The following is a 72,089-nucleotide window of genomic DNA, read 5'->3' on the forward strand; positions in this document are numbered from 1 at the left end:
AACCATAACCCATATACAGCCCTCTGACAAGCACTTTACTCTGAGGGGAAACCGGGCCTCAATATAGACTGAAAACCCCTCTCGCTGAACAATCAAATGCACATCTTCATTCTTCAACCTCCTCCAGTGGAGGCAAAGTAAAGACCACCTGTAAGAAATAAATAAAAAATATATATAATAAATAAAATAAAATAAAGGAATGTTTTTAGATTTAGGTCCAATATTGTAGGCATATTCTAGTAAATCTGGTGCTGTCTTTTTTTTGGGGAGGTTTGCACTTGATATATTTAGGACTAATTCTGGCTAAAATCTGTATACTAAACAATTACTGTTTTTAAGCTGCCATGTGTCCTGAATACATAAGAAATAGGGCATGAAATAAAAAGTGAGCCACAATATCAACATGGGGTAACCTTCTAGCAGCTCATGTTTGATGAAAGGGCCATCAAACAGTTGCCTAAGAGAGTAATAAAATAAATTAAAACCATCCCACAAGCTATAAGAACCAACAACTATACAGATTAAATACAAGTAGAATATTTTCTATCCCAGCATTTGCTACATACAATGTATAAGAACCGGTGTCTATGTTCTAGAAGGGAGATCTATTGGTTCTACCAAACACTACATAGTGCTAGTAGTTAAAGGGACATGAACACAAATTTTTTCTTTCATTATTCAGATAGAGAATACAATTTTTAAAAAAGTTTCCAATTTACTTCTATTATCAAATTTGCTTCATTTCTAATGTTATTCTTTGTTTAAGAGATATTTAGGTAGGTCGCGTGCACATGTCTGGAGCACTACATGACAGGAAAAGTGCTGCCATCTAGTGCTCTTGCTAATTTATAACATTTTTGCAAAACTGCTGCCATATAGTGCTGCAGACACGTGAGCTTACATCCCTGCTTTTCAACAAAGGATAGCATGAAAATGAAGAAAATTTGATAATATACGTACATTAGGAAGTTGATTAAAATTGTATGTTCTACCTAAATCATGTTAGAAAAAATTTGAGTTTTGCCCCTTTGAATAATGAAAATGTCAGTGTTATCTGGACATTACAATTATCCCCTAGAGGGCCAACCCAATGCACAGTCAAAAACTACCCCATGTTAGGAAATACAAGGTTTCCCCCCCCCATACTATTCATACTTTCAGCAGACTTCTGTAGGAGTTCTATTGCAAGCCATGTAGAGACAGGCCTGATTTTACAATGACTTGCAGTAGATACCGGAGGCTGCACAGAAGTGGGAAGCAGCAATGGATTGCAAGGGTTCAGGGTGATGATAAGTGATAAGCAAAGTAGACCATGGGGGGTAGTTATCAACATGTCAACTTTCCTGCATTCGCCGGCCCAATACGCCCGCCTAAGCTCGCCTCACATCGCCGCCGCGGACCTGAAAAATTTCGCCTAAGTTATCAAATAAAGCTGTCAAAAAGCTGCGGGGCGATCTCGCTGCTCTTCGGCTTTTTCCCAGCTTTATTGCTAGCCTGTCACTAAGCACTCACACTAAACTGCACTGTTCTACCCCCTATACCGGCGCCCCCCGCAACTAAATAAAGTTACTAACCCCTAAACCGCCGCTCCTAGACCCTGCCGCAACTCTGATAAATGTATTAACCCCTAAACCGCCGCTCCTAGACCCTGCCGCAACTCTGATAAATGTATTAACCCCTAAACCGCCGCTCCCGGACACCGCTGCCACCTACATTATACCTATTAACCCCTATCCTGCCCCCCTTACACCGTCGCCAGCTATAATAAATTTATTAACCCCTATCCTGCCCCCCATTACAACGCCGCCACTGTAATAAATTGATTAACCCCTAAAACTAAGTCTAACACTAACCCTAACACCCCCCTAACTTAAATATTAATTAAATAAATCTAAATAATATTTCTATTATGAACTAAATTAATCCTATTTAAAACTAAATACTTACCTTTAAAATAAACCCTAATATAGCTACAATATAAATAATAATTATATTGTAGCTATCTTAGGATTTATTTTTATTTTGCAGGCAAATTTCAATTTATTTTAACTAGGTACAATAGCTATTAAATAGTTATTAACTATTTAATAGCTACCTAGCTAAAATAAAGAGAAATTTACCTGTAAAATAAATCCTAACCTAAGTTACAATTACACCTAACACTACACTATACTTTAATAAATTATTCCTATTTAAAACTAAATACTTACCTGTAAAATAAACCCTAATATAGCTACAATATAAATAATAATTATATTGTAGCTATCTTAGGATTTAGAATAGGGTTAGGCTCGCATTCTATTGGCTGATCGAAACAGCCAATAGAATGCAAGCTCAATCTGATTGGCTGATTGGATCAGCCAATCGGATTGAACTTGAATCTGATTGGCTGATTCAATCAGCCAATCAGATTTTTCTTACCTTAATTCCGATTGGCTGATAGAATCCTATCAGCCAATCGGAATTGAAGGGACGCCATCTTGGATGACGTCCCTTAAAGGAGCCTTCATTCGTCGGTAGTCCGTCGGTAAAGAAGGATGTTCCGCGTCGGCGGGATGAAGATTCAAGACCCGGCTTGGAAGATGACATCGCCCGGATAGAAGACTTCTTCAGCGCCTCTTGGAAGATGACATCGCCCGGATGGAAGACTTTTTCAGCGCTGCTTGGAGGATCACTTCATCGGATGGAAGATTTCTTCAGCGCCGCTTGGAGGATCACTTCTGCCGGTCCGGGTCTCCTCTTCAGTTCCATTGGTGGCTCGGCTGAGTGAAGACGACTAAAGGTAGGATGATCTTCAGGGGATTAGTGTTAGGTTATTTTAGGGGTATGTGGGTGGTGGGTTTTAATGTTGGGGGGGTTGTATTTTTCTTTTACAGGCAAAAGAGCTGAATTCTTTGGGGCATGCCCCACAAATGGCCCTTTTAAGGGCTGGTAAGGTAAAAGAGCTTTGAACTTTTTTAATTTAGAATAGGGTAGGGCATTTTTTTATTTTGGGGGGGATTGTTATTTTATTAGGGCGCTTAGATTAGGTGTAAGTAGCTTAAAATTGTTGTAATATTTTTAAAATGTTTGTAACCTATTTTTTTATTTTTTGTAACTTAGCTTTTTTATTTTTTGTACTTTAGTTAGTTTATGTAATTGTATTTAATTGTAGTTATTTGTAGGTAATTTATTTAATTTATTTAATGATAGTGTAGTGTTAGGTTTAATTGTAACTTAGGTTAGGATTTATTTTACAGGTAATTTTGTATTTATTTTAGCTAGGTAGTTATTAAATAGTTAATAACTATTTAATAACTTTTCTAACTAGCTAAAATAAATACAAAGTTACCTGTAAAATAAATATAATTCCTAAAATAGCTACAATGTATTTATTAATTACATTGTAGCTATCTTAGGGTTTATTTTACAGGTAAGTATTTAGTTTTAAATAGGAATAATTTATTAAAGTATAGTGTAGTGTTAGGTGTAATTGTAACTTAGGTTAGTTTTTATTTTACAGGTAAATTTCTCTTTATTTTAGCTAGGTTAGTTAATAACTAAAATAGTTAATAACTATTTAATAGCTATTGTACCTAGTTAAAATAAATTGATAGATGCCTGTAAAATAAAAATAAATCCTAAGATAGCTACAATATAATTATTATTTATATTGTATCTATCTTAGGGTTTATTTTACAGGTAAGTATTTAGTTTTAAATAGGATTAATTTAGTTCATAATAGAAATATTATTTAGATTTATTTAATTAATATTTAAGTTAGGGGGGTGTTAGGGTTAGTGTTAGACAGGTTTAGGGGTTAATAATTTTATTACAGTGGCGGCGGTGTAGTGGGGGGCAGCATAGGGGTTAATAAATGTATTATAGGTGGCGACGGTGTAGGGGGGGCAGATTAGGGGTTAATAAATTTAATATAGGTTGCGGTGGGCTCCGGGAGTGGCGGTTTAGGGGTTAATATGTATAGAGTAGCTTGCGGTGGGCTCCGGGAGCGGCGGTTTAGGGGGTAATAACTTTATTTAGTTGCGGCGGTGTAGGGGGGACAGATTAGTGGTGTTTAGACTCGGGGTACATGTTAGGGTGTTAGGTGTAGACAGTTCCCATAGGAATCAATGAGATGTCTGGCAGCAGCGAACTTGTACTTTCGCTATGGTCAGACTCCCATTGGTTCCTATGGGATCCGCCGCTTCCAGGGTGGCGGTTTGAAAACCAGGTACGCTGGGCCGGAAAAGTGCCGGGCGTACCTGCTAGTTTTTTGATAACTAGCAAAAGTAGTCAGATTGTGCCGAACTTGTGTGCGGAACATCTGGAGTGACGTAAAAATCGATCTGTGTTGGACTGAGTCCGGCGGATCGAAGTTTACGTCACAAAATTCTACTTTTGCCGGTCTCTAGCCTTTGATAACTAAGGCGAATCAGCCTCGCCACAAATACGCTGCGGAATTCCAGCGTATTTGAGGTTGACGGCTTGATAACTATGCCCCCATGTGAGACAGAATAAGAAAACTCTCAGGAACTATTGATATTTAGTAACAAGTGTGAGCAAAGGGTGAAAGGCAACAGAACAGCGACTGCTTCAGTATAAAGATAAAGGGCTCCATTTATGAAGCAGTGAATGTTGCTTCGGAGTCTCATCATTTCAGACGCGCCTGAAGCGGAAGTTAAGAAGCAGCAGTCATAAGACCTTTTAGGTGGTGGATTGAAATCATCCCGAACCGATATGATCGGAATGATTGACAGCTACTGCTAGCAGCCAGTGAGCATGGGGTGGCATTGCACAAGTATTTCACTAGAAATGCTTGTGCAATGATAAAAACAACATACACTTTCGGCTATAGCGAATTATGTCCGCTTGACATATGGTAAATCTACCCCAAAGTTTCTGTGAATTGACATATATACTGTATATATCAATAATAGGACGGCCACATAAAGCAAAGAAAAGTCCAAATGAGAAAACACTGCAGAGAATCATTAATAGAAGGCTGGGTACATTGGACAGACTCAGAGGAGGTTCACATGAGCTGAAGGCCAACTATTTCTATCAATGGGAAACAGTTAAAGTGAATGTAAATTGTGATGATAAACTGCCCGTTTTTTAAAAATTTCATTAAAATCAGGGGCACTTTAATTCATCAAAATTTACATTTCACTCGTGTTGTGAAAAAACGTACCTTTTAATCCTGACAGCCGCTCCAGCTTCCCCCGGTCGTCGCAAGCCTCTTCCTACGTCATCGGTCATCTACCAATCATGGCTTCCCCCGCCCCCCGGGGGAATCAATATCTGATTCAACGCCATGATTGGAGGAAGCCAGATTCCTCATTTTAGACCCAGGAAGAGGATTTGCGACGGGTGGAGGATGCGATGCAGCGGCTGACAAGATTAAAAGGTAAGTATTTTCACAACACACATGTAAAAAACAGGCACTTTAACATCAAAATTTACATTCACTTTAATGTTCTTGATAAAATGCAAAAGTAACCTTTTCAACATATTTTCAAGTATTCAAGACAATATAGAATCAATGAAACAATTATATTGAGTTTATACAATACATGCTTAAATACCGAACAATGCCCTTTTGTTCATGAATATGAATATATGGTTTAGATTCATCAAACCTTTATTTATATTGAATAGCCTATACTTGTCATCTAATACAGCAAATCTGGTTTGCAGGAAACACGAGAAAACATAAATGTCAATAGCAAAATCTAGAATACCCATTTGTCAATCACACATAAAGGGCTAGATTACGAGTGGAGCACAATTTATCGCTCCTGGTCGTGTCATAAATTCGCTAGACAGAGGCTTTTTGTGCACATCGGGTAGCGCTCATATTACAAGTTGAAAGTAAAAAGTTTTCACATAAGCGCTAACCAGATAAGTGCAAAAAGCTGAACTAGGACTATCGCGACCGCATAAACGCATTTCCCCATAGACTTCAATGGAGCACGAAAAGTGGAAAATATTATTTCACATTGTTCTTCTATTTATTCTTAAATATATATATATATATATATATATATATATATATATATATATATATTTATTTATTTATTTTTTCAAATAAAGGCAGAGTGCAGAAAACGATAAGTTAATTTTTTTTTATTGATTCCGGTATAAAATACCCACAACATCCATGGGTGACAGAAAAACACACAATCACTTGCTGTGAACTGCTGACATGTTTCGACCTTCATAACATATTAGGGTTGCACCAATACGATACTAGTTTCGGTATCAGTGCCGATACCAAGTATTTGCATGAGTACTTGTACTTATGCAAATACACCGATACTTAAACCAATACCTCCGCTTCCTACCCATACGCCATCTTGTGGAGTTTTTTCAAACTGCATGTTCCCATTTCATTTTAAGTTGTAGTCAACTAAAAATGGTTCACTTCTGTTCTGCTAATACAAATTGCTGTTGTGTTGTATTATTGTAAGAGAGATCACTGTACCTCGTTCAGACAAACCCCTGAAGTACTGGGCAGTTAATAAACTGAGATTTCCAGCTCTGGCTAAAATGGCCCAAAATTATCTTTCTGCCCCATGCAGTAGCGCTGAAAGTGAAAGACTGTTCAGCTTAGCATCAAATGACATTACTGATAGCAGAAACAGATGTATAGCTAAACATACAGAGATGCTTCTGTTCCTTGAAAAGAACTTGCTACTAACTTTTGAAAAAATATTATAATTGCTAGATTGCCTGTTATACTGCTAGTTCTTATCTTGGACAATTATGCTCAAAACATACTGTACTCTGAGGAACATCCTTAGCTTTTATAATTGTAGGAAGAGTGTTCATAGAAAAAAAATCTTTCGTGATTCAGATAGAGCATGCAATTTTAAGCAACTTTCTAATTTACTTCTATTATCACATTTTCTTCATTCTCTTGGTATCTTTATTTGAAATGCAAGAATGTAAGTTTAGATGCTGGCCCATTTTTGGTGAACAACCTGGGTTGTTCTTGCTGATTGGTGGATAAATTAATCCACCAATAAAAAAAGTGCTGTCCAGAGCGCTGAACTAATAAAAATGCTTAGATGCTTTCTTTTTTCAAATAAAGATAGCAAGAGAACGACGAAAAATTGATAATAGGAGTAAATTAGAAAGTTGCTTAAAATTGCATGCTCTATCTGAATCACAAAAGAAAAAAATATTGGGTTCAGTGTCCCTTTAAGTTAATTCCTATGAACACACATCTTACAATAATAGGACTAAATTTAAATAACATTTGATATGTATGCTTTACCAATGCTCTGTTCACATTTCCAACTCAATAGACTTTAATGGAGTTGGACAAGCAATGAGAGCATTAGTAAAGCTTTCCAGATAAATATAAGTAGCCCATAGTGTTGTTCCCCATGTTTAAGCAGTGCACTGGTATATTTTTTACTGTATTGCACTTTTGGTTGGTTGTGATATTACATTTGTTATTTATTGTTGTTATTATGAATATATTTTAATGTAATATTTTATTTATAAACGCGTTCTGTAAAATTTCTTTGAGTTTTTACAACTTTGTGACAACAAGCAAATAAAACTGTTTTATTATTTCATAATGTCTTTTGATTTACAGTTCTTCATAATTATAAAGAAGCTATCTTAAATCATTAGTCTGTATTGTGCTTGGAACACTGTCACATGACATAAAAAAATCGGTAATTGGTATCGGCGAGTATTTTTTAAAAAGTATCAGTACTTGTACTCAGTCTTAAAAAATTGGTATCGGTGCAACCCTAATATATATATATATATATATATATATATATATATATATATATATATATATATAGATATATACAGATATATATATATATATATATATATGAATATCTATTTAAAAATACAAAAAACATATTCCCCTATGTGAAGAATACTGGAATGTGAAATATTTACAGTAAACACTGTTTAAATATTAATATTTAATAAAAAAACATAATTTATGTAAGAATTTACCTGATAAATTAATTTATTTAATGGTAGTGAGAGTCCACGAGCTTGTTACTGATGGGATATATATTCCTACCAGGAGGAGGCAAACTTTCCCAAGCCTCAAAAGCCTATTAATACCCCGCCCACCTCACTCATACCTCATAACCAAGGGGTGAGGTGTTTAAGGAGTAAAAGCATGTGCTTATTAAAAATAACAAAAAAATTGGGTGGGCCTCGTGGACTCTCTCCACCATGAAATAAATTCATTTATCAGGTAAGTTCTTACATAAATTATGTTTTCTTTCATATAGGCGGCACGAGTCCATGAGCTTGTTACTGATTGGATATAATACCCAAGATGTGGAAGTCCACTAGTAACAAAAAAAGGGAGGGATAAAATAACAACAGCTATTTTCACTGAGAAATTTAATTCAAAAGTAATAAAGTCTTTTTTTTTTTTAATTTTCAAAAAAACTTAAATCATAGGCACTAGAATCAAACTAATACAGCTGCCTGAAGATCCTTTTTACCAAATGCTGATTCTGAAGAAGCAAAAACATAGAAATTATAGAATTTAGTAAAGGTATGCAAGAAAGACCAAGGGGCATATTTATCAAGGGGAAATACACAAAGTTGCAGGCACTACTCGGTGAGGTTAAAAATACAATTTCCATTTATTATAAACGTTAAAAGAGGTGTATACCCAGACAATACACAAGAGGACTGTCTTACGCGTTTTGCACCCCCTGGCTGCACTTTATCATAGACTGCAGGTGTAAGGAATAGGAGACCAATTTATGCCAGTAGCAGTAATCAATTAACTCCTTACTACCCACACAAAAATGCTAAAAACGTACACAGTGCAAATTAAAATGCAACATAGCTCAAAAATTATGAACACAAAGAGGTGATGATATACAAAATAATAAATATATATAATCATATACATATTTAAACCCGCATAAGTATGCATGGCAAAAAGACATGAATGGATGCTTGTAATAATGATAATAATTACAATAATGAAATAATAACGATAGCAGTAATATTGAAACAACTATACAGTAAGAGCATGAGCCTATGATGATGGAATGACAGTATAATACAAACAAATGGATAATAAGTATTCATAAAGTATCAGCTATATGAGATGTATATTTTACAAAAATCAGTATGCAATTAATGCATCATTTGGAACAAAAAGTGTTATTAAACACATAAGCCAAAGAACATAAGACTGTCTAATAAGATAACTGATGTTGCATTATACAAGAGAAAATAATAATTAGTTATCAATTAAATAACTAATGTCAAATTCTCTATTCATGCCTAATGGGTTTTAGTTTTAAGTTTGAGAATCCAAAATAGTTCTCATTTATCTAAAATCTTCTTCTTATTCCCTCCTCTCATAGGTACACGCTGGGCTAGATCAATGGCTTGAACAGACATATTAGCTTTGTTAGTGAAATGGATGCCATTAAAATGACTAGCAACCGCAGACTCCTTAATGTCATTTTTCACGTCCCTAGCATGTTCTCCTACTCTTTTTCTCAACTCCCTAGAGGTTTGTCCTATGTATTGGCTGTTACACAGATTGCATGTTAGCAGATATACTACCCATTGTGTGCTTCAATTGGCATATAATTCAATATCGAATTTTTGACTAGTAACACTAGATGTGAACGAGTCTCCCTTAAGAATGAAAGCACACGTTTGACAATTTCTACTGCCACACTTAAAATTTCCCTTATGTGTAATCCATCTGGATTCTGGCTCTGGGATATTTTTCTTAACCATGCTAGGGGAAAGCGATTGACCTAAGGTTCTTGTTTTTTTTGGGACAAATCTGCAATTTCCAACACAGAGTTTTAGTAAATCATCCCCCAAAAGGAGGTGCATATGTTTTTTCAATATTTTGACAATAGAGTCATATTGTGTAGTATATTCTGTGGTGAAAACTACAGAGTCAGTAAAATTACTGGTATTTGACTTTTTCTTAGATTTTTGATAGGAACCACTATTGAAGGTTTTTACTTGTTGGCGACATTTGGTAAGTGTATCTCTTTTATAGCCTCTTTGGACCAATCTATTTTCAAGTTCTATGGTTTGTTGTTCATAGACTGTGTCTGATTTAGTATTCCTTTTAAGTCTAATAAATTGGCCCTTTGGGATGGCTTTAACAAGATGTCTGGGATGTTTAGGATGTGGCATGTAAAATTATGTTTCCAGCAGTGGGTTTCCTAAAAGATTTTGTGCATATGTGGCCATTTTCAATATGTAAAGTCAAGTCTAGAAAATTTACCTCAGTTCTACTGTAATTACCTGCAAATTTTAACCCCATATTATTTGAATTTAAATAAAGCATGAATTTTTGGAACGAGGAGTCATCAAGAGGTCTTTTTATTATAAACAGTAATTCATCGATGTATCAAACTAATAAGTTGATGTCCTCATGCCAAGTATTCTGCAAATTATAAATGTGAGTAATTTCCCACCAAGCTACATACAAATTGGCAAACAATGTTGCAAATTTCGCCCCCATCGCCTTGCCACAAATTTGTTGGTAGAACTCTTGGTCAAATAGGAAGAAATTATGGGAAAGAAGATACCTCAATATATCACCTATAAAATGTTTGGTAATATCATCCAAGTTTAAATTCTTTGGCTAAAAAGAATTTAATAACTTGGACTCCCAAAAGTTGGGGAATGCACGTATATAGGGAAGGTATATCAACTGCCATCCAAGAGAAATCTGTTTGCCATGGAATATGTTCTAGACTCTTGAGGAGATGAGAACTGTCCTCCAGGTAGCTCAACTGTCCCTTGGCTATCAGTTGTAAAATGGCATCTAGACATGCTCCCATGGGTTCAAACAGGGAGCCAATGCCGGAGACAATTGGGCGTTCACATTCTTTGTGCACCTTTGGCACATGGTAAAAATTGGAATTACCGGGTTCACTGGAACCAGGATATTTAAATCCTTAGTGCCAAAGATGCCTAGAGAAATGCCATCTTCAACCAACTGTGTTAATTCCTTTTTAAATGTTTGAGTCGGATTGGATGACAATTTGCAATAAACATTACTGTCTGAGAATTGTCTATTGGCTTCTAAAAAATAGTAATCTTTGTCCATAATGACAATGCTCCCGCCCTTGTCCGAATTCTTGATAACAATGTTATGGTTGTCTTGAAGAGATTTTATAGCCATTCGTTCTCTATAAGTCAGATTAAAGGCGGGAGCATTGTCACCAATATTGACTTCCAAAGCCAGAATGTCATCTTGGACTGCCTTTGGTAAGCATTAAGCATGGCACCTCTGTGCTGAACTGGGTAAAAATCAGACCTAGTTCTTATTGGTTTTTGTAAAGATTTAGAACCAAGAGAGGAAACATTATCACTATGGCCTCTATTTATCAAGGTCTGTCAGCCCTGATCCGACAGTGCGGATCAGGTCCGATAGACCTCGCTGAATACGGCGAGCAATACGCTTGCCGTATTCAGCATTGCACCAGCGGCTCACAAGAGCTGCTGGTGCAACGCCGCCCCCTGCAGACTCGCGGCCAATAGGCCACCAGCAGGAGGGTGTCAATTAACCCAATGGTACTCGATCGGGTTGATTTCCGGCGATGTCTGTCCGCCTGCTCAGAGCAGGCGGACAGGTTATGGAGCAGCGGTCTTTGTGACCGCTGCTTCATAACTGCTGTTTCTGGCGAGCCTCCAAGCTTAATAAATATGCCCCTATATAGTTAATTTAAAATTGCAAGGGAACATGCATCTGGTAATAGCAAGTGAGGATGGGTATGATAAATATAGTAAGTTTCAACACTCTCTACATGTTCAGAAATATCATCAGATTCTTGTGTGAGGGAAAAAAAAACTTTTTAAAGCTAGTTTTCTGATGAATTTATTGACATCTAGCAGAGTGGTGAAACCAGAGAACTTATTTGTAGGGGCAAACCCCAATCCTTTAGATAATACAGATTTTTCATGAATTGTGAGATTGTGTTTTGACAGATTAATTAATACTGAAATTTTCAGAAGATAGACAGTTCTCCTTGACATTTAGTGGCCCCTTTTCTTCTTCTTTGATTTTTATTTGCCTCTTCTTTCTCCATCTACGTCTTCCTCTTTTTCTTGTTGGGTGGTCCTGCGAGTTTTTGTGCGGACCACCCATGGACATTCCCCCGGCTCCTCTCCCAAACTTTCCTGTAAAAAAGAAGAAGAAGAGCAGAAGGAAGAAGCAGAGGAGGGAGAAGATGAAGAAGATGGAAAAGAGGAGGTAGAATTGGAGTAGCTAGAATTCTTTTTTCGTGTTGGTTCTTTTTGAGAATAGATTTAGGTTTTTTTTTCAGTATTTTGATGACCTTGATTGGACTGGAATTTGTGGAAATTCTTATGATATTTATTTTTATTTTCACGTTGTTGGCGGCGTACCGCTGCCCAGTTGTAGACTCTATTTTGTTTATAATCGTCTTTATCCCTAGTGAATTTTTTGCCTTTAACCGATACCTGTTCTCCATCAACTTTGGCAATGAGTTCATCCATTTTTTTCTTATGTGTAGGGAACTGGGGATGATTTTCAAAGGCCTAGATTTGGAGTTTGGCGGTAGCCGTGAAAACCAGCGTTAGAGGCTCCTAACGCTGGTTTTAGGCTACCGCCGGTATTTGGAGTCATTCAAAAAAGGGTCTAACGCTCACTTTTCAGCCGCGACTTTTCCATACCGCAGATCCCCTTACGTCAATTGTGTATCCTATCTTTTCAATGGGATCTTTCTAACTCCGGTATTTAGAGTCGTGTCTGAAGTGAGCGTTAGAAATCTAACGACAAAACTCCAGCCGCAGAAAAAAGTCAGTAGTTAAGAGCTTTCTGGGCTAACGCCGGTTCATAAAGCTCTTAACTACTGTGCTCTAAAGTACACTAACACCCATAAACTACCTATGTACCCCTAAACCGAGGCCCCCCCCACATCGCCGACACTCGATTAAATTTTTTTAACCCCTAATCTGCCGACCGCCACCTACGTTATACTTATGTACCCCTAATCTGCTGCCCCTAACACCGCCGACCCCTATATTATATTTATTAACCCCTAACCTGCCCCCCACAACATCGCAGCCAGCTACCTGCAATAATTAACCCCTAATCTGCCGACCGCAAAGAGCCGCCACCTACATTATAGCTATGTAACCCTAATCTGCTGCCCCTAACACCGCCGACCCCTATATTATATTTATTAACCCCTAATCTGCCCCCCTCAACGTCGCCTCCACCTGCCTACACTTATTAACCCCTAATCTGCCGAGCGGACCGCACCGCTACTATAATAAAGTTATTAACCCCTAATCCGCCTCACTAACCCTATAATAAATAGTATTAACCCCTAATTGTAACATATCTCAGCCTAATGTCACTATCCCTTTAAGAAATCCTTCTCTGACTGCTGCATTTGGCCAGTATTCACATTCAGCTTGCCTGCCTGCCTGATTAATCATTCATGCACCTGATTACCTCAGCCTCTTTTTAAGCCTTCTCAGGTCTAATGTGCCTTGCATTAACATTGAAGTTGTGATCCTGAACAACAGAGGTCTGTGACTGTTTCCTGTATGAATTTACCAACTATTTCAACCTACAGCATTTTCTATTCCAATGCCTAAAATCATCAAATCGCAAGTATCCAAATAATTCCATTTTCTGTTTCCTGGACACTGCTACTTAACAAACTCAGAACTTTATTATAAATCAAGCATACTTTTGGTTATCATCACTCTCTATTTACAACAGCATCTTACTCAGAACTTTATAACTATTTCTCTGCTACAAGTTGTCATTGCTGAAATATCCTGCTGCAAATATGTTAACATATTCTGAACTCTGCATCTATGTGTTCAATTAAAAGCTTTCATGTGATTCTCCAAAATATGTTCAAACAGTAATTGATGCCTTAAACTTAACTTTCACCTGTGCTGCTCTGCTAATTACTGACATACAGCTCTTTATAATAATATGTACTGTGAACCTGCAACACACCAAGGCCTAGATTTGGAGTTTGGCGGTAGATGGGCTGTTAACGCTACGCAGGCTTTTTTCTGGCCGCACCATAAAATTAACTCTGGTATCGAGAGTCCCAAAAAATGCTGCGTTAGGCTCCAAAAAAGGAGCGTAGAGCATTTTTACCTCAAATGCAACTCTCGATACCAGAGTTGCTTACGGACGCGGCCAGCCTCAAAAACGTGCTCGTGCACGATTCTCCCATAGGAAACAATGGGGCTGTTTGAGCTGAAAAAAAAACTAACACCTGCAAAAAAGCAGTGTTCAGCTCCTAACGCAGCCCCATTGTTTCCTATGGGGAAACACTTCCTACGTCTGCACCTAACACTCTAACATGTACCCCGAGTCTAAACACCCCTACCCTTACACTTATTAACCCCTAATCTGCCGCCCCCGCTATCGCTGACACCTGCATTATATTATTAACCCCTAATCTTCCGCTCCGTAAACCGCCGCAACTTACATTATCCCTATGTACCCCTAATCTGCTGCCCCTAACACCGCCGACCCCTATATTATATTTATTAACCCCTAACCTGCCCCCCACAACGCCGCCGCCAGCTACTTACAATAATTAACCCCTAATCTGCCGAGCGGACCTGAGCGCTACTATAATAAAGTTATTAACCCCTAATCCGCCTCACTAACCCTATCATAAATAGTATTAACCCCTAATCTGCCCTCCCTAACATCGCCGACACCTAACTTCAATTATTAACCCCTAACCTGCCCCCCACAACGTCGCCGCCAGCTACTTACAATAATTAACCCCTAATTTGCCGACCGCAAAGCGTCGCCACCTACGTTATCCTTATGTACCCCTAATCTGCTGCCCCTAACATCGCCGACCCCTATATTATATTTATTAACCCCTAATCTGCCCCCCTCAACGTCGCCGACACCTGCCTACACTTATTAACCCCTAATCTGCCGAGCGGACCTGAGCGCTACTATAATAAAGTTATTAACCCCTAATCCGCCTCACTAACCCTATCATAAATAGTATTAACCCCTAATCTGCCCTCCCTAACATCGCCGACACCTAACTTCAATTATTAACCCCTAATCTGACGACCGGAGCTCATCGCTACTATAATAAATGGATTAACCCCTAAAGCTAAGTCTAACCCTAATACTAACACCCCCCTAAATTAAATATAATTTAAATCTAACGAAATTAATTAACTCTTATTAAATAAATTATTCCTATTTAAAGCTAAATTCTTACCTGTAAAATACATCCTAATATAGTGTAAAATACATCCTAATATAGCTACAATATAAATTATAATTACATTGTAGCTATTTTAGGATTAATATTTATTTTACAGGCAACTTTGTAATTATTTTAACCAGGTACAATAGCTATTAAATAGTTAAGAACTATTTAATAGTTACCTAGTTAAAATAATAACAAAATTACCTGTAAAATAAATCCTAACCTAAGTTATAATTAAACCTAACACTACCCTATCAATAAATTAATTAAATAAACTACCTACAATTACCTACAATTAACCTAACACTACACTATCAATAAATAAATTAAATACAATTGCTACAAATAACTAAAATTACATAAACTAACTAAAGTACAAAAAATAAAAAAGAACTAAGTTACAAAAAATAAAAAAATATTTACAAACATAAGAAAAATATTACAACAATTTTAAACTAATTACACCTACTCTAAGCCCCCTAATAAAATAACAAAGACCCCCAAAATAAAAAAAATGCCCTACCCTATTCTAAATTAATAGAGTTAAAAGCTCTTTTACCTTACCAGCCCTGAACAGGGCCCTTTGCGGGGCATGCCCTGTAAAAAAAAACATACAATACCCCCCCCCAACATTACAACCCACCACCCACATACCCCTAATCTAACCCAAACCCCCCTTAAATAAACCTAACACTAAGCCCCTGAAGATCTTCCTACCTTGTCTTCACCATCCAGGTATCACCGATCCGTCCTGGCATCCAGTGCTGAAGAGGTCCAGAAGAGGCTCCAAAGTCTTCCTCCTATCCGGCAAGAAGAGGACATCCGGACCGGCAAACATCTTCTCCAAGCGGCATCTTCGATCTTCTTCCATCCGGTGCGGAGCGGGTCCATCTTGAAGCAGCCGACGCGGATCCATCCTCTTCTTCCGGCGTCTCCCGACGAATGACGGTTCCTTTAAGGGACGTCATCCAAGATGGCGTCCCTCGAATTCCGATTGGCTGATAGGATTCTATCAGCCAATCGGAATTAAGGTAGGAAAATTCTGATTGGCTGATGGAATCAGCCAATCAGAATCAAGTTCAATCCTATTGGCTGATCCAATCAGCCAATCAGATTGAGCTCGCGTTCTATTGGCTGATCGGAACAGCCAATAGAATGCAAGCTCAATCTGATTGGCTGATTGGATCAGCCAATAGGATTGAACTTGATTCTGATTGGCTGATTCCATCAGCCAATCAGAATATTCCTACCTTAATTCCGATTGGCTGATAGAATCCTATCAGCCAATCGGAATTCGAGGGACGCCATCTTGGATGACGTCCCTTAAAGGAACCGTCATTCGTCGGGAGACGCCGGAAGAAGAGGATGGATCCGCGTCGGCTGCTTCAAGATGGACCCGCTCCGCACCGGATGGAAGAAGATCGAAGATGCCGCTTGGAGAAGATGTTGCCGGTCCGGATGTCCTCTTCTTGCCGGATAGGAGGAAGACTTTGGAGCCTCTTCTGGACCTCTTCAGCACCGGATGCCAGGACGGATCGGTGATACCTGGATGGTGAAGACAAGGTAGGAAGATCTTCAGGGGCTTAGTGTTAGGTTTATTTAAGGGGGGTTTGGGTTAGATTAGGGGTATGTGGGTGGTGGGTTGTAATGTTGGGGGGGGGTATTGTATTTTTTTTTTTTACAGGCAAAAGAGCTGATTTTCTTGGGGCATGCCCCGCAAAGGGCCCTGTTCAGGGCTGGTAAGGTAAAAGAGCTTTTAACTCTATTAATTTAGAATAGGGTAGGGCATTTTTTATTTTGGGGTTCTTTGTTATTTTATTAGGGGGCTTAGAGTAGGTGTAATTAGTTTAAAATTGTTGTAATATTTTTCTTATGTTTGTAAATATTTTTTTATTTTTTGTAACTTAGTTCTTTTTTATTTTTTGTACTTTAGTTAGTTTATGTAATTTTAGTTATTTGTAGCAATTGTATTTAATTTATTTATTGATAGTGTAGTGTTAGGTTAATTGTAGGTAATTGTAGGTAGTTTATTTAATTAATTTATTGATAGGGTAGTGTTAGGTTTAATTATAACTTAGGTTAGGATTTATTTTACAGGTAATTTTGTTATTATTTTAACTATGTAACTATTAAATAGTTCTTAACTATTTAATAGCTATTGTACCTGGTTAAAATAATTACAAAGTTGCCTGTAAAATAAATATTAATCCTAAAATAGCTACAATGTAATTATAATTTATATTGTAGCTATATTAGGATGTATTTTACAGGTAAGTATTTAGCTTTAAATAGGAATAATTTATTTAATAAGAGTTAATTAATTTCGTTAGATTTAAATTATATTTAACTTAGGGGGGTGTTAGTATTAGGGTTAGACTTAGCTTTAGGGGTTAATCCATTTATTATAGTAGCGATGAGCTCCGGTCGTCAGATTAGGGGTTAATAATTGAAGTTAGGTGTCGGCGATGTTAGGGAGGGCAGATTAGGGGTTAATACTATTTATGATAGGGTTAGTGAGGCGGATTAGGGGTTAATAACTTTATTATAGTAGCGCTCAGGTCCGCTCGGCAGATTAGGGGTTAATAAGTGTAAGCAGGTGTCGGCGACGTTGAGGGGGGCAGATTAGGGGTTAATAAATATAATATAGGGGTCGGCGGTGTTAGGGGCAGCAGATTAGGGGTACATAAGGATAACGTAGGTGGCGGCGCTTTGCGGTCGGCAGATTAGGGGTTAATTATTGTAAGTAGCTGGCGGCGACGTTGTGGGGGGCAGGTTAGGGGTTAATAAATATAATACAGGGGTCGGCGAGGTTAGGGGCAGCAGATTAGGGTTACATAAGTATAACGTAGGTGGCGGTCGGCAGATTAGGGGTTAAAAAAATTTAATCGAGTGGCGGCGATGTGGGGGGACCTCGGTTTAGGGGTACATAGGTCGTTTATAGGTGTTAGTGTACTTTAGGGTACAGTAGTTAAGAGCTTTATGAACCGGCGTTAGCCCAGAAAGCTCTTAACTCCTGCTTTTTTCCTGCGGCTGGAGTTTTGTCGTTAGAGTTCTAACACTCACTTCAGAAACGACTCTAAATACCGGAGTTAGACAGATCCCATTGAAAAGATAGGATACGCAATTGACGTAAGGGGATCTGCTGTATGGAAAAGTCGCGGCTGAAAAGTGAGCGTTAGACCCTTTAATCACTGACTCCAAATACCGGCGGTAGCCTAAAACCAGCGTTAGGAGCCTCTAACGCTGGTTTTCACGGCTAACGCCAAACTCCAAATCTAGGCCCAAGTTTGCATCTAAATGCACAAACAGTAATTAATGCCTAAACTTGCAGCTTGTCTAAGTACCTTTGCAGCTGTGCATAAACTCTGACATACAGCTTTATATAATATTATGTACTGTGAACCTGCAACAAACCTTAGTTTGCATCTAAGTGTCAATCTTTTACCAGATTACTCTGAAGCCTGAACATTCCACATTGCTATATTTTTCTCTCATTGAATCCTGCAGTTACTTCTATTAACTAACTATGAGTCACAGTGAACTCAGAATATATTGTATACAAATGTTGCACTCTCCATTTATTCTACAATAACTTCTAGCAACTATGAATCACAGAATATCATCTATCCACGTCCAGGATACTCTTCCCCGGGTCAGGGGTCGGTGTCTTCAAATCCCTACCACTGCCCCGAGGTTCTGTGTCCTGAGCGCATGTACACCGGATCATGACACTAATCTGCCCTCCCTAACATCGCCGACACCTAACTTCAATTATTAACCCCTAATCTGCCGACTGGAGCTCACCGCTATTCTAATAAATGTATTAACCCCTAAAGCTAAGTCTAACCCTAACACTAACACCCCCCTAAGTTAAATATAATTTTAATCTAACGAAATTAATTAACTCTTCTTAAATAAATTATTCCTATTTAAAGCTAAATACTTACCTGTAAAATAAATCCTAATATAGCTACAATATAAATTATAATTATATTATAGCTATTTTAGGATTAATATTTATTTTACAGGTAATTTTGTATTTATTTTAACCAGGTACAATAGCTATTAAATAGTTAATAACTATTTAATAGCTAAAATAATTAAAATAATTACAAATTTACCTGTAAAATAAATCCTAACCTAAGTTACAATTAAACCTAACACCACACTATCAATAAATTAATTAAATAAAATACCTATAATTATCTACAATTAAACCTAACACTACACTATCAATAAATAAATTAAATACAATACCTACAAATAAATACAATTAAATAAACTAACTAAAGTACAAAAAAATAAAAAAGAACTAAGTTACAAAAAATAAAAAAATATTTACAAACATTAGAAATATATTACAACAATTTTAAACTAATTACACCTACTCTAAGCCCCCTAATAAAATAACAAAGCCCCCCAAAATAAAAAAAATGCCCTACCCTATTCTAAATTACTAAAGTTCAAAGCTCTTTTACCTTACCAGCCCTGAACAGGGCCCTTTGCGGGGCATGCCCCAAGAAGTTCAGCTCTTTTGCCTGTTTAAAAAAAAACATACAATACCCCCCCAACATTACAACCCACCACCCATATACCCCTAATCTAACCCAAACCCCCCTTAAATAAACCTAACACTAAGCCCCTGAAGATCTCCCTACCTTGAGTCGTCTTCACCCAGCTGAGCCAAATTCTTCATCCAAGCGGAGCAAGAAGAGGTCCTCCATCCGGTAGAAGTCTTCATCCAAGCGGGGCAGAAGAGGTCTTCCATCTGATTGAAGTCTTCATCCAAGCGGAATCTTCTATCGTCATCCATCCGGAGCGGAGCGGCAGCATCCTGAAGACCTCCGACGCGGAACATCCATCCTGGCCGACGACTGAACGACAAATGACGTCATCCAAGATGGCGTTCCTCGAATTCCGATTGGCTGATAGGATTCTATCAGCCAATCGGAATTAAGGTAGGAATATTCTGATTGGCTGATGGAATCAGCCAATCAGAATCAAGTTCAATCCGATTGGCTGATCCAATCAGCCAATCGGATTGAACTTGATTCTGATTGGCTGATTCCATCAGCCAATCAGAATATTCCTACCTTAATTCCGATTGGCTGATAGAATCCTATCAGCCAATCGGAATTCGAGGGACGCCATCTTGGATGACGTCATTTAAAGGAACCGTCATTCGTCGTTCAGTCGTCGGCCAGGATGGATGTTCCGCGTCAGAGGTCTTCAGGATGCTGCCGCTCCGCTCCGGATGGATGACGATAGAAGATTCTGCTTGGATGAAGACTTCAATCGGATGGAAGACCTCTTCTGCCCGGCTTGGATGAAGACTTCTACCGGATGGAGGACCTCTTCTTGCTCCGCTTGGATGAAGAATTTGGCTCGGCTGGGTGAAGACGACTCAAGGTAGGGAGATCTTCAGGGGCTTAGTGTTAGGTTTATTTAAGGGGGGTTTGGGTTAGATTAGGGGTATGTGGGTGGTGGGTTGTAATGTTGGGGGGGGTATTGTATGTTTTTTTTTTACAGGCAAAAGAGCTGAACTTCTTGGGGCATGCCCCGCAAAGGGCCCTGTTCAGGGCTGGTAAGGTAAAAGAGCTTTGAAATTTAGAATAGGGTAGGGCATTTTTTTATTTTGGGGGGCTTTGTTATTTTATTAGGGGGCTTAGAGTAGGTGTAATTAGTTTAAAATTGTTGTAATATATTTCTAATGTTTGTAAATATTTTTTTATTTTTTGTAACTTAGTTCTTTTTTATTTTTTGTACTTTAGTTAGTTTATTAAATTGTATTTATTTGTAGGTATTGTATTTAATTTATTTATTGATAGTGTAGTGTTAGGTTTAATTGTAGATAATTATAGGTATTTTATTTAATTTATTTATTGATAGTGTAGTGTTAGGTTTAATTGTAACTTAGGTTAGGATTTATTTTACAGGTAAATTTGTAATTATTTTAACTATTTTAGCTATTAAATAGTTCTTAACTATTTAATAGCTATTGTACCTGGTTAAAATAAATACAAAGTTACCTGTAAAATAAATATTAATCCTAAAATAGCTATAATATAATTATAATTTATATTGTAGCTATATTAGGATTTATTTTACAGGTTAGTATTTAGCTTTAAATAGGAATAATTTATTTAAGAAGAGTTAATTAATTTCGTTAGATTAAAATTATATTTAATTTAGGGGGGTGTTAGTGTTAGGGTTAGACTTAGCTTTAGGGGTTAATACATTTATTAGAATAGCAGTGAGCTCCAGTCGGCAGATTAGGGGTTAATAATTGAAGTTAGGTGTCGGCGATGTTAGGGAGGGCAGATTAGGGGTTAATACTATTTATTATAGGGTTAGTGAGGCGGATTAGGGGTTAATAACTTTATAATAATAGCGGTGCGGTCCGCTCGGCAGATTAGGGGTTAATAAGTGTAGGCAGGTGGAGGCGACGTTGTGGGGGGCAGATTAGGGGTTAATAAATATAATATAGGGGTCGGCGTTGTTAGGGGCAGCAGATTAGGGGTACATAGGGATAATGTAAGTAGCGGTGGTTTACGGAGCGGCAGATTAGGGGTTAAAAATAATATACAGGGGTCAGCGATAGCGGGGGCGGCAGAATAGGGGTTAATAAGTGTAAGGTTAGGGGTGTTTAGACTCGGGGTACATGTTAGAGTGTTAGGTGCAGACGTAGGAAGTGTTTCCCCATAGGAAACAATGGGGCTGCGTTAGGAGCTGAACGCGGCTTTTTTGCAGGTGTTAGTTTTTTTTTCAGCTCAAACAGCCCCATTGTTTCCTAAGGGGGAATCGTGCACAAGCACGTTTTTGAGGCTGGCCGCGTCCGTAAGCAACTCTGGTATTGAGAGTTGAAGTTGCGTTAAATATGCTGTACGCTCCTTTTTTGGAGCCTAACGCAGCCATTCTGTGGACTCTCAATACCAGAGTTATTTTAAAGGTGCGGCCAGAAAAAAGCCAGCGTTAGATACGCGGGTCGTTACCAACAAAACTCTAAATCTAGCCGAAAGGGTTTTAATTCCTCTTGTTTAGTTTGAATTTCAGGCTTAATTTTGTCCCTTTTCTTTTACTTTGATTAAAATATTGAGTAATTTAATAGAGCACTGAGTAAGGGCGGTATTCCAATCCTCCATATCTAGGATGTCATCAAATTCAAACGATGGATATTTTTTAATTCGTAACCCCCTAGGTATTCTCTGGGATTCAATGTATTTTTTTTAAAAGCAATTATGTCCCACATCAATCTTAGGTTTGTTATCAAAAGCTGTTGTAAGTGTTTGAGAAGATTTTTAATTTCATTTTCTACACCTACACAAGTCTCTTATGAGAATACTTTATCAAAGTAATCCTGCCTGCTGTTGAAATAAAAAATATCATGTATTGCCATTTGGATAATAGGAGATGTATTATTTGTAGACATCACTGCTTTTGTGTTTGTGCCTGCCATGTCTGGGAACACTTAACTAACCTAATTACGGGTGATGGGAAGCAGTATTTGTCTGCATATTAATTGTTGCTTACAGTTACATGAAATTCAGTGTTGAGAAAACATTCCATTTATACATGCATGCTTGTAACTTTTTTTCTGCACAAACATAAGAAGCCACTTTTCCTGCTTAATAGGTATACAGTGTAATACAGTTAATACAACGTTTGAAGTAAAGAGGAGTTGTACTCACAAGTTAGTTCCTTCAAGTTGTTAGAATGTTCAAAGTCCGTTGTGCTTGCAGTAGGGCTCTGTTAGTGAGAGAACAGCAACAGAAGCCGCTGAGTGGCGAAACCAGAAATGGAGCAATCCAAGCTGCAACAAGCGAGAGGGGTAATCCGGAACACGGTAAAAACTGCTGGTCGTAGCAGAGAAGAACAAATACAAAGCAACTGCTTCCCAAAATACAACCGGAGTGCCGTAGCAGGCGGCGGATCAGACCAGAAACATCCAAGGGGAAATACACAAAGAAGTTGCAGGCACTACTCGGTGAGGGTAAAAATAAAATTTCCATTTATTATAAATGTTAAAAGAGGTGTATATCCAGACAATACACAAACACAAGTAGTACCGAGTAGTGCCTGCAATTTTGTGTATTTCCCCTTGGATGTTTCTGGTCTGATCCGCCGCCTGCTACGGCACTCAGGGTGTATTTTGTGAAGCAGTTGCTTTGTATTTGTTCTTCTCTGCTACAACCAGCAGTTTTGACCGTGTTCCGGATTACCCCTCTCGCTTGTTGCATATTTATCAAGCTCTGTATGGAGCTTGATGCCCCGTGTTTCCGGCCAGAAACAGAAGTTATGAAGCAGAGGTCTAAAGATCGCTGCTCCATAACTTGTCCGCCTGCTCTGAGGCGACGGACAGAAATCAACCCGATCGAATACGATCGGGTTGATTAACACCCCCTGCTAGCAGCCGATTGGCGGCATTGCACCAGCAGTTCACCAGATCTGCTGGTGCAATGATAAATGCAGAGAGCATATGCTGTCGGCATTTATCGATGTGCAGCGGACATGATCCGCAATATAGGATCATGTCTGCTCGCACCATCATAAATTGGCCCCCAAGTAGTCACTTTGCAAATTTGATTAACTGAAGCTTCATTCTTGAAAGCCCAATATTTTGTAGAATGAGCTGTAATTTTCTGAGGCGGAGACTGGCCCGCCTCCAAATTAGCTTTGTGAATTAAAAGTTTTAACCAAGATGCTAATGAAGTTACTTTTTCTAGAACCGGAGAAAAAAACAGACTAGAAGTCTGTCTGAAATCCTTAGTAGCACCCAGGGGCAAAACTACAGGGGGTGCAGAGGTCGCAATTGCGACTGGGCCCCCAAGGGTGGGGGCCCAGCTTAAAAAAAAAACATTTTTTTTTTACAATAAAAAACGTTGACCTGCCAATGCCTGCACTGATATCATGTGAGTGTGACATGATGCTTCACTAGTGTCTCTGACTACAGGGGTTAGTGTTTCTGTTTTACCCATTGGTGTTTATGTGTGTGTGTGTGTGTATGTATGTATGTGACTGTGTGTGTATGTTTGTGGAACCAGCAAATTACAGACCTTGTTATTACAGCATGGGGGGGCAGGGGGTAAACAGTGTCAGTCTATACAGTACCACTATATACAGTACGGGGGGCTGGACCATGTCACAGACTACTTTGGTCACTTTATAAAGTACTGGGGCAGGTAGGGTCAGGCCAGCCATCTCACCGACAGATTACAGACTGTGTCACTGACTCACTATATACAGTACTGGTGGGTTAAACAGTGTCACTATATACAGTAAAAGGGGGTCAGACCATCTCACAGACTGTGGGCACAGGGTACCTCCTTTTGCAGACATGTAATCTGATTCTTAGATTCTTCTACCTGGGCCCTGTGGTTTCTAGTTACGCCTCTGGTAGCATCTACATAATATTTCAAAGCTCTTACTACATTTGGGGAGGATTCAGATGAGGAGACTCCAGGATGTAGCTGGGTCACAGTTAGAGGGCGATGTAAAGGTAAGCGGAAGAGACAGGCCAGTTCTGAGCTGGTAAACCCCAACAGATTTGCCAGATTAAGTGAAGATGTTGGGGATATCAGTTCAGGGGTGGCAGTGTCAGAGAGGGCTGTGTTGCCTAGTATAGTGAACAGTCCTTTAGTTGTGGAAGAGCAGCATACTATGGTGGGCAGTCCTTCAGACATGGTAGAGGGGCATACTATAGTTAACAGTCCTTCAGTCATGGAAGAGGGGCATACAAATCAGGGCCTGAGACAGATGTTGGTGGTAGGAGACTCTATTATTAGAAAGGTTGATAGGGTAATTTGTCATCCAGACCCTTTAAATAGAACAGTTTGCTGTCTACCAGGGGCTCGTGTTAGGCATGTTGTGGAGCGTATTGATAGATTGTTAGAGGGATGTGGGTCTGATCCTGAAGTCATGGTACATATTGGTAATAATGAAGGAATCAGCGGGAGATGGAGAGTCCTAAAAATTAGTTAAGGGAGTTAGGTAGCAAACTAAAGCAAGGACCTCCAAAGTAATATTTTCTGAGATATTACCAGTGCAGTGTGCTAATTCAGTAAGACAGAAGGCGCTAAGGTCTGTTAATTCATGGTTAAAAACATGGTGTAAAAATGAGGGGTTTGACTTTTTAGAGCACGACTTTTCACTTGGGTACAATTTGTACAGTAAGGATGGATTGCATCTGAATGACATGGGTGCAGGTGTGTTGGGGGAAAGGATGGTAGCAAGTTTAGAGAATCTTTTAAACTAGGCAAAGGGGGGAAGGTCAGTTAGAACACAATAGAATAGAGAGATCAGTCTGTGAATCTGTCAGTCCTTTGATATCTCAAGGAAGAGATGACTTAAGAAATGTCACATTAGAAAGTATGGAGGAAAGCACACCAAGTATCAGCAGAAAGCACATGAAAATTAAATGTATGACAACAAGTGCAAAAAGCATGACAGGTAAAATGGGGATGCTGACGCTCTTAGTTGCAGAAGAGCACTATGATGTTATCAGTATAACTGAAACTTGGTGGGATGATTCACATGACTGGGCAGTTAACTTAGAGGGGTATACTTTATTTAGGAGGGACAGAAATAATAAAAGGGGTGGAGGAATCTGCATGTATATTAAACCTAACCTTAAACCTACAATAAGGGAAGATATTTCTGATACAGGCGACAACGTAGAGACCCTGTGGGTGGAAATAAAGAGTGGAGGGAAAAATCCTAAAGAAATATTACTAGGAACATGCTACAAGCCCCCCCCCCCCCAACATTAGTGACCTGGATGAAACTCAACTACTAATACAAATAGCTAAGGCTGCTAATAACAATGCTGTAATTATGGGAGATTTTAACTACCCTGATATAAACTGGGCCAATGAAACTAGTAATTCAGCTAAGGGGGGATAGATTTATAAATGTTCTCAGGGATAACTTCTTGTCACAATTAGTAGAGGAGCCAACTAGGAGTAACGCCATATTGGATTTAGTGCTATCAAATAATACAGATATAATATCAAACATAGAAGTCAAAGAATATTTGGGTAACAGTGATCATAACATGGTCACATTTGAAATTTCTTTTCATAAGCAGTGTCTTAAAGGTTTATCCAAGACTTTTAATTTTAAGAAAGCAAAATTCAACGATTTAAGGAAATCATTAAATAACATAAATTGGGACAAAGTATTCTCTAATAAAAATACAGAGGATAAATGGATAACATTTAAAACTTTGTTAAATACATATACATATCAACAAATACCATATGGTTATAAAAATAAAAATCCAAGCCAATGTGGCTGAATATAAATGTGTTAAGAGAAATTATGAAAAAACGTAGGGCATTTAAATTATTCAAAGAAAATAGTACAGACTCAAAATTCCATATTTATAAGGAATGTAACAAAGCATACAAAAAAGCAATAAAATTAGCCAAAATTGAAAATGAAAAATTAATTGCAAAGGATTTTTTTTTTTAATCTTTATTTATAGCAAAAGAGAAGACATTTAACAACAAAACAAATTAAAAGACATAATACAGTGCAACACAATTAAAGGGACAGTCAACACCAGAATTTGTGTTGTTTAAAAAGATAGATAACCCCTTTATTACCCATTCCCCAGTTTTGCATAACCAACACTGTTATATTAATACACTTTTTACTGTTGTGACTATCTTGTATCTAAGCATCTTCTGACCGCCCCTAATCACATGACTTTTAGTTATTATCTATTGACTTGCAGTTTAGCCAATTAGTGCAGTGTCTGCCACAACTCACGGGGGTGATCACAATGCTATCTATATGGTTTACCTGAACTACTCTTCCCTGTTGTGAAAAGCAAATACAAAATCATGTGATTAGAGGCGGCCTTCAAGGGCTTAGAAATTATCATATGAGCTTTCCTAGGTTTGCTCTCAACTAGAATACCAAGAGAACAAAGCAAAATTGTTGATAAAAGTAAATTGGAAAGTTGTTTAAAATTACATGCCCTATTTGAAAAATAAAAGTTTTTTTTGGCCTTGACTGTCCCTTTAATACAATATTACAGAGATACCAATAGATATCACAGAGTAGTCAAGGACTAATAAAAAATTAATACATGGCCTGTAATGACTACCGACCAACCAAGTGTGTGACCAGCTACCGGAACGTATATCTCATTACTTTCCGTTCTTCCCTTTTGTTTTTTCTCGTGATTTTATTTTTAAAAAACGAAAACAAACAAACAAACAAAACAAAACAAAGAAAAAAAAATGATTAAAACTTAATAAAAAAAAAAATTAAATTAAAAATGGATCCCCTCACTCCCTCCACCAATCTCCCACGAGCTCCTCATTCTGCGCCCGTTGCCCATTCTCCAGAGAAGTGGCCAGCCAGAATATTTATCAGAACAAACTCAGACTCCCTGAATGGTTTAATCATTTTCTTTTGATATACTAGGGGCAGGGATCTTACAAACATTTTTGAAAGATCCAAACTTTCCTACCTCTACTCTTTAGCGATCTTTTTGAACTATCCAGGGTAGAATCTGCTGTCCCCGAGATAATTTGATTCTGCCCTATAAATCTGTGCAATTTTACCGATAGGGCCGCCCAAAAATTATGATCAATTTGATTAGGTCCGAAAATATTACATAGTATATATTTGATATTCTTAATCTCGATTTCCAAGATTAAAAATCTACCTTCGGAGTCAGCTTCGGTATTAACTATCTGATACTCCAAATTCCGATTCAGTAAAATGGCAACCCCCCTCTTCCTGGATGTAAACGGGGCGGCAACAACCTCCCCAACCCATTTAGATTTAAGTTTGGGGATTTCTGAAGATTTAAGATGTAATTCCTGTAGGAGAACTATGTCAGGGTTGAATTTCCCCAAATATTTTATTATAGATTTCCTTTAAATTGGGGAGTTTATGCCACCCACATTCCAAGACAATAAGTTGAAATTGGGGACCATTATACCTTATTAACTAACAGCAGATAACTGAGGGAGGGCAGGGAAGATAGAAAAACCCAAGGCAGGGAAAAAAGCCGGGGAGAGCGTGGGTGGAGGGAGGGGGAAAAAAAAAATCCTAATCCATTTCTACAGACATCACGAATCATAAGGTGTAATGACCAATATTGAATCAAAGAAAAAAACACAGATCGTATATACCACATAAATAACTTCTGAATTGGGAATACCCAGTATCTACTAACACAGGAAACCTAAAATATAGGTGCCATTTATATTTAAGGTACACCAGCTTCTCTACAAAAAGTCTCAGCTTCCATAACGTTGTTTAATGTATGAGAAATACCCTCTTTCAACACCACTAACTTTGCAGGATAGATCAGCTTGATATTATAATTTTCCTTCTGTAGCCTGCCATAGAAAAAAGAGATATCTCTTCTCTTAGATAAGGTTTCAGATGAAAAATCTTGGAAAATTAATAACTTATTTGAACCTAGAACAAAAGGATTACATTTCCTGTAATGCTTAAGATATAGCAGTTTATCTTGAAAGTTAACAAATTTGAATATCACTGGCCTTGGTTAATAACCCTCACTGTACTCCCTACACTGCCCTAACCTATGCACCCTTTCAATCTGGAAGGGAGAAGCAGGAGCTGGAATCTGCAGTGCCTGAGGTAGTGTGTTGGATACGAAGGTCATTAAATCTTGAAATTCGGGCGATTCAGGAAGACCAATCACTTTTAAGTTGTTACGTCTTGAACGGTCCTCAAGATCTTCGATCTTGGCTTGAACTGATGCAATAGTTTTACTATGTGTATCTATAATTGGGTCTTGTACATTAAATCTGTCTTCCAGATCTGAAACTCTGTTTTCAACTTCATCTAATCTTGTTGAAAACTGCCTGACCTCTGTCGTGAGGTTTGATATCTCATTCCTGATTCAAAAAGTATATACAGCAGCACTGATGCAAAGGAGTAGCAGGGCAATCCAATAGTTAAAAAATATAACTTTTATTTAAACATGTGTTACAAGAATACACAGCTCCAAACTCCCTGACTAGTTTTGTGCCCTATAGGCACTTAATCATAGGGTAAGTTTGTCAGGGTAAGTACCTCTATTTAAAGGGACCAATACACCTGTATACAATTAAATGAAACAACACATACATAAAATACAAATATATGCATATCTCATTAAAAAAAAACAACAAATAATTCCATTTGCATGCACCAATTCTAAGTAAGAAAAAGCAGCTCACACAAGCTAGTTTGAATATGTTTACATTGTTCATCATATATTATATATGTTATTTATGTTACTATATGTCTGATACTGCAAAAAATTCACATAAAAAAGACACCAATACTACATGGTCTAAAAGACACATTCCAAATGGTGCTTAACTATTCTATGCATAAATCCAGAATTGCTATAAAACTGGATCATTAATTATGCAGTTTGATGGATCATCAAAAAAAGACCAAAAAAGAACAAAAAAGAAATTTATTTATAATGATTTGCAAAAAAGAATTTCTTTTCAACAATTTGAAATTGCAAACCATGATTGGTATTTATGAAAGCCCATCAAAGAACACATATGTAAAAAAACAATTATTATGGAAAAGTTTTATATAAAGTTAAGGGATAAAAATTCGCTTGAAAAAACAAACAAACAAATCCCCAGAGGACCAATTTGTAAAAAATACACATGATTTCATAATTAACATGTAATCGGATTCACCAATTATTGTTAACTTCTATTCAAAAATATTTTTTTCAAAAACAACACACATACTGTGTATTTTATGTTAAATATGAAATTATTGTTATAGGAAAATATCCCGTGAACCATTAAATTTATTATATATAAATATGTACAGATATACACTCATTCACAGAAATGTATGGATCTTAAAGTGACTACTCCAAAAAAATAGCTCATGTCCCATTCACGATTCAAACCCAGGGGGGTGATGGTTCTCAATTTTTAAATCCAATATAATTCTTGTTTTGACAACAATTTACACCTATCACCCCCTCTGGGTGGGAACATGATACGATCAATGACTTGAACTTTCATACTGAATATGTTGGTCATATGTATAAGATTAAAGTGCCTGGCTACCGCAGACTCTTTTACATATTCCCTTGTATCCCTTATGTGCTCCCTAATTCTGCACCTCAGTTCCCTAGTCGTTTGACCTGTATACTATAGGTGACAGTATTTGAATTCCAGAAGGTAAACCGCAAAAGTAGTTCTGCAGTTGGCATAGAATTTATGTGAAAATTCTTCTCCCGTTTGCGTGCTCTTAAAGCCATTACCTATGCTAATGTGACTACAAGTGACACAGGGGCCATGTCCACACCTATAGGTGCCTTTCTTTTTAATCCAATCACTTTTGTCAGTTTTATCAGAACAAACCAAACTAGGGGATAACTTGGAAGACAAAGTTGGTGGTCTTTTCGACACAAATTTGCATTTGCCAATCTGTGACCTTAAGGTCTCATCCTCCTCAAGTAGGCGAAGATTTTTCTTCAAAATTTAACAGACCTGATTAAATTGGCTCGAGTATTCGGTCGAAAAGACCACAGTTTCTTGTGTCACAAGACTTGGTCTGGTAGATCCCTGTACTAACTCATGTTGCGATTTTGATCTCACCTCATTGTAACTTTGATTCAACAGTGATTCGTCATAACCTCTCCACTTGATTCTAACCTCTCCACTTGATTCGCTCAATCAAAGCATTAGCTTGTTCATCAAATAAGACATCAGAATTGGTGTTCCTGCGTAATCGCAGGAACTGTCCTCTTGGGGATTGAACGCACCAAGTGGGGAGATGACAAGATTTCGCGTGGGAGAATGGTATTCCCTGCCTGTTGCCTTGCGGAATGTGTCACTTATAACCATTCCTAGGTCAGGATCACCCTTTAAAGTAAGGGTCAAGAAAATTAGCACTAATTCCAAAAGTGTCTCCCACAAAACCAAGATTAAATTCATTGTCGCTTAGATATGCAAGAAAACCCTTGTAATCAAAAGGCTCTTTGACGACAAAGATCAAGTCGTCAATGAAACGCATATAAAAGACGACACGATCTTTAAATGGGTTACTGCTTGAATAAAGGTACTTATCCTCCCAACATCCCACATACAGATTTGCGAACGAGGGAGCAAATTTTGCCCCCATGGCTGTCCCGCAAATCTGTAAGTGGAATTCTTTGTCAAACATAAAAAAATTATGTTTAAGCAAGAATTCTATGATTTCACATAATGCCAACTTTGGTCTCCTCCGAGAATCTAGTCCTGACCATCAAGAAAATATCTGATAGCCTGTACCCCCATGTGATGTGGGATACTAGAATATAGGGCAGTGGCGTCCACCACTACCCATTTGTATTCATTTTCCCATTTTAAAAGTCTTAACAACTACTGTAAGAGATGTGTGGAGTCTCTCAAATAACTTTTAGACCCCTCACCTTTCAAGTTTAACCGAATCAAATTGAGGGGGTCAAGATTTTGGCAACTTCAGCTGCAAATTCTGTCATATTATTACATGGATTAAAGGGACAGTCTAGGCCAAAATAAACTTTCATGATTCAGATAGAGCATGTAATTTTAAACAATTTTCCAATTTACTTTTATCACCAATTTTGCTTTGTTCTCTTGGTATTCTTAGTTGAAAGCTTAACCTAGGAGGTTCATATGCTAATTTCTTAGACCTTGAAGCCCACCTCTTTCAGATTGCATTTTAACAGTTTTTCACCACTAAGGGGTGTTAGTTCACGTATTTCATATAGATAACACTGTGCTCGTGCACGAGAAGTTATCTGGGGAGCAGGTACTGATTGGCTAGACTGCAAGTCTGTCAAAAGAACTGAAAAAAGGGGCAGTTTGCAGAGGCTTAGATACAAGATAATCACAGAGGTTAAAAAGTATATTATTATAACTGTGTTAGTTATGCAAAACTGGGAAATGGGTAATAAAGGGATTATCTATCTTTTAAAACAATAAAAATTCTGGTGTAGACTGTCCCTTTAATGGGACCTTTTTTCTTGAGATGTATCAATGCTAGAGTGCAGATTCCTGCTGGCTCCCTTTTTATCTTTTGATTTACGGGGCATGTTGGACGGTGAACTCCTTTGGAGCATGTATCTATCCATGAACCAACGTTCCTCTTGATTTTTATACAGTGGTGCAAGTATTTACTGGGAACAGGGAGAGATGTAACACAAAACAAATTAGGCCAGAGTACTAAGGCAGGATCAGTGTGTTTTTGTACTAAAAGCTTACTCTAAGAAATATAACACAGCTCCTATCCAAAGTTTCACAAATTACTGGGCGATCTCCTTAAAAATAAACTTTTAAACCATAACAACATGCATCTTATAGTGATTGTGTTTCTATTATTTATAAAAATATTATAATATTCTGAACTTAATAAACCCAAGAAACCTAATACCAATTACTACCTATAATGCTTATATTTCTCTTATTTATATTATTCTCATTCTTAACAGCAGGGGAGGGTATTTCCTGTGATACCTGTATTTCAAAAATTTTGTATTGTTTTAATTCTGACAAGCGTAAGGAAGAAAAGAGACTATATCAAAGTGCTTTCTACAGTGCTTATAGTTCTATTATTAGTGTTACTTTTACTATTAACTAATCTAAAGGGGAGAAAAATTGTGTACAAAGTGTTGCCTTTAATACTTATACTACCATTATATACATTATATATGGTAGTTCCATCTTAAAGCTAAAACCGAAAAGAAGCAAACTGGGGCAAGTGTCTCTTGAAGTGCTTGTGTCTTCTATATTATTATTGCCTTTACTAAGAAAGGATTATAACAAAGTGCGCTCTAAAGTGCTAAAGTGCATTGTTAATTGCTTAAAGTTCTATGCTTTTTTTTTTTTTAACTATCCGAAAAAAAGGAAGCAATACCTACTAAAAAAGTGGCGACTTAAAAGTGTTTTGTAGTTCTGATGTGTGTGGTAAATTCCCTTACACTTTAGTTTAGTTGATTTAATTGTAGATAATTGTAGGTAATTGGTAGGGTAGTTTTATTTAATTAATTTATTGATAGTGGTAGTTGTTAGGTTTAATTGTAACTTAGGTTAGGATTTATTTTACAGGTATTTTTGTAATTAGTTTAACTATGTAGCTAGTTAAATAGTTATTAACTATTTAATAGCTTATTATACCTAGTTAAAATAAATACAAAGTTGCCTGTAAAATAAATATAAATCCTAAAATAGCTACAATGTAATTATTATTTATATTGTAGCTATATTAGGGTTTTTTTACAGGTAAGTAGTTAGCTTTAAATAGGAATACTTTAGTTGAATAATATTTAATTTATTTAGTTAGATAAAAATTATATTTAACTTAGGGGGTTGTTAGGGTTAGACTTAGCTTTAGGGGGTAATACATTTATTTGAGTAGCGGCGAGATCCTGTCAGCAGATGAGGGTTAATACTTTGAAGTTAGTGGGTCGGCGATGTTAGGGAGGGCAGATTAGGGGTTAATTATAGGGTTTTTGAGGCGGGAGTTGCGGCGGTTTAGGGGTTAATACATTTATTATGAGTGGCGGCGAGGTCCGGGTCGGCAGATTAGGGGGTTAATAAGTGTAGGTAGGTAGCGGGCGACGTTGCGGGGGGGGCAGATTAGGGGTTTAATAAATATAATATAGTGGTCGGCGGTGTTAGTGGGCAGCAGATTAGGGGTACATAGGTATAATTAGGTTGCAACGGTGGTACGGGGAGCGGCAGATTATGGGTTAATAATAGAAATGCAGGGGGTCAGCGATAGCCGGGGCGGCAGATTAAGGTGTTAATAAGTATAAGGTAGGGGTGGTTTAGGACTTGGGGTACATTTTAGGGTGTTAGGTGCAGACTTAGGAAGTGTTTCCCCATAGGAAACAATGGGGCTGCGTTAGGAGCTGAACGCTGCTTTTTTGTTTTTTTTTCAGCTCAAACTGCCCCATTGTTTCCTATGGGGAAATCGTGCACGAGCACGTTTTTGAAGCTGGCCGCGTCCGTAAGCAACGCTGGTATTGAGAGTTGCAGTGGCGGTAAATATGCTCTACGCTCCCTTTTTGGAGCCTAACGCAGTCCTTCAGAGAACTCTAAATACCAGCGTTGTTTAAAAGGTGCGGGGGGGGGGAGGAAACACGCGTAGCTAACGCACTCCTTCTAATGCAAAACTCTAAATCTAGGCGTAAATAATTATGTAAGGTTGGTTCTACGTAGGACAAGATTTTAAGACCTCCTAATCAAGTAAAAAAGCACATTTCCTGCTGATATTGCTCTTAGATCATATATACGGTGTACAGTATGGCAGGGATTACTGTTACTACAACCCAACAGCTAAGATGCAATATTCAAGATAAAAAAAAACTATAATGTTAATTACATCAAAATAAACAATATATGGCCACAGTATAACACATTTGAGTTATGATACATGGGAGTTGTCCGTGATAGACTCCTTAGGTATATATTACCCCCAAGGCTGTCGAGTTCAGGTATTTAAATTTCTTTGATGCCACAGACCTGCGTGCCGAACATTTAATAGAAAGGCAGTCTAATAGGAGATTTAGATATAACAATGAGTAAAGGCTGAGATACTTGCACTGTCGGTCACCCAGGTAAAACAAGCGGCAGTGAAACTTATCCACCAAATCTGCAGCAGTCACCACAGCCAATTAGTGAACAACTCAGACACAGTTTTAGAGAAAACCTTGTGCTCCGCGCACAGAGCCAAATGGCTGACCATGGACCGGCCTCAGAACCCCTCTCAACAAATGCACCTGGGCGCTGCAAAACCGGTTTCAGGGTTCGCCTCCTGAAAACCTGGAAGCCCAGCGTGTCAAGATATGGGGATTTCTACTAGCCTTCTCTGGCCGACTGAGTTTCCACGAGCACACAAGGATACAGTACCTCATGAAAGAAATCTTAAACTTCAGCAGCGACCCTGCTCTCTTTACCTTTCCACCTTACGAAGGAACTGATGAAGCAGGAACCTGACACGCTGTTTGACACAAGGGGGAGGTCACTCTGCGGCTAGGGCAAGCTACTGGGTCGTTGGAGACGATGATTGCTAGAGTCGGGTTAGCCGTGACACGTATCCTCCGTGTAGCCGCGTTGAGATTGAAGCAAGAAGCTTTAACTATGTGTTGCCCAATTCCAGTGTGCTCAGCATTAACTCCGACACATCCAGGGGACAAAGGTGCTGCCGCTTATGTTAATAGCCCATCCAGGTAGGCTAGAGAACCGCATCTCTGTCATAGGTGAAACCAGGCACCTCTGGGCGGCCGTAATCAGGCTCCGGTCAGGATAGCAGCAACACTCAAGTGGCCCACTATAAGGCAGGACTGAGGCTCACCCACGGCAAACAACAAAGTCCCAAGGCTGGTGGTGTATTAGGCCTCACATAGAGGCGCGGAGCTTCAGAGACACCTGCAGCTACCTGCAGTTACCTGTAGGCTCCGCCTGCAGCAGGAAGTCTGTCCATAAAAGGATTATCTATCTTTTAAAACAATGATTGCAAAGGATTCTAAATCTAACCCTAAAAGGTTCTTTAAGTACATAAATAGAAAAAATCTAAGAAAGACAATATAGGTACATTAAAATGCGGGGAGGGTAGCATGATTAACAGTGACATGGAGAAGGCTGAGATACTAAACCAGTTTTCTTCTTCAAACCAGTTTTCTTCTTTCAGTATACACAAGAGAGGAACCATTGGATGACACTTTGGAACAAAATAGAACATGCCAGCCCATACCATTAATTGGGTTATGTATAGAGGATATCAGGAACAAATTGGATAATATTAAGGTAAATTAAACTCCAGGACCAGATGGAATACACCCAAGGGTGTTAAGGGAATTTAGCCACTGTTATAGACAAATCTTTACTCTTAATTTTTCAAGACTCATTATCCTCAGGCATGGTACCCAAGGATTGGCGTAAAGCTGATGTGGTGCCACTCTTCAAAAAGGGAAATAGGGATGATACAGGAAGCTATAGACCAGTTAGTCTGACATCAATAGTGGGGAAGATATTTGAAGGTATTATAAGGGATTATATTGATGAGCATATTCGTGTAAACAAGATTATGAGTTCTAATCAGCATGTTTTTTTGAGAAATAGATCATGTCAAACTAATCTAATTAGATTCTATGAGGAAGTAAGTAAACATATAGATAAAGAGGAATCAGTTGATGTGATATACTTAGATTTTGCAAAAGCTTTTGATACAGTGCCACATGAGAGATTAATGCACAAAATTAAGGGACTGGGAATAGCTGAAAATGTTAGTTTGTGGATAAATAACTGGTTAAAAGATAGAGAGCAACGAATAGTAGTAAATGGATCATACTCAGATTAGACAAAAGTAATCAGTGGAGTACCCCAGGGATCAGTGCTGGGCCCTATTCTTTTTATTATTTTTATAAATGACTTGGAGCTAGGCTTAAATAGCGACATCTCTATTTTTGCAGATGATACTAAGTTAAGTAAGGTCATTAGGTCAGAGCAGGATGAACTTTCATTACAAAGGGACCTGCAAAAATTAGAAGTATGGGCAGGTAAATGGAAAATGAGATTTAATACGGGAAAATGCAAGGTTCTACATTTTAGAAGTAAAAATAAGCAGGCAACATATTATTTAAATGGGGCAAGACTTAGCCAAACACAGGAGGAAAGGGATTTGGGGGTAGTAATAGATAACAAGCTAAAGATGGGTGCACAATGCAGGGCAGCAGCTTCAAAGGCTAATAAGATACTAGCATGTATTTAAAGAGGCATTGACTCAAGGGAGGAAAGCATAATTCTGTCACTATATAAAGCCCTGGTAAGACCTCACCTTGAGTATGGAGTGCAGTTCTGGGGACCAATCGCAAAAAAAGATATTGCAGAACTAGAAAAAGTTCAGAGAAGGGCCACAAAGCTAATAAGGGGATTGGAGAATTTAACCATGAGGAGAGGCTAGCCAAACTGGGTCTGTTTTCTTTAGAAAAAAGGCGCTTAAGAGGTGACATGATTACTTTATATAAATATATTCAAGGCCCATATACAGACATGGCAGAAGCTCTGTTTATTCCAAGAAAATTATTTGTGACCAGAGGTCACAATTTAAGGTTGGAGGAAAGGAGATTTAATCTCCTGCAACGGAAACGTTTTTTCACTGTAAGAGCAATAAAATTGTGGAACTCATTACCAAAGGAGGTAGTGAATGCCAATATCCTAGATACATTTAAAAATTATTTGGATACATTTCTGTCTATAAACAAAATTCATGGATATGATTTCTAGTATTAAATGGGTCACCTTTTAGTGGGATTATTAAACTTAACTGGAGCTTTTTGTATATATTTTAGATTTGTATAGGATGAACTCGATGGACTTTTTTCAACCTCATCTACTATGTTACTATGTTACATCCAAAGAGTGTAAATATCTTTCAAGAGTAGATTTAGGATTAGGGCAATGTTAGAATTCACAACTTTAGATAAAAATTTGAAAGAAGTCTGCAAAACTGGTTTAGCTTGATGGAAAATCAGATAAGGAGACTCACATGAGAGAGCAGACTATTCGGAAACTCTTCTAGCAGAAAAAATAGACAATAGAAATAACACTTTCCTAGAAAGTAGTTTAATGTCCAAAGATTACATAGGCTCAAAAGGAGGAGCCTGTAGTATCTTTAATACCAGATTTAGACTCCAAGGACGAGAAATAGATTTAATGACAGGTTTAATACAAATTAAAGCCTGAACAAAACAGTGAATATCAGGAAGATTAGCAATCCTAGAAATTCAAAAAGAATGCCAGGAATAATCATGAGAAGAGCATCATGAAATGTAAGTTTTCCAAACCTTATGGTAAATCTTCTTTGAAACAGGCTTGCAAGCCTGAATAATAGTGTTAATCACAGAGTCAGAGAAACCTCTATGACTGAGGACTAAACGTTCAATTTCCATGCCATTTAGTTTAGAGATTTGAGATCTGGATGGAAGAACGGACCTTGAGATAGAAGGCCTGACCTTAGAGGAAGAGGCCAAGGCGGACAACTGGACATTTGGACAAGGTCAGCATTCCAAATCCTGTGAGGCCATGCTGTGGCTATCAGAAACACATAAGATTGTTCCATTATGATCTTTGAGATCACCCTTGGTAATGGAACTAGAGGAGGAAAAATGTAAGCAGGTTACTAAGACCAGGGTACTGCTAGAGCATCTAACATTTCCGCCTGAGGATCCCTGGACCTTGAGAGGTACTTGGGAAGTTTCTTGTTCAGATGAGAAGCCATCAGATCTATTTCTGGAGGGCCCCACATACAATTTCATAGAACACATCTGGATGGAGAGACCACTCCCAGATGTAGAGATTGATGGCTGAGAGAAACCGCTACCCAGTTGTCTACACCTGGGATATGAAACGCAGTGATTAGACAAGAATTGGATTCCGCCCAAGAAAGTATTCAAGATACTTTTTTCATAGCTAGGGGCGAGTCCCCCCTTGATGATTTACATATGCCACTGTTGTAATATTGTCCGTCTGAAAACTAATGTAAGGTTCTTTCTTCAATAGTGTTACGCTTAACTCAGCTCTCCGCTCCCCGTTCCGGGTGCTGCTTCAGGCGCACAGCGATAATGTCATAGCCGCATGCCATACTGGTTCCTGATGCCGGTCCGGATCTCACCTGTGCCCTCCTTGGCACGAATCTGTGCCTATGTAAGTACCTTTCTCACTTGCATCTGTGTCCAAGTATAGGTTAGATCTCCTCTTTCCTGGGTGCTGTTGCCTTAACCCCTGAACTGCTGAGTAACATTTGGACTGCCTATTAGTTGCCTGAGACCTGCTTGCCTCTGACTACTCTATTGCTTAACCCCTGAATTGCTGAGATACACTTGGACTGCCTATTTATTGCCTGAAATCTGCTTGCCTCTGACTACTCTATTGCTTAACCCCTGAATTGCTGAGATACATTTGGACTGCCTATTTGTTGCCTGAACCCTGCTTGCCTCTGACTACTCTATTGCTTAATCCCTGAACTGCTGAGATACTTTTGGATTGTCTATTTGTTGCCTGAACCCTGAATACCACTGACTACTCTCCTGCTTATCCCCTGATTTGCTGTGTATCATCGGACTGCCTGCTCATTGCTGACCCCTGCTTGTCTCAGACCATTTCAGATCATTTAGACAAGCTGAAACCAATTTCAATTATCTCTTTTCTATTAGGGATAGAGTCAAGGACACTGAATATATCTGGAAACCTAAAAAGGTGACCTTTGTCTGAGGAATCAAGAAACTCTTTGGTAACTTGACCCTCCAACCATGTCTTTGAAGGAACGACAATAGTTGTTTCGTGTGAGATTCTGCTAAATTAAAAGATTGAGCTAGTACCAAAATATTGTCCAAATAAGGAAACACTACCCTGCTCTCTGATTACAGATAGAAGGGCACCGCGAACCTTTGAGAATATTCTCGGAGCTGTTGCTAGGCCAAATGGAAGAGCGATAAATTGGTAATGTTTGTCTTGTAAGGAGAATCTCAGAAATCAATAATGGTCTGGGTGGATTGGGATGTGAAGGTAAGCATCCTGTAAGTCTATTGTGGACATAAAGTGACTTTGTTGAACAAAGGGCAGAATAGTCCTTATACTCACAATCTTGAAAGTTGGGACTCTTTCAAATCAATTTAAAGTTTTCAGATCCAGAATTGGTCTTAAAGAATTTTCCTTCATTGGGACAATGAAAAGATTTGAATAAAAACCCAACCCCTGTTCCTGTAGAGGAACTAGGACAATTAACCCCGAGAGTTCAAGATCTGAAACTCATTTCATAAATGCTTGGGCCTTTACTGGATGTTTTGGAACATGGGTGACAAAGAATCTTCCTATGGGAGGACTTATTCTGAATCCAATTTGATACCTCTGAGATATAATATTCTGAATCCACTGATTTTGGACAGAGTCTGCCCGAAATTCTTGAAACTGGTCTAGTCTGCCCCCAACCAGAAGAACTGGATTGGGGGCCGCACCTTCATGCTGGCTTAGGGGCTGAATTTGGTTTCTTATATGGTTTGGATTTATTCCGATTTGGAGATGGTCTCCAATTAGAGCCAGAGGCTTTAGGGGAGGGAGCGGTTTTCTGTCCTCTATTCTGACGAAAGGAACGAAAACGATTACCAGCTTTACATTTTCCCTTAGATTTTTTGTCTTGGGGAAGAAAAACTCCTTTCCTCCCAGCAATAATGGAGATAATAGAATCCAATTGAGAACCAAAAAGGTTTTTACCTTGAAAAGAGAGAGATAGTAATCTTGTTTTAGACACTATGTCAGAATTCCAAGATTTAAGCCCTAAAGCTCCTTTAGTTAGAAAAGCTAAAGACATAGATTTGACGTTGATTTTCATAACATCAAAGATTGCATCACAAAGAAAACGATTTGCATGTTGAAAAGTAAAAGAATAATGTTAGATAATTCAACTGCTGAGCTAAACTGTCCAACCAAAAGGTAGAAGCAGCAGCAACATCAGCCATAGATATAACTGGTCTAAGAAAATAGCCAATATATAAATATGCCCTTCTAAGATAAGATTCCAGCTTCCTATCTAAAGGGTCTTTAAAAGAAGTGCTGTCTTCTATAGGAATGGTAGTTTATTTGGCAAGAGTGGAAATAATCCCATCAAATTTAGGGATTGTTTCCCAAAGTTCCATATTAGCAATAGGCAAAGGATACCATTTTAAACCTAGAAGAAGGGTTAAAAGAAGTACCAGGTTTAGACCATTCTTTAGAAATCACATTAGAGATAGCATCTGGAATAGGAAAAACTTCAGGAGTAATAACGGTAGTCTTAAATACAGAATTTAAACGATTACAAGATTTATCATCAGGAGCTTTAGACTCCTCAATCCCTAAAGTAAACAAAACTTATTTTAAAAGAGAGCGAATATGTTCAATTCTAAACTAAAAAGATTTGTGAATTTCTGTCTCTGATGTAGGATCCTCTGAATCAGAGGAACCAACATCAGTAGAAGATATGTCAGTATGTTGATAGTCAGTACAAAATTCACTAGACTTAGGAATACTTTGTAAAGTCCTTTTACATTTTTTTGATGGTGGAATAGCAGTCATAGGGGCCGATTTATGAAACTGCGAGCGGACATGATACAATGTAGTGTATCATGTCCACCACACATCGATAAATGCCGACAGCATACGCTATCAACATTTATAATTGCACAAGCAGTTCTTGTGAACTGCTTGTGCAATGCTGCCCCCTGCAGATTCGCGGCCAATCAGCTACTAGCAGGGGGTGTTAATCGGTCAGATTGTATAGAATCGGGCAGATTGATGGTCGCAGTCTCAGAGCAGGCGGACCAGTTATGGAGCAGCGGTCTTTAGACCGCTGCTTCAAAACTGCTGTTTCCGGTGACAGGGGCATCAAGTTCCATTTGGAGCTTGATAATTTGGCCCCATAGCTGCAGCAATAAAATCTTTCATTGCTGCAGGAATACCTTCTGCTTCAGACTGAGATGGAAAAACAGTGGATGCATTTGTACTCATAGAAATATTGACAGCATGTAATACATTTTCAAAACAGGAGCCACATAATTGAGTTGAAGAATTCAGATCAGCTTTTTTACAACAAACACACTAGCTTTGGTAGAAATATGTTCATGCCGCTCAGTTCTGAGACAGGTTCAGTTTGAGACATCATGGCAAAAAATTTACAAAAAAATATATAATTAATTGCAAAATATCACATGCTTCTTAATACACCAGTTTTTTAGAGGAATGGGAAACAATGCTATTAAAATATTTAACTTTATCACAAACATCATTTAGGATGTAAAATATACTGTTGCATACAGCTCTCTAAAAATTGCAAGAGCACAGAGTGAAGTAGGAGCGGGTTTTTAAGCTGAAAAAAAGGCGTGATATTCTTAGCTCCAAAAATAACAGCGCAAATTGATGACGCGTCATAATGATGTAAATTGTGTCATCAAGTAAGAGATTTGCACGCAAAATATTAAAAAAGAGAACCTCCGTGATGCAGAGGTAAATATGGCCTAAAGGTAAGCGTTAAAAATTATCTAGCACCCAAACACTTTAAGCAATGTTTCACAAACTCCTGCTGCATTCATGACGCATAAGGAGAAATAAACAACCTGCTTCAAAATGCTTAGAAGCTTTTTCACTGAAGAATCAAGCATATCATGTTTCACCACCTCCTAAGGAAGCAAAGTTGAGGTATGAGTGAGGTGGGCAGGGTTATTATAGGCTTTTGAGGTTTGGGAAACTTTGCCTCCTCCTGGTAGGAATGTATATCCCATCAGTAACAAGCTGATGGACTTTCGTCAACCAATATAAAATTAATGATTTTTTCATGTTTTTAGCTACTTGACTGCAAAGGGCATGTGCACTTATATATATGTCTATATATGAATACATATGTTGTCTATGGGGGGTAGTTATCAACGCGTCTACTTTTCCTGCCTTCGCCGGCCCAATACGCCCGCCTAAGCTCGCCTCACATCGCTGCCGTGGACCTGCAAAAATTCGCCTAAGTTATCAAAAAAGCTGTCAAAAAGCCGCGCACCAAGTACGGGGTGATGAGCAGCGGACTGTGAGAGTTATCACTCATCCGATCTTGCTGCTCTTCGGCTTTTTTACAGCTTTCTTGCCAGCCTGTCACTAAGCACCCACACTAAACTACACTGTTCTACCCCCTATACCGGCGCCCCCGGAGCCCCCCGCAACTCAATAAAGTTAGTAACCCCTAAACTGCCGCTCCTAGACCCCGCCGCAACTCTTATAAATGTATTAACCCCTAAACCGCCGCTCCCGGACACCGCCGCAACCTACATTATACCTAGTAACCCCTATCCTGCCCCCCCATACCGTCGCCCTCTATAATAAAGTTATTAACCCCTATCCTGCTGATCCCGCACCTCGCCGCAACTAAATAAATAGTTTAACCCCTAAACCGCCGCTCCCTGACCCCGCCGCAACTATAATATATGTATTAACCCCTAAACCGCCGCTTTACCCCGCCGCAACCTATACAGGGAGTGCAGAATTATTAGGCAAGTTGTATTTTTGAGGATTAATTTCATTATTGAACAACAACCATGTTCTCAATGAACCCAAAAAACTCATTAATATCAAAGCTGAATAGTTTTGGAAGTAGTTTTTAGTTTGTTTTTAGTTATAGCTATTTTAGGGGGATATCTGTGTGTGCAGGTGACTATTACTGTGCATAATCATTAGGCAACTTAACAAAAAACAAATATATACCCATTTCAATTATTTATTTTTACCAGTGAAACCAATATAACATCTCAACATTCACAAATATACATTTCTGACATTCAAAAACAAAACAAAAACAAATCAGTGACCAATATAGCCACATTTCTTTGCAAGGACACTCAAAAGCCTGCCATCCATGGATTCTGTCAGTGTTTTGATCTGTTCACCATCAACATTGCGTGCAGCAGCAACCACAGCCTCCCAGACACTGTTCAGAGAGGTGTACTGTTTTCCCTCCTTGTAAATCTCACATTTGATGATGGACCACAGGTTCTCAATGGGGTTCAGATCAGGTGAACAAGGAGGCCATGTCATTAGATTTTCTTCTTTTATACCCTTTCTTGCCAGCCACGCTGTGGAGTACTTGGACGCGTGTGATGGAGCATTGTCCTGCATGAAAATCATGTTTTTCTTGAAGGATGCAGACTTCTTTCTGTACCACTGCTTGAAGAAGGTGTCTTCCAGAAACTGGCAGTAGGACTGGGAGTTGAGCTTGACTCCATCCTCAACCCGAAAAGGCCCCACAAGCTCATCTTTGATGATACCAGCCCAAACCAATACTCCACCTCCACCTTGCTGGCGTCTGAGTCGGACTGGAGCTCTCTGCCCTTTACCAATCCAGCCACGGGCCCATCCATCTGGCCCATCAAGACTCACTCTTATTTCATCAGTCCATAAAACCTTAGAAAAATCAGTCTTGAGTTATTTCTTGGCCCAGTCTTGACGTTTCAGCTTGTGTGTCTTGTTCAGTGGTGGTCGTCTTTCAGCCTTTCTTACCTTGGCCATGTCTCTGAGTATTGCACACCTTGTGCTTTTGGGCACTCCAGTGATGTTGCAGCTCTGAAATATGGCCAAACTGACTTTTCTCAGTTCATGGGCAGTTATTTTGCGCCTTGGTTTTTCCACACGCTTCTTGCGACCCTGTTGACTATTTTGAATGAAACGCTTGATTGTTCGATGATCACGCTTCAGAAGCTTTGCAATTTTAAGAGTGCTGCATCCCTCTGCAAGATGTCTCACTATTTTTGACTTTTCTGAGCCTGTCAAGTCCTTCTTTTGACCCATTTTGCCAAAGGAAAGGAAGTTGCCTAATAATTATGCACACCTGATATAGGGTGTTGATGTCATTAGACCACACCCCTTCTCATTACAGAGATGCACATCACCTAATATGCTTAATTGGTAGTAGGCTTTCGAGCCTATACAGCTTGGAGTAAGACAACATGCATAAAGAGGATGATGTGGTCAAAATACTCATTTGCCTAATAATTCTGCACTCCCTGTATTAAATTTATTAACCCCTATCCTGCCCCCCTACACCGTCGCCACCTATAATACATTTATTAACCCCTATCCTGCCCCCCACTACACCGCGCCACTGTAATAAAATTATTAACCCCTAAACCTAAGTATAACACTAACCCTAACACCCCCTAACTTAAATATTAATTAAATAAATCTAAATAATATTTCTATTATGAACTAAATTAATCCTATTTAAAACTAAATACTTACCTTTAAAATAAACCCTAATATAGCTACAATATAAATAATAATTATATTGTAGCTATGTTAGGATTTATTTTTATTTTACAGGCAAATTTCAATTTATTTTAACTAGGTACAATAGCTATTAAATAGTTATTAACTATTTAATAGCTTACCTAGCTAAAATAAAGAGAAATTAACCTGTAAAATAAAAACTAACCTAAGTTACAATTACACCTAACACTACCCTATACTTTAATAAATTATTCCTATTTAAAACTAAATACTTACCTGTAAAATAAACCCTAAGATAGCTACAATATAATTAATAATTACATTGTAGCTATCTTAGGATTTATATTTATTTTACAGGTAACTTTGTATTTATTTTAGCTAGTTAGAATAGTTATTAAATAGTTATTAACTATTTAATAGCTACCTAGCTAAAAGAAATACAAATTACCTGTAAAATAAATCCTAACCTAAGTTACAATTAAACCTAACACTACACTATTATTAAATTAATTAAATAAATTAACTACAAATAACTACTATTAAATACAATTACATAAACTAACTAAAGTACAAAAAATAAAAAAAGCTAAGTTACAAAAAATAAAAAAAATAAGTTACAAACATTTAAAAAATATTACAACAATTTTAAGCTACTTACACCTAATCTAAGCCCCCTAATAAAATAACAAAGCCCCCCAAAATAAAAAAATGCCCTACCCTATTCTAAATTAAAAAAGTTCAAAGCTCTTTTACCTTACCAGCCCTTAAAAGGGCCTTTTGTGGGGCATGCCCCAAAGAATTCAGCTCTTTTGCCTGTAAAAGAAAAATACAACCCCCCCAACATTAAAACCCACCACCCACATACCCCTAATCTAACCCAAACCCCCCTTAAAAAAACCTAACACTACCCCCCTGAAGATCATCCTACCTTGAGTCGTCTTCACTCAGCCGAGCAGTGATGGAACCGAAGAGGAGATCCGGAGCGGCAGAAGTTATCCTCCAAGGGGCGCTGAAGAAGTCTTCCATCCGATGAAGTGATCCTCCAAGCGGCGCTGAAGAGGTCTTCCATCCGATGAAGTGATCCTCCAAGCTGCGCTGAAGAAGTCTTCGATCCGGGAGATGTCATCTTCCAAGCGGGGTCTTCAATCTTCTTCTTCAGGATCCATCTTCATTCCGCCGACGCGGAACATCCTTCTTTCCCGACGGACTACCGACGAATGAAGGCTCCTTTAAGGGACGTCATCCAAGATGGCGTCCCTTCAATTCCGATTGGCTGATAGGATTCTATCAGCCAATCGGAATTAAGGTAGGAAAAATCTGATTGGCTGATTGAATCAGCCAATCAGATTGAAGTTCAATCCGATTGGCTGATCCAATCAGCCAATCAGATTGAGCTCGCATTCTATTGGCTGTTCCGATCAGCCAATAGAATGCAAGCTCAATCTGATTGGCTGATTCAATCAGCCAATCAGATTTTTCCTACCTTAATTCCGATTGTTTGATAGAATCCTATCAGCCAATCGGAATTGAAGGGACGCCATCTTGGATGACGTCCCTTAAAGGAGCCTTCATTCGTCGGTAGTCCGTCGGGAAAGAAGGATGTTCCGCGTCGGCGGAATGAAGATGGATCCTGAAGAAGAAGATTGAAGACCCCGCTTGGAAGATGACATCGCCCGGATCGAAGACTTCTTCAGCGCCGCTTGGAGGATCACTTCATCGGATGGAAGACTTCTTCAGCGCCGCTTGGAGGATCACTTCATCGGATGGAAGATTTCTTCAGCGTTCCTTGGAGGATCACTTCTGCCGCTCCGGATCTCCTCTTCGGTTCCATCGCTGCTCGGCTGAGTGAAGACGACTCAAGGTAGGATGATCTTCAGGGGGGTAGTGTTAGGTTTTTTAAGGGGGGTTTGGGTTAGATTAGGGGTATGTGGGTGGTGGGTTTTAATGTTTGGGGGGTTGTATTTTTCTTTTACAGGCAAAAGAGCTGAATTCTTTGGGGCATGCCCCACAAAAGGCCCTTTTGAGGGCTGGTAAGGTAAAAGAGCTTTGAACTTTTTTAATTTAGAATAGGGTAGGGCATTTTTTTATTTTGGGGGGCTTTGTTATTTTATTAGGGGGCTTAGATTAGGTGTAAGTAGCTTAAAATTGTTGTAATATTTTTTTAAATGTTTGTAACTTTTTTTTTGTAACTTAGCTTTTTTTATTTTTTGTACTTTAGTTAGTTTATGTAATTGTATTTAATTGTAGTTATTTGTAGTTAATTTATTTAATTAATTTAATGATAGTGTAGTGTTAGGTTTAATTGTAACTTAGGTTAGGATTTATTTTACAGGTAATTTTGTATTTCTTTTAGCTAGGTAGTTATTAAATAGTTAATAACTATTTAATAACTATTCTAACTAGCTAAAATAAATACAAAGTTACCTGTAAAATAAATATAAATCCTAAGATAGCTACAATGTAATTATTAATTATATTGTAGCTATCTTAGGGTTTATTTTACAGGTAAGTATTTAGTTTTAAATAGGAATAATTTATTAAAGTATAGTGTAGTGTTAGGTGTAATTGTAACTTAGGTTAGTTTTTATTTTACAGGTTAATTTATCTTTATTTTAGCTAGGTAAGCTATTAAATAGTTAATAACTATTTAATAGCTATTGTACCTAGTTAAAATAAATTGAAATTTGCCTGTAAAATAAAAATAAATCTTAACATAGCTACAATATAATTATTATTTATATTGTAGCTATATTAGGGTTTATTTTAAAGGTAAGTATTTAGTTTTAAATAGGATTAATTTAGTTAATAATAGAAATATTATTTAGGTTTATTTAATTAATATTTAAGTTAGGGGGGTGTTAGGGTTAGTGTTAGACTTAGGTTTAGGGGTTAATAATTTTATTACAGTGGCGGCGGTGTAGGGGGGGCAGGATAGGGGTTAATAAATGTATTATAGGTGGCGACGGTGTAGGGGGGGCAGGATAGAGGTTAATAAATTTAATATAGGTTGCAGCGGGGTCCAGGAGCGGTGGTTTAGGGGTTAATACATATATTATAGTTGCAGCGGGGTCAGGGAGCGGCGGTTTAGGGGTTAACATGTTTATTATAGCTTGCGGTGGGCTCCAGGAGCGGCGGTTTAGGGGTTAATATGTATAGAGTAGCTTGCGGTGGGCTCCGGGAGCGGTGGTTTAGGGGGTAATAACTTTATTTAGTTGCGGCGGTGTAGGGGGGACAGATTAGGGGTGTTTAGACTCGGGGTACATGTTAGGGTGTTAGGTGCAGACATCGCCCATAGGAATGAATGGGATGTCTGTCAGCAGCGAACATGAACTTTCGCTATGGTCAGACTCCCATTGATTCCTATGGGATCCGCCGCCTCCAGGGAGGCGGATTGAAAACCAGGTACGCTGGGCCGTAAAAGTGCCGAGCGTACCTGCTAGTCTTTTGATAACTAGCAAAAGTAGTCAGATTGTGCCGCATCTGGAGTGACGTAAGAATCGATCTGTGTCGGACTGAGTCCGGCGGATCGAAGCTTACGTCACAAAATTCTACTTTTGCCGGTATCTAGGGCTTGATAACTAAGGCGAATCAGCCTCGCCACAAATACGCTGCGGAATTCCAGCGTATTTGAGGTTGACGGCTTGATAACTAGCCCCCTATATATGTATTTATGTGTTTATATGTGTATATATGTCTGTAAATACATGTATACACATATACATACATAAATACATATATACACACATATAAACAAATATATAAATATCTCTACATACATATACATATTTAGACATGTATATGTATGTATCTTTGTTAAATCCCATTGCATGCCTTTTTTTGAGACCTATATCTTTGAGCCCTTATAACATATTTTTTTAAATAATTTTTATTAGACAGTGTAATTATGAGTGTAACTGGTCTTTTAAATGTAATTTTGATGTGTTTTGTGCAACTTTTTTGTCGAGCAAAGCTAACTTCCGACGCGTGCAAAAAACCACGATAAACCCATTAGCGTACGTGCGCAACAGTTAGTGCACTCGTAATCTAGCCCATCTGTGGGTGTTCACTAAAAAGTAAAAGAAATGATATACACCTAGATTACGAGTTTTTAGCGCTATAGGAAAAGTATAGAACGCCACAAAAGTGGCATTATTTAATTCCCTATAGCGCTGCTATTACAAGTTTAAAAAACACTGCTTGTGCAGGTGATATGGAGATTTTAAGATCCATACCGCTCCCAAAACAAGCGCTGTTTTTGACGGGCTTGTGCACGCTTTCCCCATAGACATCAATGGGGAGACCCGGCAAAAAAAAAGTCTAACACCTGCGATCGCGGAAACAAAAGCTCCGTAACGCAGCCTCATTGATGTCTACAGGGAAGATAAAATACAGTTTAAACCTAACACCCTGACCCTAACTCCTAATCTACTGCCCCTGACATAGCCGACACCTGCCTACAGTTAACCCCTAATCTGCCACTCCTGATATCACCGCCACCTAAATAAAGCTATAAACCCCCAAACCTCTGGCCTCCCGCATCACTACCACTAAATAAAACAATTAACCCCTAAACTGCCAGCCCTCCACATCGCAACAACCTAAATTAGACTATTAACCCCTAACCCTAACGTAACCCTACAAACTCCCACCCCCCAAACTACCAAGGGCCCTTAAAAGGGCCTTTTGGGGGCCCTTAAAAGGGCCTTTTGTAGGCCATTGCCCTGAGATAAACAGCTCTTTTGCTCCAAAAAAATAGACAAACACTCCCTAACACTATACAAACTCCCACCCCCCAAACTACCAAGGGCCCTTAAAAGGGCCTTTTGGGGGGACCTTAAAAGGGCCTTTTGTAGGGCATTGCCCTGAGATAAACAGCTGTTTTGCTCCAAAAAAAAGACAAACACCACCTAACACTATACAAAACCCCACCCCCAAAACTACCAAGGGCTCTTAAAAGGGCCTTTTGTAGGGCATTGCCCTGTGATAAATAGCTCTTTTGCTAAAAAAAAAACACCCCCTAAAAATATACATTACACAAAATAACAAACAAATTATCAAAAATAAAAAAATTATTCCTATTCTAATACCCGACGCAGAGCAGGTCCATCCTGAAGACATCCGGCGCGGAGCATCCTCTTCATACGTTCGCTGCCATACACTGAATCTTCAATGCAAGGGACGCGATCCTATTGGCTGAACATTTTGAATCAGCCAATAGGAATTAGGGCTGCTAAAATCCTCTTGGCTGTTCAAATCAGCCAATAGAATTTAAGCAGCTCTCATTCTATTGGCTAATTCGAATTAGCCAATAGAATGAGAGCTGCTTAAATCCTATGCAAGGGACATTTTTTTTAAGTGGCGGCGATTTCGGGAGCAGCAGATTAGGGGTTAATAAATTTATTATAGTGTTTGCTATGCGGGAGGGCCTCAATTTAGGGGTTAATAGGTAGTTTATGGGTGTTAGTGTACTTTTTAACACACTAGTTATGAGTTTTATGCTACAGCTTTGTAGCTTAAAACTCATACCTACTGACTTTAGATGGCGGTACGGATCTTGTCGTTTTAGGCTTTAATGCTAACTTTTTAGCCAGAACGCAAAACTTGTAATACCGGTGCTATGGGAATCCCATTAAAAAATTTAATTTTTATGTGTGCGGGACTGACATTGCGTTACAGGCTAAAAGATGTGCGGTACATCTATACCGACGAGACTTGTGATAGCTGCGGTGCTGTTTTAACGCTGAAAATGCCATATTTTCAGCGTTACAAGCCGCAACGCAAAACTTATAATCTAGGTGATATATATTTATGATGAATACAGGTATTGATCTGCTACTTACCAATGAAAGTCAGATTAACTCTAGTAATAACGTGATGAATATTTGGTGGTAAATTAATCCTCCTAATAAACTTTGATCCATAGCATCAAATATCAATATGCAAGTGTTTACTTTTTTCGCTCTGCGTCTCATGCATGTATTCATACCACAGCTCATTTTTATGCAAATAATTTCATATTGTTAATGCACATATATAATTACGCAAATCATCTTGCAATGAAATCATTTGAATTCAAATTCTATCACTTTTGATAAAAGGTAAAAAAAAAAAGCCATAGTATTTGTTGGAGAGGAGACATTTCATGCATTGTGTCTTTGATTTTATAAACGTAGCAGATGTTGTTGAATAGCACTTTGCAGAAATAAGCAGGTATTTTCTTGCTTTATTTCCAGTAATTCAAAGCTGAGTGTTAGTTAATATAAATACAAGCTTGAGTGCCACCTATTGACAAAGCATCATATTTAGACAACTCCAAAATGTTTATGTAAAACAAAAAAAAAATCATAAAAAAAGTCTATAAAAATCTAAATGATTTTAGGCTGTTTTAAGTTTTTTTTTTCTCGCTTGTTTGTTTTGTTTTGTTACATGTTTAATTATTCTTTCACAAAAAGAGGGTCACCTAAGGGTCCAAAAGTAATTACAATTACGGATAGCACAGGATATTCTTGAGGAGCCTGAGCTTAAATTATCAGCAAGTTAAATGGACATAGAAGTGCAAAAATAAAATGCATTATTGTATTATTAGATCATTTTATTATTGCATTGTTGCTTGTTTATAACAACGGGTCCATTACAATGCTTCTGAAATTCTTGTTTTATATATATATATATATATATATATATATATATATATATATATACACACACAGAGAGAAGCACACTCACAGGAACGAACAACTGGCTCAATACTATTGTTAGCCTGTTCTATGGCGATTTACCACCTGGGTGCAACTTCTTTTAGCCCAGTAATGCTTTTCACAGAGAAGAAATTTCCTTTAGTATATCAGTCTGATCCCACCTATTACGGTCAGTCCAGCGCCAAAATACCAGGCAATTCCTCTCTGAACAAGGAACACAGCAACCTCACTGACGAGGCCCAATGAAGGCCGAACGATTGTCTGGGGTTGCTGTGTTCCTTGTTCAGAGAGGAATTGCCTGGTATTTCGGCGCTGAACTGACCGTAATAGGTGGGATCAGACTGATATACTACAGGAAAGTTCTACTCTGTGAAAAGCATTACTGGGCTAAAAAGCTTCACCCAGGTGGTAAATCACCATAGAACAGACTAACAATGGTATTGAGCCAGTTGTTCGTTCCTGTGAGTGCGCTTCTCTCTGTATGTATTTAGTCTCCCTATGGGAAAAAGGGGCAACCAGACGTGGACTCCTTGCTCAGTGTGCTTAGAGGAATACTGTTACACCTCACTGATGGAGCCCAATGAAGGTCGGAACGATCGTCTGGGGTTGCTGTGTTCCTTGTTCAGAGAGGAATTGCCTGGTATTTCGGCGCTGGACTGACCGTAATAGGTGGGATCAGACTGATATACTACAGGAAAGTTCTACTCTGTGAAAAGCATTACTGGGCTAAAAAGCTTCACCCAAGTGGTAAATCACCATAGAACAGACTAACAATGGTATTGAGCCAGTTGTTCGTTCCTGTGAGTGCGCTTCTCTCTGTATATATTTAATCTCCCTATTGGAAAAAGGGGCAACCAGACGTGGTCTCCTTGCTCAGTGTGCTTAGAGGAATACTGCTACACCTCACTGATGAGGCCCAATGAAGGCCGAAACGATCATCTGGGGTTGCTGTGTTCCTTGTTCAGAGAGGAATTGCCTGGTATTTCGGCGCTGGACTGACCGTTATAGGCGGGATCAGACTGATATACTACAGGAAAGTTCTATTCTGTGAAAACCCTTACTGAGCTAAAAAGCTGCACCCAGGTGGTAAATCGCCATAGAACAGACTAACAATGATATTGAGCCAGTTGTTTGTTCCTGTGAGTGCACTTCTCTCTGTCTGTGTATATATATATTAACCTAAGGGATTTGCTTGTAAATGTTATATACATGTGGATTCAAGCATTTAGATGTGCGCCAACCCTCTTTGTTGTTTTGTTATTGTTTTGGTCTTTTTGGCAGCACTCCCACAATATGTGTGCTAGTATTTTAAAAACTTAAAAATGTTTTTTTTGTGGTGTGCTTAACCAACTCCCCCTTGTGTTTGCTTCTATAATAGGGAGTTGACCAAATCCCTTTGGTTAATGCACACCACCCAGCCCAGTAGCCCAGGTGTATCCCATATAATGTGATCTTGATATGTATATATATACTCAGCTAGGGAGTTTCATTCTGTGCAGTCATGATTTGAGGCATAGCACTGCAATGTTGGAATTCTGTATTTAATATTAGAATCGAATGACTCAGCCCAGCAAAGGTAAACTGACTAGTATAATGTGACTATGGTATATATATATACATATATAGCTAGGGAGTTTCATTCTGTGCAGTCATGATTTGAGGCATAGCACTGCAATGTTGGAATTCTGTATTTAATATTAGAATCGAATGACTCAGCCCAGCAAAGCTAAACAGACTAGTGTTAGGACCGGTCTGACTTGGGACACCTTGTAAGTGGTAGACTGGCTTAGCAGAATATGGCCATATTGTGTGACTAAGATCCCAACTTTATTTAAAGATATTTAGACTTAAAGTCTTGTAGCATAAATATAATTTTGCTTGTAAATGTTATATACATGTGGATTCAAGTATTTAGATGTGCGCCAACCCTCTTTGTTGTTTTGTTATTGTTTTGGTCTTTTTGGCAGCACTCCCACAATATGTGTGCTAGTATTTTAAAAACTTAAAAATGTTTTTTTTGTGGTGTGCTTAACCAACTCCCCCTTGTGTTTGCTTCTATAATAGGGAGTTGACCAAATCCCTTTGGTTAATGCACACCACCCAGCCCAGTAGCCCAGGTGTATCCCATATAATGTGATCTTGATATGTATATATATACTCAGCTAGGGAGTTTCATTCTGTGCAGTCATGATTTGAGGCATAGCACTGCAATGTTGGAATTCTGTATTTAATATTAGAATCGAATGACTCAGCCCAGCAAAGGTAAACTGACTAGTATAATGTGACTATGGTATATATATATACATATATAGCTAGGGAGTTTCATTCTGTGCAGTCATGATTTGAGGCATAGCACTGCAATGTTGGAATTCTGTATTTAATATTAGAATCGCATGACTCAGCCCAGCAAAGCTAAACAGACTAGTGTTAGGACCGGTCTGACTTGGGACACCTTGTAAGTGGTAGACTGGCTTAGCAGAATATGGCCATATTGTGTGACTAAGATCCCAACTTTATTTAAAGATATTTAGACTTAAAGTCTTGTAGCATAAATATAATTTTGCTTGTAAATGTTATATACATGTGGATTCAAGTATTTAGATGTGCGCCAACCCTCTTTGTTGTTTTGTTATTGTTTTGGTCTTTTTGGCAGCACTCCCACAATATGTGTGCTAGTATTTTAAAAACTTAAAAATGTTTTTTTTGTGGTGTGCTTAACCAACTCCCCCTTGTGTTTGCTTATATATATATATATATATATATATATATATATATATATATATATATATATATATATATTTGAGGATTTGAAATGGCAACATAACAGCCATAAATGGGCCACTATTGATGTGGTTGCACTATACTCCTCCATTCCACACGAGGAGGGTCTAACAGCGGTCGGTTTCTTTTTGGAATTTTATTCTGATTTTTCTGTTGATCTTAGACACTTTATCCTTAGAGTTCTAAATTTTTTGCTCACACACAATTATTTTTTTTTTGATGATGGCTTCTATCTCCAGAGACGTGGGACAGCAATGGCCTATGCCAACCTTTTTATGGGCTGGTGGGAGCTGTCCCACGTCTATGGAGATGGGAACCCGTTCAGAGAGTTCATCTATAGATGACCTACTCCTCGTGTGTAGTGGAAGTGAGCCGCAATTTATATCCTTCATGATGTATCTCAATTCAAATAACATAGGTTTAAAATTTACCAGTGAGCTGCAGGAAAGAGAGATCAATTTTTTAGATATTACCATTAGGGGCATGGAGGATGGAAGAATAGTGACAGAGATTTATAGGAAGCCCATAGCTGGAAATACCCTGCTACATGCCCAGATTTGCCACCCTAGACACGTGCCCCATGCTGTGGCCAAGGGCCAATTTATGAGGGTCAAACAAAATTGCTCTTTACCTGAGAAATGTGCAGAACAGTCTCAAGATTTGGCCAAAAGTCTAAAATATAGAGGCTATAGCTCTAGAGTAATTAAAAAGGCCAAGGAACAAGTAGATGGCCTGGAAAGGTCAAATGTTCTGGGCCTGACAAGTACAACTGGTGATAAGGGTAAAACCATTAATGACCATAAAGGAGTAACTTTTGTTACAGAGTTCAGTCAGGAGTACACAGAAATTTGTAAAATTGTAAAAAAAACATTTTTCGTTCTTAGCAGCTGACGATAAGCTCGAGCATTGTGTTTCCCAAGGTTTACGCTGCTCTTATAGGAAAACGACTACACTGGGTAACCTATTATCTCCATCTGTGTTACCCAAGACTAAACAAAAACAGAGTTCTTGGCTCACCCACAGAGGCATCTTCAAGTGCCGCAACAAATGTAGGGTGTGTGAGTTTGTGTTACCATCTGATAGTATTAGATCTGAAGTCACAGGTGAGATCTTTGCAATAGAGTCCTGCCTCAAATGCACTTCCACATATGTTGTGTATGTGTTAAGTTGTATAAATAAAAATAGAGAAGCGCTCAACCTGGGAACGAACAATAGCATAATAGCTTGTTCTATGGCTAGTTACCACCCTAGAAGCAGCCTCTTTTTGCTCAATATGTGCTTTTCACAGAGAAGAACTTTCCTGTAGCATATCAGTCTGATCCTGACTTCACAGTACAGTCCAGCCCTGAAATACCAGGCAATCCCTCTCTGAACAAGAGAAACAGCAAAACCCCAGACGTACGTTTCGGCCTATTGTGGGCCTCGTCAGTGAGGTGCAGCCATATCCCTCTAGGCACACTGAGCAACGGGTCCACGTCTGGATTCCCGCATCACACTTTGGGAGACTTCCCTAAGTGTCATAATTTGCATAAATAAAAAGAGAGAAGCGCTCAACCTGGGAACGAACAATAGCATAATAGCTTTTTCTATGGCTAGTTACCACCCTAGAAGCAGCCTCTTTTTGCTCAATATGTGCCTTTCACAGAGAAGAACTTTCCTGTAGCATATCAGTCTGATGTGTTAAGTTGTATATTGTACCATTTACAGTATGTTGGACTTACGACTACAGAGGTAAAGGTGCGCATTCGCAATCATCTCTCCACCATACAGGCTGGTGTAGCTTCTACACCTCTGGTGCAACACTTTGCGAAATGTCACTAAAAGAGTGTGGCCTCGCTTAGGTGGCAAGCCATAGAGAGAGCGCTTTGCCCTCCTAGAGGGGGAGATAGAGACAGGCTGTTGCAGAAGAGGGAATTGTTCTGGATTTTTAAATTACAAACCCGCGTACCCACCGGTCTAATTTCGGAATATGACCTAATAAATTATTGGCAATAGATTCCTGTTGTCATGGGTCATTTCTTCCCTATTATGCAGCAGCCTGTCCTAATCGTGCACTTGTTCAGCTATGTCCCCAATCTTATATCCACTGGTTTATATCTACTAGTTTTTATATTTACTGGCTATATTTACTGGTATATTATTATTGCCCCTTTCAATATCTTCTTCAGTCTCCATTCCCTAATATTCATTAATTTTCATTAATTTTCATTAATTAATTTTCATTATTTTTATTATTTTTTCACCATTCATATTTGTTTCTTAATTTCTCTATTTCTTTATTTCTTATTTTTGGTTTTCATTTCATTTTATTTATTTTTTCAATTATTCTTTTCATACATTATTCAGTACATTCTGTTCCTACATTAGGCACTTAATTTTAATATTGTTGCATTTATTATGCTGGCACATCATGCTCTGATCTGTTTTGCCACATACCACACAGTTATCTAGCTCCCATTTTAGTCTAATTAATGGGTTTGAACTTTGTTATATTGAACATGTTCTGTTGCTATGTAATATGGGATTTAATAGAATTGCGACTGTGTGCCTTATACAATTGTTTTAATTATGTAGTTACAACTATGTACTGTTATATATAATAATTCTTCCAGTTTGTCATTTAGTATAGTGCAATTTCTCCTTTAATATTGACTATTGGCTGTATAACTTATATAAGTACTCATAGAGTTAAACTTACCTCACAGCTTGCTTTTGATTTTACCCAATCAGGGTGATCCTGGTGCCTTTTTAAGTGGCTCAGGTGCATTGTCCTTTAGCTATGATTACGGCCTGAGGCCGAAACATGTTAGCGGACCCATTGCTGTGATGTACCTGTGTGATCTCTGGAGTGTTTCTACTTTTAATCATGTTCAAATAAAGACTGTGATTTTTATACTATAACCGCTGTCTGCAACAACTTTGTTTCTTTGCTATACATATATATAAAATGTGATTTGACACTTTTTTTTATGTAATTCTTGTGTGGGTGTTTTGCAATGGGATAGAGTGGTATATTTTGGAGAAACACTCAGGATAAATAACAAATAAACTTTATCACAACATACAGCAGACAATACAACCAGATAGTTGATATTATTAAAAACAATCTAAATATCCTTCAGACTGACCCCACTTTAAAGGAAATCCTGTCAAAAAGTTGTAGATATATATAAAAAAGATCACCATGATCGGAGATAAAGTGGTAGAGTATGTATATACAAGTAAAACATCAACAACGAGAGAGTGTCGGCTCGGTGAGAAAGGATGTTACAAGTGCACACATGAAGACAGGGGATTCTTTCTCATCTACTGCAACTAAAAAAGATTACCGAATAAAATATTGTTTGGATTGTACTTCATGATAAATTGTATATTTAATAACATGCACAATCTGCCAGGAACAATACGTGGGGTGTTTGAGCCACTTGTTAAAATATAGAGCAAGGGAACACCTAAATGACCACCTAAGTGATCCACCTAAGACAAGGGTAGCGAAACATTTTTCTATTCATCCAAATCCAACAAATGCTTTCCCAATTCAAGCGATAGACTACTTACCAAAATCACTGAGAGGAGGGGAAGGTGCAAAAAGCTACTATTTACGGAAGCTAAATGGATTTTTTTCTTAAAAACAAAAGAACCTAAGGGTATGAACGGCAGATGGGACATTAATTTATTTCAGGGTTAATTGCAAATTGCAAAATGTAATAAATGCAAAACAAATCAAAATAAAATTAAAAAAGAAACAAAAGAGACAATATTACATATGTGAATAAAATAAGATTGGCCAAAATAATGAATGATATAGGATGGATACCATCTGAGGCTATATAGATGATATAGGATGGATACTATCTGAGGCTATATAGATGATATAGGATGGATACCATCTGAGACTATATAGATTATATAGGATGGATGATATAGGATGGATACCATCTGAGGCTATATAGATGATATAGGATGGATACCATCTGAGGCTATATAGATGATATAGGATGGATACCATCTGAGGCTATATAGATGATATAGGATGGATACCATCTGAGGCTATATAGATGATATAGGATGGATACCATCTGAGACTATATAGATTATATAGGATGGATGATATAGGATGGATACCATCTGAGGCTATATAGATGATATAGGATGGATACCATCTGAGGCTATATAGATGATATAGGATGGATACCATCTGAGGCTATATAGATGATATAGGATGGATACCATCTGAGGCTGTATAGATGATATAGGATGGATACCATCTGAGGCTATATAGATGATATAGGATGGATACCATCTGAGGCTATATAGATGATATAGGATAGATACCATATGAGGCTATATAGATGATATAGGATGGATACCATCTGAGGCTATATAGCTGATATAGGATGGATACCATCTGAGGCTATATAGATGATATAGGATGGATACTATCTGAGGCTATATAGATAATATAGGATGGATACCATCTGAGGCTATATAGATGATATAGGATGGATACCATCTGAGGTTATATAGATGATATAGGATGGATACCATCTGAGGCTATATAGATGATATAGGATGGATACCATCTGAGGTTATATAGATGATATAGGATGGATACCATCTGAGGCTATATAGATGATATAGGATGGATACCATCTGAGGTTTCTAGCTTTCTCACAGCCTTTCTTAATAAAAAAACCTCTTTATTTCCACCTTCAACCATTCCCACCACATAAGCACATTACTAAAATCACATTTTCTTTCACGCCACCTTTCATACATCCAAACAAACTGACGCTTAAACTTCTCATCTTCTAACAAATCCACATTCAGTTTCCAAACACCCTTACCATACTTGATCTTCAAATCACAATTCACCTTACACATCAAAAGGGCATGATCCGTAAAGGGCATCCGCTTTAAAGAAAAATCATCAACACATAAAAATTTAGATAAAAAACAAAAATCAATTCGAGATTTTATCCCACCACTATCACTAAAGAAAGTAAAACCCTCCCCTGAAAAAGAAACAGACCCGAAGGCATCCTTCAAACCGAAAGATTTAAGCAAATCAAGTAAAAACTTCCCTGAGCTATCCACCCTACAATCACTCCCACCCACTCTGTCCCCATTCTTAATAATACAATTAAAATCCCCAACCAAAAAAGTTGGCTCTCGACCTGGCAGAAAAAACTTTAAAGTTTCAAAACTAAGCAAACGTTCTACCCTATTTGGAGAAGCATATACATTAAACAAACGAAAAACAGTCCCACAAAAACTAAAACTAACCAAAAGTACCCGACCTGGGACAATATGAACTACATTAAGGATAGAAAAACTAAACCCCTTAAACAAAACTCCCACCCCCCATTCCTATCAGAAGAACAAGACCATACTTTAGGACCATATTCCCAGTCAGCACATTTAGGATGTTCAGAGAGACCACATTCCTGCAAACAAAAAATATTAGCAGAACATACAGATAATAATTTAAAAATTGCAGCTCTCCTTGCTATAGTTGTCATACACCTGACATTAAGGGAAGAAATGGTCAGAAACATCACAAAAATAAATTAAAGAAAAACAAAAAAGAAATAACATCAGGACTTCTTCTTTCCTTTCTTTTTCTTAGGACTCAAAGGAGATCCTTTAAATCTGCCTCTGTGACGTTCCGACCTCCTAGGCTCCCCCTTGCCAGCCTCATAACCAGTAACTTCAGCAAGTTGGTTCACATCTCTTTTATCTAGATAACCAACAGAAGAGGCATCAGAAAAGTCACCTATACACTGGCTTGAGTCAGAAGGAACGTCTTTAGTAGAAACAGAAGGAAATTCTGAAATTAAAGAGTCAGCATCACTTGTAGTATCTGGATCTGCACCCTTAACTACTGGAAGATTCAAATCAGGACTCTCCCATCCATCAGAATCCACATCTATTTTTCGCTTGGAGGCAGATTTTTTCCCTTCAGTGTCCAGATCCTCCTCAGAACTAGAGGACACAACAGCAGACCAATCAATGTTCTCCCCTTCACCAAGAACAGCATCAGGAGCAGCATCACAAAATGACTCAGTGAAGGAAAAATTCTCTGTCCCAGGAACAGCAACAGTATCTTCTACAGAATTGGGCAACAGGGCTTCAAGAACATCTGAAGCAGCTATCAAATTAGATGTAGCAAGATCCACCTCCTGAAGATGAGATTGGGCTTCCTCTACCTTCTCAGCCACAGGAACCACCACAGAAACATCAGACACCTCTCCGACAGGGACCCCAACTGCAGATTTCTTACACAAAAGAGGTAATATAGAGTTCAATGCCTCATCAGAGACCTCCTCCTCATTCACAGAGGGCTCAACTGCAACTGAAGATGTTTTTTTTGCAACATCAGCATAGGAAGGCTTCATTCTATCAAGCCCCTGAAACATCTTCAAAGGACACATCCTGCACAGATGACTTGAAGAACCACACAGGTCACAGGTCCGGCGTTTACTACAGTGGGCAACAAGATGATCCTCCTCACCGCAATTTCGACATCTGGCACCTGGGCAATTTTCAGCAATGTGACCAAACAGGTTGCAACTACGGCAAAAAAGAGGCATGTCATCATAGTATAGGAAACCTCTATTTCCACCAATGGCGAAATTCTGTGGAGGGTGTTTCTTTCCACCAATACCTAATTCATCTGGTACAAACCGCACCCAGAACCTGCGTTTTCCATTGATAGTCCCAAACTGATTCTGCAGCTTGCTACCTCCTTGAACATCATCAAAGTAGCGACAAAGAAACAGACGAATTTCCACATCAGTGACCCAAGGGTTGTACATATGTACTGTCACCGGGATTCTTCTCTCCCTCTGCACACAGGCAACAAATTTCATGCCAACCAACTCTGGAGCAGCAGTCATATCAATAGTCCGTTGATAGCAGGTCTGTAAATAATGCTCATCGGTGAAAGCCACATCAAAAATCCCTCTTGAAGGGAATGACTGAACACAATGCAAACTCGCTCTTGGCATCTTCAAAACACCCTCCAAAACCACCTGCTGGACATGAGCCAAACCAATCTTCTCTCGAAAGTCCTCAGAAATCAACACCCGAAGTGTATGGGGAACATTTGGCACATTGGTAGCCATATTTGCCCTATTGCCTCTTTAGGCTGGATTTCAGAGCGCCCCCCCAAAAGCAGCATGTGGCTGAAGTCCAGGGACGATGCCACAAGGCCAAGGGGACGGCCCTACTACCCAGTTGCTCTACGCCTAAGGAGTAGCCACCCCCCCAATAGCAGCAGGAGCCCAAACCCCAAAGGGAAAGGACCCCAGGCCGAAGGAGCAGGTCTCCAGGCAGCAAATCTTTCAGCCAAGACCAAGCACAGAAAACTGCACTTGATCCAAGCCAAAGGCCCGAGAAGCAACCTCAGCTGATCATTTTGGCCTATTGTGGGCCTCGTCAGTGAGGTGCAGCCATATCCCTCTAGGCACACTGAGCAACAGGTCCACGTCTGGATTCCCGCATCACACTTAGGGAGACTTTCCTAAGTGTCATAATTTGCATAAATAAAAAGAGAGAAGCGCTCAACCTGGGAACAAACAATAGCATAATAGCTTTTTCTATGGCTAGTTACCACCCTAGAAGCAGCCTCTTTTTGCTCAATATGTGCCTTTCACAGAGAAGAACTTTCCTGTAGCATATCAGTCTGATGTGTTAAGTTGTATATTGTACCATTTACAGTATGTTGGACTTACGACTACAGAGGTAAAGGTGCGCATTCGCAATCATCTCTCCACCATACAGGCTGGTGTAGCTTCTACACCTCTGGTGCAACACTTTGCGAAATGTCACTAAAAGAGTGTGGCCTCGCTTAGGTGGCAAGCCATAGAGAGAGCGCTTTGCCCTCCTAGAGGGGGAGATAGAGACAGGCTGTTGCAGAAGAGGGAATTGTTCTGGATTTTTAAATTACAAACCCGCGTACCCACCGATCTAATTTCGGAATATGACCTAATAAATTATTGGCAATAGATTCCTGTTGTCATGGGTCATTTCTTCCCTATTATGCAGCAGCCTGTCCTAATCGTGCACTTGTTCAGCTATGTCCCCAATCTTATATCCACTGGTTTATATCTACTAGTTTTTATATTTACTGGCTATATTTACTGGTATATTATTATTGCCCCTTTCAGTATCTTCTTCAGTCTCCATTCCCTAATATTCATTAATTTTCATTAATTTTCATTAATTAATTTTCATTATTTTTATTATTTTTTCACCATTCATATTTGTTTCTTAATTTCTCTATTTCTTTATTTCTTATTTTTGGTTTTCATTTCATTTTATTTATTTTTCAATTATTCTTTTCATACATTATTCAGTACATTCTGTTCCTACATTAGGCACTAAATTTTAATATTGTTGCATTTATTATGCTGGCACATCATGCTCTGATCTGTTTTGCCACATACCACACAGTTATCTAGCTCCCATTTTAGTCTAATTAATGGGTTTGAACTTTGTTATATTGAACATGTTCTGTTGCTATGTAATATGTGATTTAATAGAATTGCAACTGTGTGCCTTATACAATTGTTTTAATTATGTAGTTACAACTAGGTACTGTTATATATAATAATTCTTCCAGTTTGTCATTTAGTATAGTGCAATTTCTCCTTTAATATTGACTATTGGCTGTATAACTTATATAAGTACTCATAGAGTTAAACTTACCTCACAGCTTGCTTTTGATTTTACCCAATCAGGGTGATCCTGGTGCCTTTTTAAGTGGCTCAGGTGCATTGTCCTTTAGCTATGATTACGGCCTGAGGCCGAAACATTTTAGCGGACCCATTGCTGTGATGTACCTGTGTGATCTCTGGAGTGTTTCTACTTTTAATCATGTTCAAATAAAGACTGTGATTTTTATACTATAACCGCTGTCTGCAACAACTTTGTTTCTTTGCTATACATATATATAAAATGTGATTTGACACTTTTTTTATGTAATTCTTGTGTGGGTGTTTTGCAATGGGATAGAGTGGTATATTTTGGAGAAACACTCAGGATAAATAACAAATAAACTTTATCACAACATACAGCAGACAATACAACCAGATAGTCGATATTATTAAAAACAATCTAAATATCCTTCAGACTGACCCCACTTTAAAGGAAATCCTGTCAAAAAGTTGTAGATATATATAAAAAAGATCACCATGATCGGAGATAAAGTGGTAGAGTATGTATATACAAGTAAAACATCAACAACGAGAGAGTGTCGGCTCGGTGAGAAAGGATGTTACAAGTGCACACATGAAGACAGGGGATTCTTTCTCATCTACTGCAACTAAAAAAGATTACCGAATAAAATATTGTTTGGATTGTACTTCATGATAAATTGTATATTTAATAACATGCACAATCTGCCAGGAACAATACGTGGGGTGTTTGAGCCACTTGTTAAAAGATAGAGCAAGGGAACACCTAAATGACCACCTAAGTGATCCACCTAAGACAAGGGTAGCGAAACATTTTTCTATTCATCCAAATCCAACAAATGCTTTCCCAATTCAAGCGATAGACTACTTACCAAAATCACTGAGAGGAGGGGAAGGTTCAAAAAGCTACTATTTACGGAAGCTAAATGGATTTTTTTCTTAAAAACAAAAGAACCTAAGGGTATGAACGGCAGATGGGACATTAATTTATTTCAGGGTTAATTGCAAATTGCAAAATGTAATAAATACAAAACAAATCAAAATAAAATTAAAAAAGAAACAAAAGAGACAATATTACATATGTGAATAAAATAAGATTGGCCAAAATAATGAATGATATAGGATGGATACCATCTGAGGCTATATAGATGATATAGGATGGATACTATCTGAGGCTATATAGATGATATAGGATGGATACCATCTGAGACTATATAGATTATATAGGATGGATGATATAGGATGGATACCATCTGAGGCTATATAGATGATATAGGATGGATACCATCTGAGGCTATATAGATGATATAGGATGGATACCATCTGAGGCTATATAGATGATATAGGATGGATACTATCTGAGGCTATATAGATGATATAGGATGGATACCATCTGAGACTATATAGATTATATAGGATGGATGATATAGGATGGATACCATCTGAGGCTATATAGATGATATAGGATGGATACCATCTGAGGCTATATAGATGATATAGGATGGATACCATCTGAGGTTATATAGATGATATAGGATGGATACCATCTGAGGCTATATAAATGATATAGGATGGATACAATCTGAGGCTATATAGATGATATAGGATGGATACTATCTGAGGCTATATAGATGATATAGGATGAATACCATCTGAGACTATATAGATTATATAGGATGGATGATATAGGATGGATACCATCTGAGGCTATATAGCTGATATAGGATGGATACCATCTGAGGCTATATAGATGATATAGGATGGATACCATCTGAGGTTATATAGATGATATAGGATGGATACCATCTGAGGCTATATAAATGATATAGGATGGATACCATCTGAGGCTATATAGATGATATAGGATGGATACTATCTGAGGCTATATAGATTATATAGGATGGATGATATAGGATGGATACCATCTGAGGCTATATAGATTATATAGGATGGATACCATCTGAGGCTATATAGATGATATAGGATGGGTACCATCTGAGGCTATATAGATGATATAGGATGGATACCATCTGAGGCTATATAGATGATATAGGATGGATACCATCTGAGGCTATATAGATGATATAGGATGGATACCATCTGAGGCTATATAGATGATATAGGATGGATACCATCTGAGGCTATATAGATGATATAGGATGGATGCCATCTAAGGCTATATAGATGATATAGGATGGATACCATCTGAGGCTATATAGATGATATAGGATGGATACCATCTGAGGCTATATAGCTGATATAGGATGGATACCATCTGAGGCTATATAGATGATATAGGATGGATACTATCTGAGGCTATATAGATAATATAGGATGGATACCATCTGAGGCTATATAGATGATATAGGATGGATACCATCTGAGGTTATATAGATGATATAGGATGGATACCATCTGAGGCTATATAGATGATATAGGATGGATACCATCTGAGGTTATATAGATGATATAGGATGGATACCATCTGAGGCTATATAGATGATATAGGATGGATACCATCTGAGGTTATATAGATGATATAGGATGGATACCATCTGAGGTTATATAGAAATCTTTTGACACATAAAAAAATGTTGGTTTCATTGATGGCACAGAGATGGCGTTCATCTTGTATCAAAGCAAATCAAATCAATTTCTTATTCTACCAATAAAATTCTCATTGTGACATACTTTAAAAGTTCTAAAAGAATATTTTTTCTAAAGAAGAATAACATTTAAATCCATTCAGATTGCTAATATCTCTAAAAATTAAACTCCATCAAAAGATAATTTCTCTATTCCTTTTCTGTGTATATATATATATATATATATATATATATATATATATATATATATATTGAACGAGAAAGAGGTCACCTGCGCTAAAATCTAGGATATGTGTCTCTGGGTATTAGTGGGTTAGAACAGCCCAGTGTGTTTCCAGCGTGCTGCCTCTATATTGAAACAGAGTACCCCTGACTCTGTGAAAAATGTATGGAAAGAGAAAAAAACAATATAATAGTGGAGGCGCTCAGCTTAACAATATATATTGTACATTGAATATAAGTCTTTTGTTGGTGAATTATGTCACAGAAGTAGTATCAATTGAAGAATTACTGCTTACCAGCTGTTACCTCAATCTTATGAGGTAAGATAAGAGCTCTGGTTTAAAGATGATCCGCTGTAAGGAAACTCCTATATCCTGGTGTTATCCTTGAAGATCTGTCGATCAGGGATGGCCCTTCCGTTCTGGGAATGAAGATCCTGGACTCTCTTTAGATGGAAGAATGTAGACTGTAATCTGTCTTTTTATATCTTTCTTGGATGGTGGTAGGAATACTTGATTCTTGTTGGTAATATTCCTTAGAGAGAAGAGCCTTTAGGTGGTGAGAATCCCCGTTCCCTCAGTATGCAGTCAGGGCGTTGTTCATAAAAGGGAAGAAACAAAAGCACATAGCATAATATTGTTTTTACACAAAATGATTATTTATTAAGTGTTAATATGCGCTTACATTAAAATCCCTCAATCAGTATGAGGTAAGTTATAAACATAAATACACCACACAAAGAGCTGTATCCTTGGGTGTGGTAGAGATGGTGGTAATCACAGGATCCTGGTGCTTGATAGTTATAAACCAGTCCAAACTTTGATAGATATACTGTGTGTTATCACAGCCAATGTTATGAATAAAATATATAGCAGTGGTGGGGCTAAAGGATCTGCCCACAAATAATACAGATGTAATGATGGCGATAGTAATCTTACCGCTATATAATTTCTGCTGTCAGCGATATAGGGCTGTGTGTCGGACCTCTGTAACAATTTTAGAGGTGTATAAAAAGAGTGCCCTATATGATCACTGCAGAAACAGAGTATGCAATATTATACTAGAGCCAATGGGATAGGCGCTATATAATATACACGTCCTGTGCGCCTTACAATCCTAGGTGAATGCTAAACATTATAAGTGATAAGGTGCCTGCTAACAAGTTAAAACAATCACTGTTAAAAGCAGCTTAAAATGTCGGTAAAAGTCGTCAGGCCCTGTCCGCCCACTGTGTGTAACCTTACGCGTTTCAAAGTCTATCGTGACTTCTTCAGAGGTAAAGAGTGAGTGGACAGGTAGAGAATGCGCCGTATTTGAGGTCCGTATAGTGGGCGTGAATTGATACTATATAATATACTATAATACTAATTGATATATTTATATGTATATTTATATTTATAATTTTATTTAACATCTAGTAGTCCCATCACAAGTTTATTTTCTTTTTCTTTTTTTGTTTTGTGTGGTTTTAATCTATATGATTAAAATAAAAAGAGTCTTTCTGCACTAATATAGATTTCTAATAGCAATATACACCTTCAGTTTATAGAACTTGAAAGCACAAAAAGCAACATTTAGAAAGATATGGACAACTGTAAAAAACAGAAACAAAGGCGCCACATGTGTAGATCAATGGATACCAAGATGTAAATCTGGACAAGACACAGGATACTCACAAACGTGAAGGCACTCTCTTGTGCCTGTTAGAGGCAGGCTGGTATTCTAAACAGCAAACCAGCTGGCTGTGTAAACGAATCCCCGTCGTGATGTCCTGGAAAGATGGATGTACAGTTGTATGTTTACAGTTGTCCATATAAGAAAATTACATCACTTGTGAAGTGAAGACTGAGAGCTGCCTTCTTCATTTTTCCCTTGTTCAGACGGACTTTATTTGGGACTTTTTATTTGCACCATTTATTGGACTTCTTCCAGTATAACGTGTGTATTTTTACATATATACATTTGTATTTTTATTTTTATTGTCTGATCTACATATCATATTAATTTTCCAACCTAGTTTATATATGATTTTAGCAATTTATATATGATTTTAACACTAGGACCACCCATACCACTTGCATAGTAAGCGCCTCCTATAGGTTATCTGTGACACCCAGTCACAGAGTTTCCAGTTTGTTGTAACATTTAGAAAGATAGTAGCCTAATAATAATATTGTTCGTCTTAACAAAAAAATTAATGATGGAAGCAACTCAATTCAGTTGTTTCCATCAGGAATGGTTTATTATTGCGATCCGTTTGGAAATAATTCAGTTCCTTACGTCTGACTTTCAAATATATCTACAAGGGTTCCATCACAATGTTTTGCTCACAATCCTGTAATAATTTTTAAATCGTTGATTAAGCCTAAACAAATAAATAATAGCCGATATACACCTCAATTCCAAAACGGCATAGTTACCATAACAACAGCAGTAACAGAGAAAGTTACACGTCACGGACGTCTCACACGCAGTGACATCATCACGTTTACTACAGACATCACGTTTACACTACGCATACACACACAGGCCCTCAAAAAATTCACGCCCACTATACGGACCTCAAATACGGCGCATTCTCTACCTGTCCACTCACTCTTTACCTCTGAAGAAGAAGTCACGATAGACTTCGAAACGCGTAAGGTTACACACAGTGGGCGGACAGGGCCTGACGACTTTTACCGACATTTTAAGCTGCTTTTAACAGTGATTGTTTTAACTTGTTAGCAGGCACCTTATCACTTATAAGGTTTAGCATTCACCTAGGATTGTAAGGCGCACAGGACTTGTATATTATATAGCGCCTATCCCATTGGCTCTAGTATAATATTGCATACTCTGTTTCTGCAGTGATCATATAGGGCACTCTTTTTATACACCTCTAAAATTGTTACAGAGGTCCGACACACAGCCCTATATCGCTGACAGCAGAAATTATATAGCGGTAAGATTACTATCGCCATCATTACATCTGTATTATTTGTGGGCAGATCCTTTAGCCCCACCACTGCTATATATTTTATTCATAACATTGGCTGTGATAACACACAGTATATCTATCAAAGTTTGGACTGGTTATAACTATCAAGCACCAGGATCCTGTGATTACCACCATCTCTACCACACCCAAGGATACAGCTCTTTGTGTGGTGTATTTATGTTTATAACTTACCTCATACTGATTGAGGGATTTTAATGTAAGCGCATATTAACACTTAATAAATAATCATTTTGTGTAAAAACAATATTATGCTATGTGCTTTTGTTTCTTCCCTTTTATGAACAACGCCCTGACTGCATACTGAGGGAACGGGGATTCTCACCACCTAAAGGCTCTTCTCTCTAAGGAATATTACCAACAAGAATCAAGTATTCCTACCACCATCCAAGAAAGATATAAAAAGACAGATTACCGTCTACATTCTTCCATCTAAAGAGAGTCCAGGATCTTCATTCCCAGAACGGAAGGGCCATCCCTGATCCACAGATCTTCAAGGATAACACCAGGATATAGGAGTTTCCTTACAGCGGATCATCTTTAAACCAGAGCTCTTATCTTACCTCATAAGATTGAGGTAACAGCTGGTAAGCAGTAATTCTTCAATTGATACTACTTCTGTGACATAATTCACCAACAAAAGACTTATATTCAATGTACAATATATATTGTTAAGCTGAGCGCCTCCACTATTATATTGTTTTTTTCTCTTTCCATACATATATATATATATATATATATATATATATATATATATATATATATATTTAATCCAGTACCTTATAGATAAAAGAATATGGTAGAGCTATATGAGATACCATGGCTAAAGTAGGGGATTTCAGCACTCAAAATTATAACCCATTTAATCCAATTTCTTAGATATGTAAGACTGTGGAACAGCATCGACTCCAAAAAAAATGAACTGCACATGCACAGACTTAACCACATGCAAACAGTTTATTGCAAACAATTGCTACCACAAAATAAACAGCTTGAAATTACTCATTATCTCTAGAATACACCACTGCAGTGGATTATAAATAAAGCATATCAAACATATTAAAGAGTCATCACAGATATATAAAAAAACATATGCAGCAAGCAAAGGTTGGAAACACACAGCTTATAGATTCTCAACCGAAATATACACTTGAGTAAACATTCATATAGATTCCTCTATTGATGAGGAGAAAAATAAAGTCCTTTTTTACAGACCATATAAGTCCCGAATAGAGGAGATCAGATGTTTCAGTTAGTAGCAATATGTATCAACTTTGTAATCCAACTGAATGAACCATTTTGCAAACATATGTTTAGTGGTATGTGTTAACCGAGGTAAAAGCGTCCTCTAATGTTAACTTAAACTGGAGACTTGTGCAGCTTGATAGCAGATAGACCATATCTCAGTGGTGAAAAACAGAAATAGTGAAACAGACCTGTGTGTAAATATCGCAGCAACATCCGAGAAAACAAAGTCACAGGGCTAATAGAAACCGGACCGGGACATGAGCCTCCGACATCCTTATCTCACCTCTCACAACCGTGTCTCCTTGCTCACTGGGGACACAAACTTGCAGGTGAATTCTTTGCCTCTGTGCATAAACCGTATCCAGGCGACTTGTAAGAACCGCTTGATTACCGCAAGATCCAGGCTTGCTTCTTCAGTTAGAATTTGAATTTCCCGGGCAGGCTCAGGCCAACTGCTTGTTCCACAGGTGCAGTAATAGCTGCTTTTAGAAAGGTCGACGCGCGTTTCGCCCCATAATGCTGAGCGAAACAGGGGCCTCGTCAGGACTGTCAATCACCTCTAATTTCCGGCTTTTATTGCAACACCATTGAAGTGGAAGGTTTTATTTTAGCCAATCAAAATAGCTATTTATACATAACCTTTTAAAATTCCTTAGACAGAACGATCATGCCTATCTTAAAGATTCATTCAATGGTTTCCAACACATAAAGCGATACAATTTAGCCTACAATATTGTGAAAGAACATTTTTTTGTTTAGCAACTTATTTACAAGAAACATTGATTGCATGCTAAAAAATCTAATGCACGTTGCAGCTCAATCAAACTTTATTTCATTGGTTATCTATATCTAGACAAATGGACATTACATAGATCCCAAATTGATTTAATTTCTATAAATCTGGAATGGTCTTATAACTTTTATAAATAGTTAAAGAGATTACTGTGGAGGTAAATTTTTAACATAAAGGACCCATAACTTTGAAACAAACTAAAGAAAAAAGAAAAAATAATAATTAATAAAAATTTCCTAAAATTAACTGATAGTGTTGCAGCTTCTGAAGAGAGCACTTTCATTTACGTTTTATCTATTTACAAAAGAAGTGGAGATGTAGATCTCTAGATTCATAAGTCATTATGTGAACCTTTAGTTTTATTTTAAAAAAGATGCATATTCAATTATTTCGTTTAAACCAAAAGGTGACACCGTATTTAGCATAAAAGTCCATCTTGCTTCCTTTTTTAATAAACAATTATCCTCATCTCCACCTCTTCCATTTGTTATTCCTCTATCAATCCCTACAAATTTTAAAGAAACAGTACTACTATTATGAACCTTCCTAAAATGACGAGCTACGCTTGTATCTCTCCCGTAGAGGATGTCATCTCTGTGCTCCTGTACCCTGTCCTTGAATAAACGTTTTGTTTTACCAACATAGAACAGGGGACAGGAGCACCCCAAAAGATAAACAACCCCCACAGAGTTACAATTTGAAAAGCATCTAATAGTGTAATTTTTACCTGTATTAGCTGAAAATGTTTTGCTTTTTAGCATATAGGGGCAATAGACACAATGCCCACAAGGAAAGCTTCCTTTCACTTGTTGTTTAGTTAACCAGTTTGTGACTGGTTCAGACCGAACAAATCTACTTCTAACTAACTTATCTTTAAGATTAGGAGATTTTTTTGCGGTCAATAATGGTCTATTTCCTACTTTATCTGCAATTTTGTCATCTAGGGTTAATAAATGCCAGTTTTGAGATAGAATATTTCTAACACTTTGCCATTGGCAATTAAATGTAGTAATAAATCTGATATTGTTGTCAGATTTTGTTTCTTTTTGAGTATATAGAAGGTC

The sequence above is a fragment of the Bombina bombina genome, chromosome 4 (assembly GCF_027579735.1).
Source record: "Bombina bombina isolate aBomBom1 chromosome 4, aBomBom1.pri, whole genome shotgun sequence".
Classification (NCBI taxonomy): Eukaryota; Metazoa; Chordata; class Amphibia; order Anura; family Bombinatoridae; genus Bombina; species Bombina bombina.